The 68,135-nt window shown below is 40.2% G+C and overlaps 11 protein-coding genes and 2 non-coding genes across 14 annotated transcripts; 5 read left to right on the top strand and 8 right to left on the bottom strand.

Annotated features, from left to right (window-relative positions):
* Nucleotides 1-5,076: 5,076 nt before the first annotated feature.
* LOC116192279 (protein CUP-SHAPED COTYLEDON 3-like) lies at nt 5,077-7,968 on the top strand. The gene is made up of 3 exons (XM_031520782.1): nt 5,077-5,434; nt 5,891-6,165; nt 7,122-7,968. The coding sequence occupies exons 1-3, from the start codon at nt 5,224-5,226 to the stop codon at nt 7,656-7,658; spliced, it is 1,023 nt and encodes a 340-aa protein (XP_031376642.1). The 5' UTR covers nt 5,077-5,223; the 3' UTR covers nt 7,659-7,968.
* Nucleotides 7,969-10,083: 2,115 nt separating this feature from the next.
* LOC116209057 lies at nt 10,084-10,743 on the bottom strand. The gene has a single exon (XM_031542623.1). It carries the CDS (start codon nt 10,640-10,642, stop codon nt 10,304-10,306), a length of 339 nt encoding a protein of 112 aa, XP_031398483.1. The 5' UTR covers nt 10,643-10,743; the 3' UTR covers nt 10,084-10,303.
* A 578-nt stretch (nt 10,744-11,321) lies between these two features.
* On the top strand, nt 11,322-14,357 carry LOC116209051 (protein PLASTID MOVEMENT IMPAIRED 1). The gene has a single exon (XM_031542615.1). It carries the CDS (start codon nt 11,558-11,560, stop codon nt 14,150-14,152), a length of 2,595 nt encoding a protein of 864 aa, XP_031398475.1. The 5' UTR covers nt 11,322-11,557; the 3' UTR covers nt 14,153-14,357.
* On the bottom strand, nt 14,168-17,788 carry LOC116209053 (protein MULTIPLE CHLOROPLAST DIVISION SITE 1). Of its 2 annotated transcripts, XR_004157158.1 has the most exons (6): nt 17,592-17,788; nt 17,260-17,508; nt 16,495-16,661; nt 15,949-16,336; nt 14,738-15,091; nt 14,168-14,505 (listed from the first exon to the last, which is right to left on the bottom strand). XR_004157158.1 is itself a non-coding variant. In XM_031542617.1 (5 exons), the coding sequence occupies exons 1-5, from the start codon at nt 17,703-17,705 to the stop codon at nt 14,909-14,911; spliced, it is 1,101 nt and encodes a 366-aa protein (XP_031398477.1). In that variant the 5' UTR covers nt 17,706-17,788; the 3' UTR covers nt 14,677-14,908. The 2 variants fall into 2 exon arrangements, 1 of the variants encoding a protein (XP_031398477.1); XM_031542617.1 differs by lacking the exon at nt 14,168-14,505 and having other exon boundaries at nt 14,677-15,091.
* A 71-nt stretch (nt 17,789-17,859) lies between these two features.
* TRNAW-CCA lies at nt 17,860-17,931 on the top strand. The gene has a single exon. It is a non-coding gene; the product is annotated as a tRNA-Trp (tRNA).
* Nucleotides 17,932-21,225: 3,294 nt separating this feature from the next.
* On the bottom strand, nt 21,226-22,187 carry LOC116187064 (RING-H2 finger protein ATL80-like). Its single transcript, XM_031515687.1, has one exon. The coding sequence runs from the start codon at nt 22,111-22,113 to the stop codon at nt 21,517-21,519; it is 597 nt and encodes a 198-aa protein (XP_031371547.1). The 5' UTR covers nt 22,114-22,187; the 3' UTR covers nt 21,226-21,516.
* Nucleotides 22,188-24,965: 2,778 nt separating this feature from the next.
* Nucleotides 24,966-28,868, bottom strand: LOC116192545 (MLO-like protein 9). The gene is made up of 15 exons (XM_031521118.1): nt 28,239-28,868; nt 27,848-27,905; nt 27,527-27,765; nt 27,338-27,454; nt 27,166-27,223; nt 26,970-27,058; nt 26,811-26,885; nt 26,633-26,721; nt 26,496-26,545; nt 26,365-26,405; nt 26,101-26,274; nt 25,956-25,991; nt 25,805-25,872; nt 25,591-25,651; nt 24,966-25,489 (listed from the first exon to the last, which is right to left on the bottom strand). The coding sequence occupies exons 1-15, from the start codon at nt 28,383-28,385 to the stop codon at nt 25,172-25,174; spliced, it is 1,620 nt and encodes a 539-aa protein (XP_031376978.1). The 5' UTR covers nt 28,386-28,868; the 3' UTR covers nt 24,966-25,171.
* A 648-nt stretch (nt 28,869-29,516) lies between these two features.
* Nucleotides 29,517-29,588, bottom strand: TRNAD-GUC. Its single transcript has one exon. It is a non-coding gene; the product is annotated as a tRNA-Asp (tRNA).
* Nucleotides 29,589-29,715: 127 nt separating this feature from the next.
* Nucleotides 29,716-34,762, bottom strand: LOC116192544 (protein S-acyltransferase 21). The gene is made up of 11 exons (XM_031521117.1): nt 34,669-34,762; nt 34,126-34,449; nt 32,975-33,088; nt 32,781-32,901; nt 32,398-32,600; nt 32,167-32,235; nt 31,878-31,949; nt 31,639-31,767; nt 31,327-31,407; nt 31,013-31,222; nt 29,716-30,818 (listed from the first exon to the last, which is right to left on the bottom strand). Exons 2-11 carry the CDS (start codon nt 34,168-34,170, stop codon nt 29,898-29,900), a joined length of 1,965 nt encoding a protein of 654 aa, XP_031376977.1. The 5' UTR covers nt 34,171-34,449; nt 34,669-34,762; the 3' UTR covers nt 29,716-29,897.
* Nucleotides 34,763-37,272: 2,510 nt separating this feature from the next.
* On the bottom strand, nt 37,273-40,921 carry LOC116197311 (MLO protein homolog 1-like). The gene is made up of 14 exons (XM_031527410.1): nt 40,596-40,921; nt 40,283-40,340; nt 39,841-40,118; nt 39,640-39,756; nt 39,381-39,441; nt 39,190-39,275; nt 39,006-39,080; nt 38,836-38,924; nt 38,694-38,743; nt 38,546-38,586; nt 38,294-38,467; nt 38,165-38,200; nt 37,944-38,072; nt 37,273-37,826 (listed from the first exon to the last, which is right to left on the bottom strand). Exons 1-14 carry the CDS (start codon nt 40,722-40,724, stop codon nt 37,470-37,472), a joined length of 1,680 nt encoding a protein of 559 aa, XP_031383270.1. The 5' UTR covers nt 40,725-40,921; the 3' UTR covers nt 37,273-37,469.
* Nucleotides 40,922-41,782: 861 nt separating this feature from the next.
* On the top strand, nt 41,783-44,994 carry LOC116195275. The gene is made up of 5 exons (XM_031524384.1): nt 41,783-41,969; nt 42,961-43,087; nt 43,580-43,676; nt 44,232-44,318; nt 44,576-44,994. The coding sequence occupies exons 1-5, from the start codon at nt 41,909-41,911 to the stop codon at nt 44,708-44,710; spliced, it is 507 nt and encodes a 168-aa protein (XP_031380244.1). The 5' UTR covers nt 41,783-41,908; the 3' UTR covers nt 44,711-44,994.
* A 10,296-nt stretch (nt 44,995-55,290) lies between these two features.
* On the top strand, nt 55,291-57,406 carry LOC116193006 (glucan endo-1,3-beta-glucosidase 12-like). The gene is made up of 3 exons (XM_031521727.1): nt 55,291-55,935; nt 56,016-56,967; nt 57,137-57,406. The coding sequence occupies exons 1-3, from the start codon at nt 55,492-55,494 to the stop codon at nt 57,166-57,168; spliced, it is 1,428 nt and encodes a 475-aa protein (XP_031377587.1). The 5' UTR covers nt 55,291-55,491; the 3' UTR covers nt 57,169-57,406.
* Nucleotides 57,407-58,176: 770 nt separating this feature from the next.
* Nucleotides 58,177-63,427, bottom strand: LOC116211757 (glutamate receptor 3.3-like). Its single transcript, XM_031546273.1, has 6 exons — nt 62,351-63,427; nt 60,892-62,228; nt 60,307-60,584; nt 59,715-59,746; nt 59,218-59,627; nt 58,177-58,804 (listed from the first exon to the last, which is right to left on the bottom strand). The coding sequence occupies exons 1-6, from the start codon at nt 62,613-62,615 to the stop codon at nt 58,409-58,411; spliced, it is 2,718 nt and encodes a 905-aa protein (XP_031402133.1). The 5' UTR covers nt 62,616-63,427; the 3' UTR covers nt 58,177-58,408.
* Between the last annotated feature and the right edge of the window lie 4,708 nt (nt 63,428-68,135).

Genomic DNA, 68,135 nt, shown 5'->3' with positions numbered 1-68,135 from the left:
AAAAATTCTTTCGAGAATCAAAAGTGAAATAAAAATAATAAAATAAAGGGTTAATAACTAGAAAACATAAACTTTTCACATTTTAACAATTATAGTATGAACTTCTTTTCTTAACCTAAATATGCACAAACTTTTAATTTGATAATAATTCCAGCACGACGTCAAATTTTTTGTTAATTCGGACGGAGTCGAGGCCAATGAGGATGCCGATAATCCCAATAGGGGGGGGGAGGAGTGTGGTGATGGCCAGGATCGTTGCTCCACTTGCCGAAATTGGGAGAATCCCGAATTTGAGGGTTCTCCCGATCTTGGGGGTTGGGATCCTCGATTCCGGCCACCACCCCTGATTGGGGTCGCCGGCTCCATCCCTCCGATTGGGGTCGTCGACACTCTTTGTGACCTCGATTCCGTCCAAATTAACGGAAAACTTGACGCCGTACTAGAATTGTTATTAAATCAAAAGTTTATGTATTTTTAAATTAAGGAAAAAAGTTCGTGCTAGAATTGTTAAATTGGGAAAAGTTTGTATTTTTTTTGTTATTCACCCTAAAATAAACAAATAACCTTCACATTTAGTGGTAGACGAACCTACATTCTAAGAACTTACGTATAGGGGTAGCATTTGGAAATATGAAACTCACATCACCAATCTTGAGAAAAAACAAAAAAATAGAGAAAATAATAATAAATAAAAAGATACGATAAAAATGAAAGGAAAAAATGAAAGTATAATTTTAATTAACTTACTTACATACATTTCAAGAGTTCGCTTTTAGTTCTAGACACATTGTTTGAGAGGTAAATAGGCCCATGTGTATGATAATTCATATTTACGACTATCATACATAATCTACATAAAATATAATCAGATTTGTTTTCCTTTTTCAGTGGACAAACCTGATTTATTTTTTGAAAATAAAATATAATTCCTATATATCTATAAAATATTATCTAATCTATTTTTTAAAAATGAATATATATGAAAACACATAATTTATATATACTTTTTTTTCCTGTATATATTGAAGATTGTCCATGTAATCATATATTAATTATTATATTATATATAAATATATACACTAATATATACTTATTTTCATGTTAATATTGATATGATGAAATATTAATTTTTATTCTTTAAAAATTCAATATTATTAAATAATATATGTCTATACATATAATCAAATGTTCTTATTTATTTCAAATACATTATGTTATATAAATTATAAAAATTAAAGTAATCAAGAAGTCGGATTTTATGATGAGATATTTTAAAAAAATATTTTTTGTTATAATAATTTAGAAAATAAAAACCAAGAGTCATCCTTTTAGAAAATATATGCTAAGATATACTAATATGATGTTAATATTGATGTGATGAAATATTAGTTTTTATTTAAAAATTCAAGAGTATCAAATAATATCAATACATAAAATAAAGTCATCTCATTTATTTCAAATATATGTTGTTATATATAAATTATAAAAATTAAAGAAATCAAGAAATCAGATTTTATGATGAGATATCTTTAAAAAATAATTTTTATTAGAATAATTCCGAAAATAAAAATAAATGAATAAAAACCTAGAAAATTCCTTTTAGAAAATATATACTTGTATATGCTTATTAATTCCATTCAGAAACCAAGCATTTTAAGGCCATCTATTAATATATTTATATTGCTTATGATTATATACTTATTGTGACGCTAATATTTATGTGATGAAATATTAATTTTTTATTTTAAAAATTCAAGATTATTAAATTATATCTATACATATAATAAAATATTCTTATTTATTTCAAATACATTATGTCTTATAAATTATAAAAATTAACAAATCAAGATATCCGATTTTATGATGAGATATCTTTAAAAAATATTTTTTATTAAAAATAATTCTGAAAATAAAAACTAAAAACGAAGAAAATTTGATTCAGAAAATTCTATTTTTTTCAATTGGAGATCGCCATAATATCCAAAAGATTTTATGATATTTTTGGTCTTTTTAAATGGAACATTATGATCGAAAATAATTTCGGAAGATTTTGTTGCAAATTTTATAAAAGATAATTTAAAATTTTAAAAACTCAAAAAATTTAAAAAAATCAGGAAATGGTATTTCATAATGAGATATCTTTAAAAAATATTTTTTTATTAAATATAATTTCGAAAATAAAATAATAAAAACTTAGAAAATTCATATTGCCTTCAATTGGAGGTTACCATAATATCCAATAGATTTTATTATTTTTTGGAATATTATAAACGAAAATAATTTCAAAAGAGTTTGCTGCTAATTTCATAATAAAAGATAATTTAAAAAGTTCAAAAAATCGATAAAATTTCATACTGAAACAGAGCGTTTTGAAACTATTTGGCCGAGCTCATTTCGTGTATATATATATATATATATATAAGCTGATAATCTGCCACACACGTGTGTAAAGTAAATGGTGCCTCTGTCATCCTATAGCTGCAAATGATAGAGTGAGAGATCGTCCCTTCACGCAAAATCTTAAAAAGAGATCAAAAGAGCGTAGAGGGGTCGCATTAATGGCGGCCAGCTCCAAACAGAGAAAACATATTGATCAAATCTTTACCTACATACATGCCACGACGTTAAGCGTTGGGTTTAGATGAATTTATACTTTCTCTTTTCGGATAATTTTTACGTATTGATTGATGATCCCAAGCATGCATTTGACAACCTACCCATATTTTATAAATAAGTATTTGGTAAAAATAGTACTTGAACTTTTACACGGGTGAGAGCAGTGTGCTATGGTGACAGAGAACTGTCCATATATATGTGTTCAGTCCCTAACAAAATTTCACCAATTTGTGCATTTCAATATCGGCTATCGGTTTAGGTGAAATCACACATATATAAGGAGTGGAATAATAATACTCGACATCCTTCCTCATCCATGTCAACTGTATACATTATACTAAACATAACATAACTCTTTGAAATTGAATTAATAATGACCGGAGCGATCTGGATATTGATATGAGCATGAATTTGTCTTCTTCCTGGTTTGGCCAGGAATGAAGTGGGAGTTGAGGCGACAATTTCCTTCTAAAATTTTGATGTTCAAAGGAAATATTATATTATTTTTCAAAATTTGATAAAATTTCTTACGTTCATCGTCCGTCTCTCTAATTCAGAAAAAATTATTTATTATTAAGATTTCTAATTAATACTATTAATCTCATAGACATTCCTTGTAACCGAAAAGAAAAAAACATATTTATATTTGCTCCTTCTAGGACCTCACTTACCAAGTCAAATTCAACATCCCGCTCTTGGAAATGTCTTAAAAAAAGAAAAAAGAAAAGAAGAGATGATATTAATTAGCTAGACAACTATACATGTATATTCTGCATACGTGCATATATATATGTGTGTGCACATATATATATTGTACGTACATTTATCGTATCTTTTGACACACACATGCGTACATTGTACTGTGGGCAGAGGAGGCGTGACAGCTAGCTGAATGAAAAATTGAAAACAGAACAAAGACTAATGGTACATGGAGAACGAAAATTTTAATTAATCAATTTACAGTCTTCAGATATAGCAAAAATAATCTTTTTTTTTAAGTACACGTAAAAGAATACATATTAGATAATAATATTTAAAGTTTCGGCAAATATATTAAATAATAATAAATATTCGATTTGTTTAATAATAAGATAATAAAATTTTTGTCAGTTGGAGTCCTCTGGAAAAAGGAATAGTAGTAGGTAACGACGATATAACAGTGTCCAGAGGGAAGAGAGAGACTGAATGAATGAATCTACCTCTTCTATTATGCCCACACACGCACGCATAAATCTTCTTCTATCCATCTTCTTCTGCCACGGCCCCCCCCCCCCCCCCCCCCCCCCCCCCCCCCCCCCCCCCTGCACACTGCACAGCTCCCACCCTACAAATTCCGCATTTACTCCTCCGATCCTCACCCCTTCCCAAACTCCCCAACCCTCCCTTACTTACCACGGGCCCAATCTTATCTTGCTCTCTATATATACACATATAATCTCATGCTTTCATTTTGTTTCTTCGATATTATTAATCGATTATCGTTTTAAAGATTTGGCTCCTAACTCGATCCGCAGCGTTTAGTGAGAATCGTAAGTCCTTTCTCGTTGAAGTTGATTTACGGTGATTTAATAGGATTGTGGAACAACGCAGGCCTTCAGGTAGCATGTGTTAGGCTTCCAACTAATTAAGTACGTGCCTTGATGAATCATGCATGAAATATTGAGACGTGGCCATCATATAGATCAGATAAATATCATCAACAGTTGAAGTTTTTCTTTCTAGATGATCCAAACAGTTCTTTTTATTTTATTTTCCCGAGCCGAATCACAAACGTAACATGTTTAGCTTTTCCTGTGGAAGGGAGAATTAGAGTCATACATAAATCATTGCACATTGTAAATATCATGTACACATTCATATGACTATTATCTTATGGGTCAACTGTAGTTTGAATTCTTGCCGCCATCATACATACACAAGATGACAATATGGGGCGCATTTGAACTACTTTTTTTGCTTTCTGAAATTGTCATATAAGTCTAATTACTTATAGATACGAACATTTTGCTCCGTTTCAGTTCATTTACGTGTGAAAGAATCACTATAATATGAAATTACCATGTGTTTCAATGGATGTATACGTACACACAGGACTAACTAAATATCCAGCAAAATGCATATCAATCACTACGTCTAAGCATTTCCTGAAGACGACCTCAATTGATCAGTTAAATTTAGTTACCGCGTGCTTAATGTGATTTTGTATGCACGCACGCGCACATACATACCTAAAGAACAAATCCTTCATTAATGAGTCCAAATCTCATATGGCACCGTCCCTATATATCTCCATTCGCTAGCTAGCATGTAGCCATATGTAGCTTTTGTCTTCTTCGGTTTCAGTGCCATATACATGTGTACATGTATACATATATATACACGTATACATGTATGGTTATATACGTGTATATATAGATATGATAATATCTCCTCCAATTTGCCTCATTCCAGAATCTTTTTAAAACCCAAAATCACCAACTCTTCTCTCTTCTCTCTCAGCACTTCCAAATTATTTCATCCCAAAAATCATTCCTACTCGCATCACAGATCTCTCTTCCTCACTCTCTTTCTTCAGTATCAATCCCATTGTACGTAGTTGTACAAAAGATGTTGGGACCAATGATGGAAGATGTTTTAAGTGAGATATCGGAGGAGATTATGAACGAGAAAGGTGGGTTACCGCCGGGGTTTCGCTTCCACCCCACCGACGAGGAGCTCATCACTTTCTACTTAGCTTCCAAGGTCTTCAATGGCAGCTTTTGTGGCATTCAGATCGCTGAGGTCGACCTCAACCGTTGCGAGCCCTGGGAGCTTCCCGGTATGTAACCCCCTGCATCTTCATTCCTCTAACTCGGCTTACTAAATATATGAAGTCTCTAGCTGGACATGAAGATTTTATTTTCGAGACCACTCGCTTTGGCGAAAGGGCCGATGTTATAGGGGGAAAAAATTTGAGGTGAATATACGACAAAGAATATGAACATATGGCTCTTGGCAATATATTTAGTTCCATCTTTATAAGTTATGGACATATCTAAGGGGCTTAATATTTCCTAAACAACGTTACATTGGATTCCATAGGATCCCATAATATCCAATGGCTAATGCCTTTTGGTCGGTCACGGTCTGTCGATCTCTAGAGATCCGAGGCCGATGGAGATGAGTCCTTCCACTTTCGAGGCCATCATCTCCACTTTGATACGAGAAAGAGCTAACCTCCTTCGTCACTAATCTCACTGCCCTGGACATGTTGGTTAATTTTGATGAATCACAGACGGGGCGAAGATGGGGGAGAGGGAATGGTACTTCTTCAGCTTGAGGGACAGGAAGTACCCGACGGGGCTGAGGACGAACAGGGCCACCGGGGCAGGTTATTGGAAAGCCACAGGCAAGGACCGGGAAGTACACAGCGCCTCGAGCGGGGCACTTCTCGGAATGAAGAAAACCCTAGTCTTCTACCGAGGGAGGGCTCCCCGGGGTGAAAAGACCAAGTGGGTCATGCACGAGTACCGCCTTGAGGGAGAGTTCTCCTGCCGGCACACCGGCAAGGTAATGAATCACTCCACTCCACATTATTTTTGCACTTGGTCTTATTAAAGGGTAATTATTAATATGAAGTGCGAGATCAATCGAAAAGAAAGAAAAACTTATGGGCATAAGATCAATAATTTTATTTTGTTTTTTTTGGTTGAAAATAAGTTCGATCTAATTAACTTTGAGGTAAGTAGATTTCATGACCTTTGGGGTTAGTCCTTTTTCGTTTTGTCTCCTTGTGGGTTGACTATTACATGTAGGGTCTCGCTTGGTTACTGCTCTCGTGTGTTTGCATGCCGACAAAATCCATTTCAGTAGTTTTGATGTTTGATTACATGAAATCACGAATGCTATTGATTCTCATTTTTCTCGGTAAATCGAATCCACAACCTAAGTTGGATTAATTTTAACAAAATCGATATCCCAATCCTTTTTTATTTTTATTTTTATTTTTATAACGAAAGTGTTTAGAATTCATCCAACTAATCCCACGAACCACGTGCCAAATCTTATAATGAATGTGTTTTTCATTGAAGTTGGTGGTGATCAATTTTGCTCCATGCCATGTGACAGGACACGTAAGACGAAGTTTCCAGTAGTGTAATTAAAGTAGTTTGACATGAGCAAAATACACATTTAAAATCTTGCACACCATGTCAAAGACTAACTTATAGAGCATCTGATCTATGTAAGACGTATATCTCCAAAAATTTTCCTATACGTATGAACTTATCAATGAATGAGCTAATTAAGATGGATGTCATCGAACTAGATGATTTGATCCGCAAGCTACATATGTCTCTAAAGTAATTTGGGGAGGGTGTAAAATGGGAAATAGCACGAGGCAATTTTTTTTTTCATGAATGTCACCTTTTTTTGCCATAAGAGATAGGTGCACGTGAAATATATACGTATATATATATATATATATTTATTATTGTGAATGATTTTTACATTTTAATTTTTGGCAGGAGGAATGGGTGATCTGCAGGATATTCCATAAAACCATGGACAAGAAATTAAATACCCATTTTCCCGAAGGCCAAAGTTGCATCAACATGATTGTCCCTCATCAGCACCTCCTAGACAATTACAATCTGTTTGAGACCAAGTCGATTTTAAACCCTAACCCTGCACCCCTCTTCTTCTCAAACCAGGATCTTATCCCTGCCAAAGACAAGGCTGCCCCTGTACCCAAGCAGCACTGCAAGGCCGAGACCGACGATTACAACAGTATAATACTTCCTCAGTTCCATCATCATCAGCTTTTCCTCCCTGATCTTGTTGCCTCCGGCAATGATCGTTTTCATCAAAACGATAGTACTAACAACCATCAGATTCTTCAAAACCCTAACTTCTTGATCTTCGATATGGGCTGCTATTATGATGGTGTCACCACGAGCGATAATCTTCGTGAGAGGCCTGCCTGCAATTGTTGTTGTTCTTCTTCTTCTTCAGCCATGGACAGTGCATTGATTGGATCTTCTTGGCCATTGTTAGACGCTTGAAGATCTCCTATATATGTATGTATTTATCAATGTCTGATCTCATGGACTCTATATATGAATTTTATCTAATTATATTTACTAATATAATATATTAAGTACATGTGTATATATTATGTATATGTATTTAAATATGTGTGATGGTGGAGTGGAGACAAGTAGATAGGGCTACTGTCGGTAGAATCTTATTGCTAGTGAACTGTTGGGCAATTTAGATTGGGAAGTATCTCTGCTAGATTTTCTGACAAAATATATATATATATATATATATAAATCCTGATATCTGAAAGTTTCAAGACATTTCTTAAATGAAATATTGGCTGTGAATCAATTTAAGCATATATATATATATATATTTGTTGGTTTTATTATATTGGAGTGTATTTATTGTACACATAAAAATTTGCGCATTTTGCTATTTTGTCTTCTTCCTCCTTTTCTTTTCTATTTGCTGCGGGACTGGCCAAAAGACAAGGTGGGGCCAGATATTGTTGATGTGACAGCATCGATGGGATTGGAGGACTTTTTAATTCGAGTGACTTCACCCTCAATTTTATCATCGTTGACATTGAAATTGAAGTATTTCAGGGAGTCACTTCAGTGAATTTAACAAGTCAATTCGATCGCTCATTCTAATTAATATAAGTTAACCATTTATAAATGGTTTGGATAGGCATCCTTTGATTGCTAAATTTGCACCCAAGTCATAATATGAAGCTCTTTAGATTTATGTAATGAAGTCGGAAACCACTCAAAATTTGTTGATCTAGAGCACTTGACAAAGATATATTATGGTGATAAAGTAAGAAAAAGCTTGATGAAGTCATAACATATATTTCGCTTACTAAAATTATCAGCTTTGGAAGAATTAGTATATGAATCCAATCAAACGCATTTGTAAATAATTACAAAGAAACTGCAGGTAATGATTAAGACGAATCTATATATTTTTTTTCTTTGCCCACAAGGTATGAAGAAACTCCGATAATCGGTCTTCCTACCCTTTAATTGTTTAAGACTTCATATGGTCAATTCCAATTATCAATGTCCCATATAATAACTATTAGGTTTCAATATTTATAACGACACATGCATCCTCTCCTATCCCATCTAATTCTTTGATCTTTTATTCTTCATATATAACTCGTAAAACACGTACGTGGACCCTAAAGAAAAATGAACCTAATGCAAAGAGAACATGATAAATGGTCTTGTTTTCGATGTACTGACCGATAATAAAAATCTACATATATATATTTTCTGCACACAGCTGGAGGGGAGGCAATCCGACAACAGCAAAGATAATGATCTTCACTTAATCTAACGGGCAATGATGACGGAGTTGTACGACATAACATCAGAATCAGAGTTGAGATTCTTCAGACCCCTTTCAACAAATTCCAAAGGGCTCCCATATTTCTTCTGATCTGCAACCTGCATGCCTTCGTCATTGAAAGTGACTGAGACTTATCGTTAAACCACAATCCACTCTCCATTTGATGCATTCTGAATCCGAAAATATATGGCTTCGATCGGTTACTTCCTGATGAGTACTTGTGTACGCCATTAGTACGTACACGACAAAGAGTAATTTAATTTGGGAGAGTAAGTTATGACCATAGTGTGCGTGAGATATGGTCGGACGCAACTGAAAATTACGACTCATCAGGTGTGATCATTTGTGGCTGGTAAAGAGAGTAGCTGGCAATGAAAAAGGCACTTAAAAGAGATAATAACAAAGGCCTTGTAATGAAAATAAGTTTTGGTCAGGCTATGGTTCGTCGAGGCCAGGCATTGATCCACCTTCGACTCCATAGTTTGTGTTGCCTTTGATTTACTGCAGCCAGCAATTTTTAGGCTCTTAAGTCTGTGTTTCGGCTTGCAGCTAATTATTCTCAATATGTTGCCGAGGGCTCGAACTTTTTCGACATTTAAGACTTAAGGGTTTTCTCTGGAGTACAGACACTTTGATGTCATAGGCATTCTGAGAAAGCTTTGAAATGTTATTCTCTATATATATAACTTCATTTTTTTTCCTTCGGTTGGACGAGGCAATGGCATCGACTGATTTGGTCCGCTTGGACTCCTATATTGAAGAGCGTCCACTGAATCCTCAGATCTGTCACGAGGGGCCCAATTGGCTTCCAGTTGACGATGGGTTTGGGGGGGGGGGGGGGGAAGGCATATTCTTTTTCGAGGCTTACTCTTTCAGAATTTCGCAGGAAGATCCCTATGCTTCTCAATAATTCACTTTCAACACCTAATCTTTTTGTATTTGATCAAAAAGACACTCTACCCCCAAGTCCCACGCATATATAACCAATCCGCAAGTCATTCGGATCTGTAAGATTGCAAAGAAGCAGCACAGTACAAATATATATATATATATATATATATATATATATATATATATTGGGAAACAGAAAAAAAAATACAACTACAACTAAGCTTTACGGATCGATTTGACCACAACTAGCTCGTTGGTAGTTTACAATACGACAACATATAAGTATAGAACATAGATCGACACGCATGAAAAACTCATAAACACGGCATTAGGATGCAGCCTGCCGGGCTTCAAAAAGAAAATTGACGATGAGCGTGGGCTTTCCCGTCAGCCCCGGCAATGGTGCATTATGTAACAGTACTCACAGGTTCCTTCTAGCTGCTCGAGGGATGAAGGCTTCACCCTCTGGGGGGCCATTGCCAGAGACCGTGGGGGCATCGGTGCCGCTGCCTCCCTGGATGGGCTTGGGCTCGAGGTGGCCCTCAGTGCCGTAGCCCTTGCGCTTGTAGTCTTCCAAGTCGGTGTACTTCACGTATGGGCTGCTCTGCATCGGCAGGCCTTCGGTGTTGGGCCTGTGATGCTGTGCCCCATGCTGTCCTTGTCCCTGTCCATGTCCATGGCCTCCGCTATTTGGTGCGATCATCTGCTCATTGATGTCGGACATTTTCATTATCCTTGCGTTGTCTTCCTGAAAGTTCATCCTTACCTCGAGTTTAATCCCACGAGAAGAGAAAGAATCACGAGAGCGTATCGAATAGAAACTATTGTTTTATGTGTAGAAGTAAGTTGGTTCAATGGTCCCATCTCAGCTACTTAAAGAATGCATTAAACAGAGGAAAGCCCGCTTTTGCCGAGTTTGGTTTTGACCCTTTCCCAATTCTTCTCCTTGATTCTAGCCAATATGGGGCCAGAGACTTTTTACATTTGCCTTCGCTTTTGTTTTTTCCTTTCCCCCCCTTTCATAAGAAACCAAAAACCCGAAAATTCGAAATGTTTATATCCCGAAATTTTATTTTGCGCGATGAGCAGCATCAGGAAAGGTGCACATCAAGTTACCGTTCCAGTTACATAAGGCACTTACGACTTTTCTGGCGGGAGAACTAGCATGTGGGTATCGGAAATGACGAATATTCAGGCTAGCTCGAAAGTGACCAAACTACAAGGGTGTGATGAGAAATATAGAAAGGTGGGAATGTAAAGGCAGAGGACGGTTCGCATGAACAAGAACAATCAAAAGCTACTAGAGACAGCCAAATTTATACTGCTGCTGCAGCTGGGACCTCACCTCAATTTGCCTTGTTTCTTGCATGGAAAGAAAATGTCTTTTTCACTCAGACAGCACACACGCTCTCTCTTATCCTTCACAAATGTTACAGCCATCGGACGAAAATTTCAAATTTGCCCCCAGTAATTGAAGATGGTGATGAAGGAGAATGGACCACATTTATTGTTCAGCTTATAGTCCATTCATGGCAGCTTCTCCACCTCACAACTCCCCCTCAACCACTTGAACCTCCTCTTCCTACCTTATCTCTTCTCTCCCTTCCCCTTCCGCCCCTGCGTTTTCGACGTTTCATGCCATCGGCGCGCTTCCGGGGAAAGTTTCGCTTCAGCTATGGCATCGGAGTACTCAGCGGGGAAAAGAAACTCTAGCTCCAACACCCAGCTTCTCCAAGAGCTGGAGGCCCTGAGCCAGACCCTCTACCAGTCCCACACTGCCTCCACGAACCGCCGGACGGCCTCCCTTGCTCTCCCACGCACCTCGGTCCCTGCCATCTCGGGCCCTGATGATGAGATCACTGCCAGTAAAAAGACTGAAGAGAGGCCTGGCACAAGACCTCGCTCGAGGCGTATGTCCATATCCCCTTGGCGTTCGCGGTCAAAGCTGGAGGATCCTGCCCCCGAGCAGCCGGTTCAGGTTCCGGGTCAGGCAAAGTTTGATGTGAAGGACGATCAGCCAGCTTCTTCTGGTTCTGGAGAGAAGAAGGGGATTTGGAACTGGAAGCCTATCAGAGCACTTTCCCACATAGGGATGCAGAAGATGAGCTGCTTGTTCTCTGTCGAGGTCGTGACCGCCCAGGCCCTGCCCGCTTCCATGAACGGGCTTCGCTTGTCGGTATGTGTCCGTAAGAAGGAAACCAAGGAGGGGGCCGTCCACACTATGCCTTCCAGGGTCTCGCAGGGAGCTGCAGATTTTGAGGAGACATTGTTTGTCAAGTGTCACGTCTACTGCAGTCCCGGGGGTGGGAAGCAGCTCAAGTTCGAACCTCGCCCATTCTGGATATACTTATTCGCAGTGGATGCAGAAGAGCTCGATTTCGGCAGAAGTTCGGCGGACCTGACTCAGCTGATTCAGGAGTCCATCGAGAAGAGCTACGAGGGTACACGGGTTAGGCAATGGGACATGAGCTTTAACCTCTCGGGCAAGGCCAAGGGGGGTGAACTCGTAGTCAAATTGGGCTTTCAGATCATGGAGAAAGATGGAGGGAGTGGAATCTATAATCAAGCTGCGGCATCAAAGATCGACAGGTCGAAGACTTTCTCGTCTTCTTTCGGCCGTAAGCAGTCAAAGACTTCATTTAGTATTCCGAGCCCGAGGATGCAGAGCAGGTCAGAAGCTTGGACTCCTTCACAGAATAGAGGGATGACAACAGATATTCATGGAATGGATGACCTAAACCTCGACGAGCCCGCCCCACCGGTTGCTTCGACTTCTTCATCAGTTCAAAAGTCGGAAGAACCTGAGTCGAAGAATGAAGAACTTGACCTGCCCGACTTTGAAGTCGTGGACAAGGGAGTCGAGGTGCAGGACAAAGAACAGGTCGAGGGGGCAGAATCAGAAGACAATGCAGAGGGAAGGTCGGCTTCGAGTGAGGTCGTCAAGGAAGTTGTCCACGATCAGGTCCACCTTACAAGGTTGACGGAGCTCGACTCCATTGCCCAACAGATAAAGGCGCTTGAATCCATGATCGCGGAGGACAAGGACATGAAAACAGAGGAAGAAACGGAATCTCAGAGACTGGATGCCGAGGAAGAGACAGTGACGAGGGAGTTCCTTCAAATGCTCGAGGAAGAAGAAAGAAATGAATACAAGTTCTATCAGCCTGAGATACCTCCTCTGCAGCTCGAAGGAGCAGATTACGAGAACGATCCTTCTGCAGGAGCTGATTCAAAGATATATCTGCCTGACCTCGGGAAGGGCTTGGGGTGCGTGGTTCAAACGAGAAATGGAGGTTATTTAGTTGCCGCGAACCCTCTCGACACAGAGGTCTTGAGAAAAGATACTCCAAAGTTGGCGATGCAGATATCAAAGCCATTGGTCGTTCCATCGACCGATTCTGCAAGCGGATTCGAGTTGTTCCAGAGATTGGCAGCTATCGGAATTGATGAACTCAGCTCCCAATTTTTCAGCTTAATGCCTATCGATGAGCTCATGGGAAAAACAGCTGAACAAATAGCCTTCGAGGGGATTGCTTCGGCGATCATACAAGGGAGGAACAAAGAAGGTGCCAGCTCCAGTGCTGCCCGTACGGTCGCAGCAGTGAAGACCATCGCCACTGCCATGATCACTGGGAGGAAGGATAGGATCTCGACGGGCATTTGGAACTTGAATGAGGATCCAATCACAGTTGAGGAGATCCTTGCCCACTCAATGCAGAGGATCGAAACCATGGCAGTTGAAGCTCTGAATATACAAGCAGATATGGGAGAAGAAGCGCCATTCGATGTTTCTCCTCTCCGTGGTAAGGATCAGCGCCATCCTCTGTCCTCTGCAGTCCCACTTGAGGACTGGATCAAGAATAACACCACAGCCCCGACAATCACGATTGCGGTGATTGTCCAACTGCGTGACCCGCTGAGGCGTTACGAGGCAGTAGGCGGGCCCATCATAGCGCTGATTCATGCAGCACAAGCAGAGACCAAACCGGACAGGCACAGTCGAAAAGAGAGTGAGTACAAGATCATGAGCTTGCACATAGGGGGTTTAATGGAGAGGACGGGAGGGAAGAGAAGTGCCTGGGACAGTGAGAAACAGAGGCTGACTGCGATGCAGTGGCTTGTGGCTTATGGGCTCGGAAAGGCTGGGAAGAATGTAAAGCCCGCAGCTAAGATGAAGGGCCAGGACCTGCTGTGGAGCATTTCGTCGAGAGTGATGGCGGATATGTGGCTCAAATCAATGAGGAATCCCGATGTGAAATTCGGAAAGTAATGCATTTTTTTTTTCTTTTTTTTTTGTTAATCTGATAGAAGACAGTAAATCATTCTTGTATGTATGTAATGCAATCAAACAAAGTAGTAAAGAATGAGCGGAGTGCACAGATCCGCAGTAGGATCGGTTGGCATCCCGTGCCAAATAAGTAGCAGTACTTTTGTATTCATATTTCAATCAGAATAAAGATCTTTGAAAATCCAAATATCGAAAACTTCTTCACAATATGTGATTAAAGTTTCACAGCAGCCTAAAAACTTCATTGTTGAACTCTGTTATGCTGGAAATGAACAAGTAAAAGATTATGACTTATACCCAATACAGAATAAGTACGAAAAGCTGTCTCGACCGACCTGCAATTCATAAAGTAAGAGGACCTGGATTAGAATTCCTTACTGTGCTCCGTGGATTCATAGCAAAAGCAACACGGAGGATATCTGCAGAAGGGAATCACGGTCTATACTCTTTCCTATAGACAACTGCTTGAAGAGACAATTGAGGATATTATAAGCAACACTTTCGAATGAAAAGAAAGGCAATGAATGTATAAATAAAAAGAACTCGGACTGTATTATGTATTCTCACCACACTATACACAGTTCAGTTGTATTTACAGCCTTGCTCTACTTTCTGGCCCCGCATAAGCAGTATACCGGCATTCCGGTTACGAAAATTTCATTGGCAGCTTCAAATAAATCTCAGAGTTCCTTCATTAGAGTACTCATAAAGAGAGTGAGTGGATATGAGCATCTGAGATTATGATTTCTGGATTTCCTCGGATGATGAGTTGCTTTCCGCAGGGCTCGGGGAGAAATCCGATTTAGAAGGCTTAAAAGGAGGGCCCTGTTCCACATCTTGCGACTTTGCTTGAAACTTAAATTGTCTCTCAAAATCTTTAGCGTTGCCACGATCAATGACCAACTTATCAAGTCTTTCCTCCTACAGTAAAAGACACTTAAATTAGGACAGAAAATGAGAAAGATTATAATCATAGAGCCATTATCTACTGAAAAATAAAATACTACATCCATTTCATCCGATACGAAGGAAGACTGATAACAACCACTTTGATGCGGGCAAAAGAAGGTGACCATAGATAAAATGTCGGAGACGTGAATATTGAAAGATGAAATTAGATTAAGAGGCAGAACGTTGAAGATAAAATACCAATAAGATCCACAAGCCATTAATGACAAACTCAAATTTAAGAATTGGAGAAAATATACTCACAGGTTGCAAATGCTATGTGCTTATATTATCATACTGGTTCAAATATTCATGAATCAATTATTGTACCATTTGAACATAACCACTGATTCAAATAATTTAAATTTTAGAAAGAGATGGAGAAACTGGGATTAAAAGACAATTTGTTAGTTCATACAGGGAAATATGGCTTCAACAGACATTAAAACAACAATTATCCGAATAAATTTCATATATTCTTCTTCAGCGACCTCCCCTAAAGAATTATAAATGCCCAGAGGAGATAGAAAGAATATATCAAGCATAAGCTAGCAGATATAGAAAGTAAAGCTGGTTGCAAGCGCCGAATCAAGCAAAGCTTTTCTTTTCTTCATTTCTCCTTTTTCCTATAGGAGGAGAGTATGAGAAAAGAACTAATACTTCGAAAAAAGTGCTCATAAAAGAACATATAGTGGAGTGCATTTTTATACAATATTCCATTTCTCTTAAAAAATTTTAAGAGAAAAAATAAAAATTTTATTTCCCTAACCAAAAAAAGGCCCAAATTTTCCAAAGTTCAAGCAATGAAATGGAGGGGCAAAGGAACTTACTCTTTGCAATGCTTCCAGCTTTCTCTGCAGCGCCTCGTGTTCAGCTTGGATACGGAATGGAACCCCATGTTTTTGATAGACATTGGTCTGAGCAAGGTCTTCATCAATGTCACTGGCTGTGGTAGCAAAGGGGTGATTAGCAGGAATCCACCGGACAGTATCAGGGTCCACGTCAGGAGGTATCGTATCGCCTTCTTTAAGAAACATTGTGGGCCTTTTCCACTGATAAGCCCGCGACCTTCTTCGTTTGTGGATGGTTTCCTCCTCTTTGGTTAGAGTAACTGGAGCCAGACGATAAACTTTCCCGCACATCTCCACGGTCGAATTTTTCTTACCGACCTTGACTAGTGGGTTATTGAATGGATCCTCATATTTGAGTGGTGTAGAGCTGAGGAGATATCTCGTTAAAATTACTATTTCCAATCATCCGCTATATTTGAAATAGAATTATCACAACACAGAAATCCTTTGAAATGTAATATATATATATATATATATCATGGCTATGAGCTGAAGAAAAAAGATACAGGAGTATTAGAATCATACATGCCTCTTCTATCAGATCTCAGCTGGCCACGCCTGACGAGATCAGCTACAGAGCCGGGACGATCATACATTGCGTTTCTTGCAGCATAGACCCTTCCAACAATGAAGAAAATTGCAGTTGCAATACAAAACCCAATCACAAAATTGGCACCAGGATTCCTCTTCATCTGAAACCCAAACAAGAATACCGACTAAGAATGCAAAACCATAAGTGCATTAGATTATAACAACTCTCTATTTTCAACAGTTCAGACAGCAATGAGCAACAGAGATTCAAAAAAAACAAAAAAACTCTGGTCCAAGAACGGTAAGAAACTTGAAACATGGCCATCTGCAATCACTCTGTGGCAGTTAACATTGCATAAAGAAACAGATTCTGATTCAGCTGATATTTAAATCAGAAACCAATGTTTAAGGGCTTTCATTACGAAATTTGTGGTCTATCTTTTGTTTGCAACTCCGAGAACTAGTTCAATGAATACCCTCGGAATCTCAGAAATCACAAAGAATGACAACGCCAAGCATCTAAATTTATCACAGGGACCAGTTGCTAACAGCCACAGCTCGTACATTTCCACGAACACACACAGGAAGCCCAAAACACTTAGAACTGCAAAGTCCCGTATCCTTTAGACATGCTTATAAACAGAATCAAAAGAACAGAAAGACACGACGAAGGACATGTTCCGTGCAGAGCCAAACTGATGAAGGAAGTCCCCCAAAAATATATATATATATATAACAAAAAAGGAGCGGTAAGCTTACCACGAAAACGACCGGAGGCAGAGAGCTGATAACTCCTCGGAAATGGTTGAAAGGGTCTCCTTTCCCGGCCCCAACGGCCTCATTTGGGACGGAATCGGTCTCACTAGTCACAGGATCGCCACTGGCACTTACCTTCACGAAGAAGTTCTTCCTCAGCTTGCCCCGATAGCTGCTCCACCTCCCCCAGCTCAATTTCATCCCGAATCCCGCTCTGAGCTCAGCTAGCCTCCCAGGGAACGCACGCGAGGCCTGCATTCCGAGGAATCAAACTGAATACGAGACATCAAATTTGAAAGAGCAAACGGGGGTCTGTTTGTCTGCCTTTCTCGTACCTGCGGAATAGGGGTAATGGAATGGCAATCGAGGGTCCAGATTGATGGCGGCCACGACGACGAGATGCTGGGAATCTCCCGGTGACAGAGAACTGGGAACCTCGGCGATGTCATGGCGGGAGATTACTAGGGAAAGCCAGAGTAGGGTTTTACAAGGCTTGCTCTCTTCGACACTGCCGTTGCAAAGAAGTGAAGAAGGAAGAGGGGCGAAAGAGAACAGAACAGACAGCCGTTGAAATATTATTGAAAAGCATAACGTAGCACCAGCGGATCCGTGGCGCAATGGTAGCGCGTCTGACTCCAGATCAGAAGGTTGCGTGTTCGATTCACGTCGGGTTCAATCCCCCGATCCTATACGGATCCAACTTTTTCTTTTATTATTATTATTATTGTGCTATTTTGTTGCCAAACACAGAGGGGGAAAAGTCTAATTTCTTTTACTAAAAACAAGATTTTATGGGTTACGTATAAAGATTTAGCACCACAACAGGGTGGGTGTTGCTGGACTTTATTTCTGTTTGCATTTGCCCGAGTGTCGCATCAAAGAATTACAATATCCAACGGGAGACTGCGAACTTTATCTTTTCAATGAATTGTCGAGAAGGGAATGTAAGCATATTATATAGTTTAAACCAAATTAAACAGAATATTCTGAGGGATAATCTATGGAATTTTCTTTTATTTTTCCTCCATTAATTATTTAATTTAACAAAATGAATGGCCCCTAAGAAGAAGGAATAAAGGGAGTCTCCATCGAGCATTAAAAATTGTCATTAGGAAGAGGGGAGACAGATTCCACCTTTTGTTAGGTCAAGCCAAACAACACAAAGAAGATTGTGGTTTTAATTATTGGAATGGAGTGTGCAGTGTGTGTGTGAGTCATCTTTTCTTGGATGCCACTCAACTCCATTTTTCAATGATATCTTGATTAGGCAAATTATTAACTCATACGTAAATATATATATATATATATATATATGTATATGTATATTTCTACTAAAGGCATTTGCATGCATTTTCTTTGATCCTTTTCCCTTGTTGGAGATTATGCATAAGCCTTTTATCTCAATCATGGAACAGTCTGATTTCGAACTCATCTGTAACTCATCAAGTTCAACTTGTCACTTTGAATCGCATTAAAAAATGGATTTGTTTCTGCTCGGCGTCACCTCCCAAGTCCAACTAACTCTTCGGGACGGGGAGCTTCTATATTTCTCGCTTTACCTGGCGTATAAGTCGTCGAACCAGCAAAAAGATGATCGATTGCATCGCGTATATCTTATATAAGGGTAGGTGAGCTGTGCGAAGTGAAGTTGATGGGGTTCAGTTGACGTAAGTGGAAGCCATAGAGAGTTGACCCATGAAAACAAGAGGCTGCATACCAGTGGAACCACTGCGCCTAAACTGGGGGGAGGGGAGCATGCAATGCCATACCACGTGATAATACTTAATTCTATATTACGTGAAGCCAATCTTATATAGGTAGAAATTATTAATCGGATGTCAATTTGTATTTCTCATGTGTAACGCCAAGTTGCATATATTATGAACTGAAATGTGTTCGGCAATGCAGATATGAACTGGGACAAGGACTTGAAATTCTTACAATCCAGCGTTTACTAGCAACTGAATAGAGATTAGGATCGGGTTTAGATAGGATATAATATAATATAATTACACTAGTAAATCCGTTTGTTTTTTTAATTATAATCCAACCCAATTTTATCCTTCCCCAAATTCAATAATATGACTATTATTGTTTTGTCTTTTTTTGTCATTTAATAATAATTTCTCATTCATATTTTTTCCTAACCACTTTTATAATCAATCTTTTTTATAATAAATTCACAATCTATTTTCACATATATATATATATACATATACATATATTTGGCAACGCTTATAATCATTTTATAAAATCAAGTTGAGTTGGATCACGATCCAACTCAAAAACCAAATGCAAGCTTGAAACTAATTTCAGTTGAGAACTTCGGCTTATGACGGATTAGAATATTATTTTACTTGTGATATCGAAAAATGCCCTTACATCTATTTTCAAAATTTCCAAACGATGCTATTTGGAGAAGATTGGAACTGAGAGCGGCAGTAGTGACCAGCGAAGGGCTCCACCGCCCTGGATTGTCCCTCCCTCTCTACTTGTTGAAGAAAGAGAGAGATAGGAGGGAGAAGCGAGCATCAATGGCTTGATGTCGACCACCATTGCCCTAATCAAGATCGTTGGTGAACAGAGCCACCTTGATCATCAAGGCGGTGGTTGCTAATCAAGGTGGTGGTTGCTAGCATCATACCAACACCTCTCCAATCTCCGATTCCATTCTTTGGGTTATATTTTTCTTTTTTAATTTCAAATTGTTTTTACTTAAAAGTATTAAAAAATAATTATTTTCTAGATACATTATTCATTTTAAAAATTCATCCTAAGAATGCGTTCGGTTTGATAATATAGGGAAAATATGAAACTTTCGTGATAACTTACAGGTTTCAGGTTGCAAAGTATGCTATTGTAATCGCTTTCTCGAGCCAAAGGGACAGCCCCGAGTTGACTACTAAAGTTGAAGTGCGTACTTCAGTTTATAAGTCTCCCGAAGAAAAGTAGCCGAAGTGGTAGAAGTCGATATGTGGTCCGAAGTCTTCTATTCGATTTTTCAGTTGGTGGTTGGCAATAAATTTCGATTCTTATCCCTAATCCAACATATTAATCTCCGAAAAGAAATAAATTATATATTATATCATTAATCACATTGTCCATAATTCAATATATTTATCGAACACAATAATTTCATATTTCGATCAACAATTCAAGAAAGGTAATTTTATAGTCAGATCTTCTCACAATTCCTACGGTGCAACAATACTCGAACCGATCGCCCCCTAATGCTAAGTCCAAAAAAGATGCTCCAAATAAGTGATTTATAGAGTTGTTAATATTCATCATATGATTGTGAATCAGTGTTATCAGAACCGGACCGGATGATGAACCGGAAGGGGTACGGGGTCATGGGTTTATGGGTCCAACCGGGGATTCGATGGGTCGGACCGCTCGTTTATTTAAAATAAAATAAATATTCATATTATTAAAAAAATTATGATAATTAAGATAAAAGTATGATAATTTTAAAGAAATATAACAATAGTATAAGAAAGTATCTATATTTAATATTTCTTATTTCAAAATAAATATTTTATTTTAATAAGTACTTAAAAGTAGAGTTAAAAGAGCAAAAAAGTGGTGGTAGCTTGGTTGGTAGTATGCTAATATGAAAAGTAAGAGGTCATGAGTTCAAATCCTTACACAACCAACCAATTTTTACATTAAATAGGAAACCCATAAAAACCCATAGAACCGGCCGGTTTAATGAAATTTTGCTTAAAACCGACCGATTCAATGGGTCCGGCGGTTCAAAGCTGCCATTTCGATTTTTAGGCGAACCGGACCAGACTTGGTGCCGGTTCCCGGTCCGACCGGTCGAACCGGCCGGTCCGGTCCGATTCTGATAACAATGTTGTGAATGTTAAAAATTTTATTTTTAACTTTAAGTCAACACTGCATAATATTTTATCATTTTCACAATTAAAATTAAAGTTATTTCAATACTGAAACCAATCGCACCGGAACATTCCACAGGCTACTATGAGACTGCCCGCAATTTCACTGCTAAAGAAAACCCAGTAAAAAAAAAAGGACAATTTTTGTCTGAATTAATCAATTTTCCTTCCTCCTTACACATACTATGCTATATATATATTATATTTACAAGAATTCCCAAATTGAAATCAAGAAATATATACGGGAAAGAAAAACAAAAAAAAAATTATAATTGAAAATTAAACTCCAAATTTCCCTTGTGAAGTGAAGAAATTGAAGGTAAATCTGCGGGGATGATGGCCATAGAGGGGATGATGGCTAGGGCAAGAACCTGTTGGCGTCGTCTTCTGTGCGCTTCAGCCTTGCCTCGTCCACGGGGTCCCCCGCCTCAGCTCCGCCACCGCCGCTGGAGCTCGCCGCCGGAACGCTGCCGCACTTCTCACACCGCCTGGCAGCGGCGGGAGCAGCAAGAATCTGGCGGCAGGAAGGGCAGGAGGAGTGAGATCGGAGCCAGGTGTCGACGCACGTCACGTGGAAGGCGTGGCCGCACTGCGGCAGCACCCGGATCTCGTCGCCCACGGCGAGCTCGCCCAGGCAGATGGCGCAGTCGGAGAACCCGGCGGCGGATTCCGGCGCGATCGTGAGCTTCGGGAGCGATCGGAGGATCTTCTTCTTGAGGCCCCTGTTGGCCTTCGGGTCGGCCGGGTTCGCCTGCGAGGGGCGGCGGAGGCAGGCGCAGCGAGCCACTGCGACGAGGCCGAGCACGCATATGAGGGCGCAGAGCAGGGCGGCCAGGATCAGGACGAAGTCGGAGCCGGCGGGGCTGCCACCGTCGGCGCTGCCACCGTTGGAAGTGGCGTCGGAAGCGGCCGGAGGCGAGCCCCCGTCGCCGAGGAACCTGAAAGGACGGGTCATGTGTGGGGAGAGAGATTTTGTCGGGGGTTTTCTGTTAAGCTGTCGGAAGAAGACGAGAGCGTTAAAGAGTCGGCGCTTTATACAACAACCTGGGAAGGACTAAATTTACGTTATGTGCCCTAAATCTTTACATTTTACTGATTTCTACCCTAAACTGTTCCATCCAAGACTAAACCAAAAGAAAAAAAGGTGAAAAATAAAAGATGAGAAGGCTCAAATTTGAATAACGATTGATACCAAAAAATTATCGCGGTTATCATTTCAATAATAGTTAATTCTCTCACCCTCACTAAGGGTGAACCATTAAAAAAAAAAATTAAGTGGTTGATAGATTTCAGAGAATTAAATGCTTGTAAAAGTTTGATTAATGTAGTTGCAATTGCAATCTTTAGAAGATTTATATTGTTTATCTTATCCTGAATTAATTATTTTATATTTCGCCTTTGGTAATTCCATGCATGGTGGCATTGACTCTTCATTAATTTGTTCTAGTATGATGACAAGCTTATCCACTTGTATAGAGTCCTCAACTAGTGCTTTCTCTATATCCTTTTGGTAATCCCTGTTTACGAGTAGATCAGTGGATGACCTGTGATATGGACTAGTCGAAGATCCACGTGATCACTATTATGGATGATGGACTAGTGATTTCAAACTCACTCTCATATGGTTTGGAGACATCTAGGTTTCGAGTTCAAATCCTCTCAGGGACACATGCTAGGGCGTGCTCTTTAACTTAAATTTGAGGTCATTTTCGACTTTTGTGAACTATACTAGACCTTTGATATTGTTATGTTGTTTAGTTTTTCTGATATATTCGCAGTTAAATACGAGAATCCGAACATTGCATAGTGGGGTGGTGGCAATGTTACCATCACTCCTGCCCACCATATTACCTATTAAAAAAAGAATATATGATATATATATTTCAACTGACGTGGATAAATATTAAAAATGAATTGCTCCTTATTGATTAGGAAGCTTTTTCAAGCCGTCTCATATGAAGAATGCATTATTATTATTTTGCTACAAATGCAATATAATTGAAAAATGTGAAAAGTGTGCATCTTAATTTAATGAACTCTTAGTGAAGTGGATAAATATTAGAAATGAATTGCTTCTTATTGATTAGGAAGCTTTTTCAAGTCGGTCTCTATATGGACTATTCTATACTCTACTTTCCAATCTTTACTAGGGTCTATATAAAGTTTAATTTCAAAAGGTTAAAAACGGACTACAACAACTGGAAGAATTTTTGTAATTGGACTTATGTTTTTATTCGATGTGCTTGGTCACGTGTGTTTTCCTTTGTAGCGATCTAAGAGGATATGTTGTATTTTTTTTTCTCTATAATGTACCTCTTAGGCATTTTCCCTGATACTCGTTTTTTTATATTAATGGACATTCATTGATTACCGAGGAAAAAAAAAACTCTTTTCACGTTCACCACCGTCACTACCAAACTTCCAAAGTCCACATTCCTTTTATATTTTCCCCTTTCCTATGAAAATGGAAAAAAAAATGATTTTGTACAAATTGTTCGATGCTTAAGTTACCGCACGTCAGGAGAATTGGATCGATCCGGCTCAAATTAAACTAGTTGAGCTCATCGGACTCATAATATCAAGGTGTGCATCGAAAAAAAAATAATAGAATAAAACATATATTATTCATTAAAAAAAAGAAAGCAGGCCAGCCTGGTATAGCCAATACATTATCGAGCCAAGCTTCGGAATTGCAGTTTCCAAACCACCCCAATTGATAACACTGGTATGGAAAAGGACCATATTGGAATAAACCTTTAAGCATTATGATTCGAAAAACTTACTTTGTGCTATAACAAGAACACAGCAAAGCGACTCTTACATAAACGTATCGTACTGACATGTCAATCGTTCTTTTGTAAATCCAAGAACATCCCGACCTCACTGCGACATCAACAGCTAACGCGATTGTCTAGTAACAATTATGTCTTAATCCATCAATATTACCTAGTTTCATAGAACAAAAGACATAGTTCAATTTGCGAGTGCAGTCCAAGGAGATTAATCTTCTTATATGTACGTATATATTTATATATAGATAAGGAGAACAGAAAATTCGAGAACACGAACAGACAACTCCGGCGGCTTCATCGGATCTAAATGATTATATTTATATATTTTATATTTATTGTTTTGTGGTTATCTCTCTTTCTATTTAAAGTGCCGCGAACCCATTGGCTTAAATTATATAAATATAAATATATGTAGAATCATAGTTTTTCTAAAGGAATATATTAATATATTTTATTTCAAATTATGGGAGAGATTTGTGAACCTAATATAAAAAAACGTAAAAAATTTAGAGCACACGTAAGTTTTATTATAAGAATCAAATCAAGAATATTCAAGTTATAGTGTATTACTCCATTTCGCTTCTTATATCAATATATTTTTGTGGGTGATAATTTTTTTTTTCAGTGACGAAAAGGTATAATTTTTTTCTCCGACGTGTACCTTGGTATTCCAAAGTTAAATTTGGCTCCAACTAATCTAGTCAAATCGAATCGGCCCACTAAGGAATAAAGCTCTTATAAAATTCACAAGACTTAAAACAAATGCCTTGTTTAAGAAGAACAAGCGTTAAATTTCTTGAATCAAATTCACGTGGTAAAATGGTAGACTTTTAAGTATGGTGACGAGGCAAAATTGGTAGTTAATTATGGGCATTAGTAAAGGGACAGCATATTAAATGTCTAATGTCTGCTCAAATAAAACCCGACTCTTACAAAGGAGGCGCCGGGTTTTGGTGTTGGGGGTATTAATGAGGGTCGAGTTAGTTCGTGAAGTACCCAGAGGTGTACAAAACTGTGGAGAAACTTTCGGCACATCGAGATCGAATACACGAGCCTGGTACACACAAGGACATTGATGCCGTGGCTCGGTTGATACATAACACCAAGTATCTCTTGATCGCGCTATGTACTATCCATATATAAGTTGTGGGGAAGAGGGAGTAACAATTCCCTGAGCCCATATGGAACCGTGTTTTCCCTGACGATGATCGCTCACTCCAGTCATGGGCCTGTCAACAGGTCGTTATAGCCATTCTCATCACGGGACCGGTGCTGTTGCCCAGTTACATCGACGCTGGCCATGATGTTGGCGGCCTTGTCTGCGCCTGCATCCTCGCTGCTGTTGTTGTTTTGAACTCGCGCCCGAGCATTTTGCCCGGGGGATTGCACAGGCGAGTGGGCAGGGCCTTCCCCCAATGTCAGTGTCGGGGTCTCCAAGGGCTTGACCTCGTTCTTCTTCTGAACTGCTTTCTTGTGCCATTGTTTGAGTGCCTTTGACGTCTGCTCATCGAATATTGACCTCTTCATGGTGGTTCCCATCTAATGAGTTCCGAGATAGCAAAAGTTAGTTCGGCAAAGGCAGCGACAGAGGATCCAAATCCGTGAAAATGTCACGGAAGACGAAGATTGATGGATGTTACCTGAGTAACAAGAGCATACAATGGCAGTGTGATGTAACTGCAAACGAACTGAGCCACGAATCTGTCAAAGACCAAATCGGACGATTCCCAAGTGAGATTCCATACATGAACGCCATTGTTTGTTGTGCAAGCAAGTTCAGATGCTTTAAGAAAGTAGAATTAAGCAGAACTACACTAATTGCTTCACAAAATCGATCAGCATATTGAGGCTTACCCAAAGCAGACCCGTAAAACGACAAGAGGGAAATGATCGTGAAAACAGGACCATATCCCGAACTCATACTGCGTTAGGAAGTAGTCCAGTCAGTGCAACTAACATCTCATCATAACTAATCGGACAAACAACAAGGAAGGGGGTTGCTTACCGTTGTCCAGATGAAATATGTTATCTCGAACGCGTTCTGCAAATGGATGAAAAACACAGAAAGGGCATGTGGGTAACACGATTTCAATTCATATACAGCAGAAGTATGAAAAGTTTACGGTAAGGAAGAGAGTGATCTTTCATACCTGAAATAGGACGAAATGAATGAGGTAAAGAATTAACTGGGGCCAGCCAAACCAGAAATTCCGGTCGGAGACTTGTACAAGAGGTATCCCTTGAATCACTGCGTGTCTCTCTTGGATCTCAATAGCCATTGTCGCTATGACAGCTTGAAGTTTCGTATCAACCGCTAATATTACCTTCGAAAAGCAAAACAAATACTCAGTTCTTCGTCCCTGCTAAAAGCATCATTAATGTCTTGAGTATTTGTGGGGGATGATTTTGCTTACTACGAGTGGCATCATCGATAAGTAAAACATAATATCCCAACCTGCAGAGAGCGGAATCATCAGGGTTTAATGAATACTGCATATTAGAAGTTCAGGTATGTTGGAATGGAATAGTAAGTCTGGAACTTAACCGTGAACAGTCAATAGCAGGTAGGTCACTGCCGAAAGCCATAGCAGAGGACTGTAAAAATCACGAGTTTCTCGATTATAATGACATAAAACACATGGTATGAGTATAAGTGTGATTTGTGCTGGCATGAAGACTCACCTGATCGCAACAACTACCTTGAAGTCATCTTCTAAGGACCTTTTTATGTACTTTTGGAAGTCAAACTTGCTTCCGGGGGCTAAATGGACCTGGAAGAAAGATCATCGAGTTAATAGCGAAAACGATAATACATGCATATCAGAAAGCCTGTGATATTCCCCCTGAGATGGGTACCTACCGTCACGAATCCATGGCGCATGGTCAAGTAATCAGCCTTGCGGACGGACCTGTAAAATTGTCGAAAGAAGCATATCTGCAAGATAAACATCGATCAATTTTGTTATACGGAAAGTAGAAGCCCGCAAAACTAGCAAAAAGTATTGTCCTCTATTCTTACAATATAAAAGATCACGGGTGATCTGGTCCCAACGTTCATGTGATCTCTCACGAAGGATGTTTCATGGGTGAGCCTGAATCTCGAAGGATCTGCATAAACCATGAGAAACCCATCACTTGTTTCGCGTTTGGTTGAATTTGATTATCAAGAAGAATAAAGCGACTTATGCTAACGAGCAAATTCCCGGGATTGTTACCATTTAAGTACTCGTGATCAGTATCAGACTCCCTTTCCCACTCCTTCCACTCACGAATCTGCATTAACGAACTGTGCCATCTCAACTACTACTAAGATCGATACATTTCTAAAAGACAACAGTGGAATTGATAAACTCTCTTAAATGAGACCACAGCAATAGCTGGCATCACCTTTAATCTTCCGAGCGTCATAGTGATCACACTGTAGATCACGTGAAACACCGCTAAGAAGAAGATGAAAATGTGTAGCTGATGCAACCCATTCAACGATATCAGTGGCACATGACCCTGTCAAAGAAGTCATGTCACATTAGATTTCATCAATCAATCGGTAATTTTTATGAATCCAGGTAGACTTACCGGCTGCTTGCATCCTGGCTTTCCATCATGGGCTACTAAGATTCTGTGCTCGTACCATAAAAGCCTGCGGTGATGTGCGGACTCCTCAGCATCTCCTCCTCCAATCGCTGCTCCTTGGGGAATGCCCCTGTGAGGACATGGCAGCATTGTGTCCGCGTATCTCTCCGGAATACATATCTTCGAGATGAAGCTTTGCCCAAAGGTTAAGAGCAGAGAAATGAACCCAAGAACCATAAGCTCTGTCATAACAAGGCAATCAGGTACATCCGAAGAAGCATGCGATGGAAACAATTAAAGAGAGAAGAGGAAAAGGTAGCTGACCGCCTTTGAGCTTCTCGAGAGCTTCCAACATGTGCTTCTTTTTCTTTCTTTGAAAGACCTGATAGACATCCCAAGCTATTAAAATCTCGATCGAGCATAGCTAGGAAACAACACGACCAAAATTTTAAACCCATGAATTTTTCTCTCAAGTCTCAATTTAACCGGGAATTTTGCAGGCCAAGCATCCAAAAAGAGCAGCACTCGGAAGTTTCGATCTAAAAGGATCAACCCGACATTCTTGTTCTGCATATCATAGAGCTTGATGAAGGATCAAGGGAGGATTCTTGAATGTGGTTACTCATAACAGGCACTGCTATTTCCTAAACCGATCTTTTCGATGCAAAACTTGGGTGCCAAGTAAACCAGGCAATGAAGGAAGGGAGGTGATTACCTTTGCTACAAAATGGAGGGCCTTCTCCAACAAGATGGAGATCAAGACGATCACTGCACAAACTGCTGAGACAGCCCATGTGGGGGTCTGATCGAGCTCCCTGGCCTTTGCGGACCCGGGCGATGGCGCAGCCCCTCCCCCTGCCATTTTCTTCCTGTCCACAGACGAAACAAATTCTGTTTGGAACACCCCCTTAACGACTCGGCAAGGTCATCAAGAACTCGCACTACGATGTATCAGATCGCCACCCATCTTCTCTTCATCTCGTTTGGAGAGTTTTACTCAGAAATGGAAATGAAGGAATTGAATTTCTCGACTGAATTCGACGGAAAAATATTAATTTCTTTGTCTTTTTTTTTTCTTTTTTTTTATGTTCTTTTTGGGTGTAAGAAAATGTTGGATTTTTACAAAGGTGAGAGCCAAGGGACAGGAGTCGTAGGAATGAGAAGGTTGAGGATGGGGAAAGGTCATATGTCCTTTGGGGAGTAATTACAAGAATGCCCTTCACCTTAGATCATGTGCTTTGTTGACCAGAGGATTAGTAGGGATCTGGCTACATCCTCTTCAAGGATGACCACTCGATATAGAAAGTTGAAAAAAATAATAACATTATTATTATTTTCTTTTTCTGAGTTTTGCTAAAATGGTAAATGGGTTCAGAGAAGACACAGCGCCCTTTCGTGTTAGTGTATCTTGCTAAGAAATCAATGTGACATGAATCGAATGCTTCATCGTATGTCCGAGCCTACATATTAATGCATCGTGATTACGCATGGAAGTTTTCGTGCCAACTTTTGGCATCATAATAAGTAGCTTTCAGGATAGAGGATGTAGGCATGGTGTGATATGCGAAGGAAACTACTAGGGGTGCAAAGTATAATTTTCCAAAAGATTTGGCATCATTAGAGCTTGAGAATTACGGATGAAGACGAAGAGGAAAATGATATTGGAAATGAAATTTGAAGGTGCAAAATATAGATCTCCAAAAGAGGGTATGAAAGTAGTATTCGGTACGAAATTCGAGGTACAAAATATACGTACTTTTTTCTTATTATCATTACAACTCCATTTAAATATATATATATATATATTAATATTTAGAATGGTAGTGGAGTTAAACTGCACTCCATTATCAAACGGCAAGTAATTCTCTAGAATATTTTGGCATCATAAGTAACTTGAGAATGAATGAAGGAGGCCTGGACGAAAGTGGTACTGGATATGAAACTTGAGGGTGCAACATGCAATTTTCCAAAAGATACAAAAACATAAAACAAACGCCGTTGCCGGGGATCGAACCCGGGTCACCCGCGTGACAGGCGGGAATACTCACCACTATACTACAACGACTTAGTTGTCATAGGTTTCTAACCTCTGAGAGTGCAACGAGGCTACACTCGGGCAAGTTAGGAGGCCGTGGATTTCAATTTCTGCTAATCTGAAACTACTTCACTTGAAACTGCATGAGGATATCTAATTCTCTAAAAAAGTTGGGATTTTGTGATTCATAGCTAGCAATATGAACGGACAGAGTCACATTTGTTTCGTTAACGAAGCACAGCACCGCACCGCACCGCATTGTGCTTAAATGGCAACACTCGACTCTATGAACACAAAACAAGTCAAGTCCGTCCTCTACGATTCTACTGAATACCATTGCTAAGGAAACCGTGAAGACCGCTGGTAGTCGCTTGGGAGAAAGACAGGCAGCTGCCCTCCCCTCTGCGTCCTACCCTGCTGGTAATAGCTTGCCGTGGGTCCTCTCTCAGATCCTCCCCCAGAGCTCCCACCTCTCGCTCCTCTGCTCGGCCCCTCATTCACCAGTGGACCGCCAAAGAATATGGACTGGCCCGTGTACAGGAGCTCGCCCCCAGGTAGCTGGCCTGCCCTGCCACCGGCCCGAGAAGTGGCTGAAGAGGACACGTACCGCCCCGCTTCCTGGTCCCAGAACACTGAGGCCCGACCACTCTCCGCCGCGCTAAGGTTCCTCCGAGGGGGATTTGTTGGGGCAGTTCCACGGGCTGGATTCGTGGAAGTTTCATTGGCCTCGCTCTGTTTCCCGGACCAAGGTGATTGAATGGCTGAGGATTGGTAAATCGGGTTGAAGTGGTCACGGTTCAGGGCCCTCGGAGGTTCCAATGGTGAGGTTGTAATGTTTGAGAGGTGAGGGCTGCTCATGTTGCTTAGGCTGTGCCCGCACGTCTCAATATCTTCCCGGCTTGCCCGACTTGGTGGGTACGAGCTTTTACTCCTCGATGTCCCAGGCCTAATACTCCGTTGGTGGATGGATCCACCTTGATCAGAGCTCAGAGGGCTGCTTCTCCCACTTACATTGCTGCTGGACAAGTGATCAGGATCGTAAGGATGGTGGCGAGAGCCGATAGGGCGTAGCACAGAGGATGATGCTCGGGCTTTAGCACCAGCTTTGATCGCCTCTTTAGAATCCAATTTTGCAAGCTTCCATGCACTGATTCGAACCTGTCGCTGGGACACCCTTTTCCCTTTGTCAGAGAGTTGAGCAGCGTCAGGATCTACTGTTGAGGGCAGGCGTCCTGGCTCCAAATGTGGGATAATCTCATCCTGTTCATTAAAGAAGGAAAAAGGGTCCAAACGGATTGATTTCAGTTGAGTGGTTGACATAGGGAGACATATCATGTTCGAATAACCAGAATCCTATTGCTCCCTCAGTGGGTCTTGCAAGGTGGGTTTCCCTGGCCCAAGGTCATGAGGAGTCCCCTATCGGCTAGCAAATCGAGTAATGAACTATACTATACCTGATGGTCCATAAAGATTCTCGGAGGAGTGCACCAAGCACCTTTATATTGCAAACTCTTCCCAAGGGAGCTCCTTCCACTAGTGGCTGTGACAGCGGAGCCAGTTGGCGAAGAAGGCAGGCTCAGCTGCTCATCGCCACCACCTAAGGATTGTCCTGGTGGCTCGCTTTGGGTTCTCATTGCGACGACATATTCATAAGTCGTAATACCCTGAGTGCATTCCGAGGAGATTTGGAAACATCATGTGTTTAATAAGTACATATGAAGGAAGATGATAGAAAAGTTGTTAATCAGCTAATTTTGATGAGACAAACCTTTCTAATGAGAATCATATGGAAGAAGAATAACTCTCCCAGAGGCAGAGTTGCTAGACAAGAAACCACTGTGCAGATTGCCTGCACACAAAATATCACACAGTTTAACTTGATTTATTATGAAAAATCATGTCGGTCCAACTGTTAATGTTGTCCCATGAATACAATCTGGAAGTATCACAGAAAGTTGCAGCAATGTTCAAAATAATTTTCCAGAAAATCCATAAAGGAGAATTCTAACACGTGCTTCCTAAATGAGTTCAGAAAATTTGAATCGATAAAATCTGTTACATAAGAATACAGAAGCCATACCACCACAATGATAAAAGGAATTCGGGTGAATCCGACTCCAAGCCTATCCATTATCTGATTCTCTGTGCCTCTCTTATCAACAAAGCACCGGACAAGGACAGCTACTCCAACGCCAAATTCAACTATAAGCTGTGGCACACACAAGTTACTTTCACATACAGGGGTATTTGACATATTGATAATAGAAACAACAGAAAATGAATATGGTATTATGAAATAATCAAATATTCTTCGCTCACCCATATGAGGCTTACTCCCATAAGACAGATGAATGTGATATAGTTTTTTCTTCCGACACAATTATTCAACCACTACAAAAAAGATAATGCTCATAGAGTTAGAGTCTTAGAGATAATTTTTGTAAATACATTACCACATCAATAGCAATTATAGTGTAAACACGACTTACTTGGAATATGGTTAATATTGTAAGGATTATTGAACTATCTTATCTATTGTATGAAAAAGGACTAGGCGAAGGTTAGACTCCAGTCAATACAAAATGACGTGTAGGAGTTGTCAACTTACCCTACAATGGTGATCAAATCCATCAACACATTTGTCGCAGCTTCTGCAGTGTTTACTGAACTTGCCTACCTATGAAGGAGCAATGATCAAATCTGTAATTAGTTGCATTCCACCAGTACATAGCGCAAAACTCAATTAACTTGCTATGTACTGTTCTTATCAATAGAAAAGTGAAATGAGATATACACGTAGACATGAAATAGATATCAAACAAAGGGCTCGTGAGTATACTTCAGCATTGCACAATGTGCAGAACAGAGCCTCTTCCTCTCCGCTTTGCTGTAAATTGCCTTTATCTTTACGACAGTCTTCCACAACAAGAAATCCACAAAAAAATCCTCCCACTGTTGAGCAGCAGCTTACGTTTTCCCTATTGGGCCTTTCTCTGTTCCTCAACTCACACTTCCCCGGTTCTTCCGCTGAAGCAGCAGTTCCTGGTCAATTATCAATAGATTTTCATGAGAGAAGGCAAAGAATTTGGATGCAGATGGGATTGCTAGGTCATTTTCTTGATATCTGAGAACCAGTGACACTTCAAATTTTCTTGTTGAAAAGTACAACATAGCTAGAATACTTCTATCAATGAAGTTCTTATGAAATATAAAATGACAGACCTGTTAAATCAGTTTCATTATGTGATTTGAATGCTGAAGTCTTGTCGAACTCAACCAAAATTCCAGGATCAGCAGGATCAATTGCGGTGCACCGAACATATAGTATGAAAACAGAGAGTGCCTGGAAAATAAAGAAGTTATCAGCATTTGCTTAGGGGCATTGACAGAGAGGGTAAAGATTAGATTGCACTTACCAATAGGGAATATACACCAATAGCTACGTATTCATATATGTCCCTCCCAAGGAAAGGAGCAAAGAAGGCATAAAATGCGACGGACAGCAAGAAGAAAACTGTTATGGCTACCACCTGCAGGATTCAAGACACAATATAAGAAAAGCTAATTAATATTTCACCAAGAAAGTAAGTGCACATAAGTTTTCGTACATATAACATGCCAAAAAGTTAAAGGGGAGAGAATTTGTTCGAACGTTTATAATATCTAAGAGTCCAAATACACAAAAAAGTAGTGACGGGAGCTACAGAAGGGCACAACCTCCCCATGGCCTCTGGTTAGTTTTCACCAATTGGAGAAAAAAGTGACAAACCGACAGCTGCAATTGAAGCCAAAATTATGAATATCGACCAGTGGAGATGTGGCATCAGGGTTAAGATCTGGGGCTTCCTAGATCCTGGTTCTTACAAATTTTCCTTATATATTCGACTACCCAGACCTCCTAGAATGCCCCAACGAATAGAATAGTTATGCCACTGCCCTTATAGTGTGTGGTAATTACCAAGCTAAAGGTCCCAAACTGACGCAGTCAAAGACTTGATCTAAGTCCACAGATGCTGATTTTAACGAAGAGGCGCATTCCTAACAACAGTTCCGGTCTCTTTGTTTATTGTAACAACCTGAGCCAGATTCCAAGAAGCTTGGCGAGATGTCAAATACTCAGAAGGAGAGCGAGGCTTCACTGGAGCGGATATCAGGAAAAGAAACTTGATGGTCGTTTACTATCATTACTTTGACTTGGGAACCTAGATCAGATGACTCTGTTCAAACATGTCCAACTTTTGACTACTCAAGAATTCTTATGCAAGAAGATATACACATAGCCTTTCTCTCCTCTCTGATCATCACGAAATCGCGGTACTTAACACCGTAACAAACATTCGATCATAGAAATCCCTAAAGAAAGATGTGGGCAACTCAGGTAGAAATATCCACAGCCACCCACCAACGGAGAGGATTCCGAGAGCTACAGCAAACAAAACTACACAGCATTTGATAATTCAAGAAAAACCTTCCATGACTACGAATCTGTAAAGGAAAAACATGAGAATGTCACTCGACGGAGACATTCTAACTAACACGTCGATGCAGAAAGAGAGAAATGCAGGACCTGGAAAGGGTGAGCAGGGAGCTCCCACCCATGACGCCGGGCCATTTGACTCCAATCTCGTCAATCAGAAACAACCACTCACGGTCCGAGGAAACATAATGCGAGCGGAAATGGCAAACTCCAACCGGTACGAGAAACCCACTCCGAGTCTCAAGAACCGGGCCCCTTCTTGTTCCCTCTCTTCCCACTCTGCTCCACCTACCAGTCACAGGGGTCGTCTTCGGGATCTTCGAGTTGGGATTCTGCTACCGACCCAGAAGCTGGAATCTCATTCCGAGGCTGCCCGGGAAGCTGATCTTCGAAGTCAACTGAGGGTTGTGCACCCTGCAGAGAAGAGACGACGAACGACGGAAGAAGAGGAGAGAGATTAGTATTAGTAATTAGAAAGAAGAGAGAAAGGGCTGAGCTGTAGAAGAGTCGGGGTGGATTTGATTCCAATTTCGGAGCTATTCAACGGTGCGTTTTGGTTCTGTAACCGATTGGGCGGGTGAGCTCAGAGCTCAGCCTCGGCCTCTGTAATTTTAAAGCACACAGCACACTCACTGTCAGGGACGACCGAAGCTCCGGTCGGCCGGCAACTCCACTTTATGTTTTTTTTTTTACTCCTTTTCTCTTGTTTATGTAAAGCACGCACAGCACTTATGTCATTGTATATATTCCGTTTATATATTGGGTGATATTTATTTACGTATATATTCTACTGCATAATTTTTCTCGTGTATATATTCAATTAGGTTCTACCTATATATTCTACTACATATTTTCTTCTCATTATATATATATTCCATTAGATTTTATTACATAAGAATATTTTTTTAATAAGAATATAAAAAATTTCTTAATCTAAATGGTGATGACGATGATGTAGCAATGCAAAAGAGATGCGTTTTATATTTTTGGACACGTAGTAACGTGAAAATTTAGATCGAAACTTTGATGTTATATATATATAAAAAAAAAAAAAAAGAGAAAGATAATTTCACCAATTATTGGAAAACGGAAAAGTGTATCTCTAGCTTTATGTCTTGTGATTCCACTAGGGGGGCAAAAAAGGAGAAAAAGCCAAAAGGAAAAGACGCGGAGATGAAATAGGGGAATATTCAATTCGACGTAGAAATGCATTTTTAGTCTGATGTTACGTCCCAATAAGTTGGAACGGCATAATTTGTGTGGATAGCCCAAACTTAGATGCAAATAATTCAAGGATTACAACTAATCTTTCAGTTGCCAATTATTCATTTTAGATTTTTTTTTTTTTTTTTTGTTCTTCTTCTTCAAATGTTGTTGGAAAAAATTCGTGAAGAAGGAAACAAATTTCTATATGTGACAAAAGGTGATGCTTTCCTTTCCTTGTTTGTCTGGTAGGATCGATCGCGACCGTTCATCAGATCCCACTAACTGATCGTGAGTTAAAATGCGTCCAAGAACGTTTTGGGTGTGCGTGTGCGTGTGCGTGTGTGTGTGTGTGTTGTCCGTCCGGCTTTCCGGGCAGGAAATCATTTCATTCTTTTTCAGTTGAAATGTCAATATCGGACTTTACGTTTGCCAAATCAAGGATCATCGCAAACTGCTTTCTCCCTTTTTTTTTTTTTTTTTTGTCTTGTTCCTCTTGTTGGGGTTCTTTGTTTTATGAACTACTTCGAGCGAGGAGACTTCGTCGTGTCGTGTCAACACGAAATAATTTGTACTTTTCTAATAAGGAAGGATCCTAAGTGCAATCAGTCTTTCCCGATGAAGTAATTACTTAGTGACAAACTTAATCTCGAATCATCGAACATAAAACGAGGGACTTAGCTCCTGATAACACGAAATACTCTGTAATTTAATAATAAGGGAGGATCGTAAGTGCAACCAGCCTTTTTTGCTTAAGTAATTACTTACAGAAAAACTAACTTGAATGAATATGTGTTTAGTAGAACTCCGTCGACTAGTTGGTGGAGGAAGGACCCTTATCGTGTACGATGTCTTAAACTCAATTTCTTCTTCTTTCTTTAAACTTAGCAAAAAAAGAAAACTTAACCATATTTCAGCGTACGAGGAATGGCTCGCAAAAGACCCGGATGTAAGGTTCTATAGGTGAATGTTTTTCAAGCTAATTGGGTGTTTGATAAATTGAACTATATGCGAAAAATGAGAATGATAGACGTTCATGATTTAAATTGAAAAACGAGTCCATAACTTATTAGAAACTTTGTGATCGTATTATAAGACATAAGAGATGTTCGATTTTTTTATGAAAAGAAGAGGCGTCCGATAGTAACTTTTGAGCAACTTAAAAATTTCCGGCTTCTCATATGGTCTCTATAAAAATTTTGTGATTTCTTACGTGAATATCTATGCATGGGAGGAACTGTTAATTCGAAAAATATGTCGAGATGGGGGTTTCTTTGTCCTATTGATCGACTTCATCGAAAAGAACAAATCATGACTTTTGAGAGGGGGGCAAGATTGAGTCAAAACTTTGGAAAACGGGGACATGTTGTCAAATAATAAGCCAAAATTATAGAATTAACCAATTTTGACTTGCATAGCATTCATAGGCTTTGGATATAAATGACCTGCCTCGGGCGCTAAATAGAACTGATGCCATGTCCGTTGGGCCCATAGGCTTGTCCATAAGATTCAATTTTAAAAACAATAATGATAATGATGACAATAATAATTCCGCTCTATGAATATATTATTTTTTTTACTTTATAATAAATAATTATCATTAAATTATTGGTCGTAGACTTCCCTACTCAGATTCTCTTTTCTTTTTTATTTTTCTTATTTTTCCTTTGTGTTGAGAAATGTAATCAAAGATGCTTTCATGATAAGCTCCCCACATCATTTTTAATATAGTCTAGGTTTGAGCATGGGCCCCCTCGCAAATTCATTTGACTATTGTTCATTGTCCCTCGCAGAGTCCATTGTTTCGAATCTTATATTGTTTATGATTTAATCACACGACGACAAATATTTTAAAAGACATTCTTTGTCTTCACGATTTTCAGTTCAGTAATATCACAAAGAATTGTTGTATCGCTTTGATCAAGTGATCTAACTGCCTAACAGCTGTGTATGCCGGAGGTGCAGGAGCTCAAGGGCCGATCTTCGTGTCGGCTTTTCATGGCTAATTCAGGAATTTAAGCACCAGCATAACAAGAATTGCAGTGCATTGTCAAACTAAATCGACTGTACATATGGGCCAATCGACGTTTGATAATTAAACCGACGAAATTGGGCCCAACACAATGGACCAGTATATTGGATCCAATGAAATAATTAGTTGAACTATGGAAAAAATGTAAATCGCCTAGTCCAAACTTCACGAGCAGAAACTCATGCTGTCAATGCATATCCTAAGGCCTATCAAAGGTGAAATCAGCATCGTGATATTCCGGCTTGATATTTTCAGGTTGATCGGGGCTTACATGAATAGATCTGTCGAATTCTGAAAGATCGGTATTCGAGGGAGATGGGTATGAAATGGTAGAAGTAGTGGCGCTCTCAAGGTCGCATGAGTGATGTTTACAAAGCAGATGGACCGGCGACCAGCCGTGGCTTGGTGTGGGGCTCATGGACCCAGGCGTGCTGCCACCAGGTCCGCTGCCTGACAGCTTCTTCAGCCTGCTCTTTTCCTTAGCCGCTCTGTGCCAGTTCATTATGGCTTTCGCCATCTGCTCATTGAAGATGGCCTTTTTCATTTGAGACCCCATCTGTAGGCAGAACACGATGACGTGTCGTTAAGTCGGATAAACTGCGGCATACTTAATTGAACAAGCTACATGGCTGTGAAAACGGAATATGATTGCTCGATTCAATGGGACACTTACTTGGGTTACCAGGGCATAGAGAGGGAAGGTGATGTAGCTGCATAGGATTTGCAAGACCACTCCTAGGAATACCCTCGCCAATATGATTTTTCGATTTTCATGGAAGCATGACATTAGCCCGAACTCGTACTGCAAGAAAACAATAACATCCGATACGCCTCTTTTAGTTATTCCATGTAGTATAAAAATCCAAAAATCATTAAGGAATCTTGATTGCGTACCCATGTCCATAAGAAGTAAGCCATTTGAAATGCATTCTGCGGATAATTGGAAATAAATAATGTTACGTTGGGTACTCATCAGAAAATGCGATTTTTAGAGGAGGCCGAGGACGGAAGAGATGGACCAACCTGGAAGAGGGTGAAGTGAATCAAGAAGAGGACCCAGTCGGGCCTGTTGAACCAGAAGTACTTATTGTCTGGTTCCACCAGGGGAGCTCCTTTCACGACGGTGCTACGTTCTTCAATCTGTTGAGCCATCTCCATTATGATCAGCTCAAGCTTTGTTCCCACTAACAGCAGTATCTGCCCATGCCAACATGAATCATTATATGTTCGTTTGCAATTTTAAATGGTGGTTATCGGGTATGGCGTTGAACTTACGATGAGCGGGGTGAATGATATCCAGGTGAACGTGTGCCACGCTGCGTCACATTTCGAGTTCATCAGCAAGTTGTTTCCTTTCGGGTTTCAAAGAGTCTGAAGAATGCAGAAGGGGAGACTGATAAATCAAAGAGGGAGAGAGGCTTACTGTAGACATTCGTTAGCAAGAAGAGGATAGCAAAAACCCACAGTGGGAAACTGCACGACACAAAGTTTTCAAGGTAAGCTATATGATCGTGCCATTGGACCGGCCTTATGCCACAGCTATCAAGAGTTGAAAGAGGAAGCACCTGATTCCGACGACGACCTTGAAGTCGTCTTGCATTGATCTTTTGATGTACTTGTGAAAATCAAATTTGTTGTCTGGTGACAAATGGGCCTGAATTTATAGAGAAGATTTGCAATCAAATTGGATCTATAGGATGGAATTTTGGCAATGCTTGATGCACTACTCACTTACATTAACAAATCCATGGCGCAATGTCAAGTAGTCCACCTTCGTCACTGACCCGAAGAATTGCCTGAAGAATGCAACCTGCGATGTGAACAAGACCCAAAAGCTTACAGTGAAATGTCGCGAGAACCAACTGGTTATTCGACAAGAGAAATAAAAGACGATGATTTGGCGAGTATGTCTAGCTTACAATCCATCTCATCCCAGGTATATATGAGAAGCCCGAGTGACGCCTCACGAATGAAGTCTGATGAGCTAACCTGAACCTTGCAGGATCTGCGATGCAGATGATACTGAGGGTCATTACATTTGACCGGAAGAGAGTATATATAGGTGAGTGAAGAATTCGTATCAGAAGGTCAAATGATATCGGCGTGTTACCATTTGTGTACTGGTATTCCAGAGATGAAGTCTCTGCTTCCCATGATTTCCATTGCTTCATCTGCAGCCAAAATGCTCTGAGCAATTAACTCGTTGGCCTAAGGCTATCAAAAAATTGGCTGTTAAGTTCGAATTAGTGGGGCTGCCATCTTGTTTAACGGGCTTATATCAACAGTTATCGAGCTAGAGAGGGTGAGAACAGCTAATATCTTGTCCGATCAGTTCCACTTGATATTTATGAAGTCAAGAATTCGATTACCTTAGCCTGAGCAAGTGCCATGGTTATTGCACTGTAGAGAATGTGGAAGACGGCAAGGACGAATATGAACATATGGAGCTGATGCAGCCCTGATTGAGAGATCAATGGTATTTTCCCCTGCCAATTTGAACACAAATTTAGGCATAAAGAACAATGAAACAGAGGAGAAGTTAATCGCTAATTGATCTTCATAAGGCTTACACGCCGAGAGCAATAATCGCCTCTGCCGGAGCCCACCGCCAATGCTCGGCGCTGTACCATGTCCTCAGCAAACAACCACAGCAGTTTCCTCCTGTTGTGGTCGTAGTCATCTCCTCCTTTACCGTCTTCATCGCCACCTTTTCCCTTTGTATTCTCCTTGTCACCACTGACCCTACATGGAAGCATGGAGCTTCCATATCGAGGAGGAATGCATATCTTCGATATTATGCCCGTGGCCACAGTGAGAAGCAAGGATATGAAACCCAGCAGCATGAGCTCTGCAGGTTCACACACGCATGATCAATGTGAATTCATCATTTGGTATGCGCACGTCACATGATGCACAAGGATGTGCTCATTGAGTTTGGAGTGGTGAAAGTGATGATACGGTCAGTTGGTGTTTGCGGTTCATAATTATGCAGTACCGGATATCAAATATTACCTGCTTTGATCTTCTCCAAGGCTTCAATTAAGGCCTTCTTCTGGCGTTTCCGGAACCACTGCCATCGGATAAAACTTTACTATTTAAACAACGTAGTGGTTTATAATATTCTGTATCCCCAAACAGAGAATTACAACACGGCCAACGGATCAGGCGCGAAGATCTATATAAACAACAATAAAAGAAAATGGTTCGCCGGCCCTAAAGTTCGAAAAGATACTTAAGAATATAATTCGAGCTTTCCCTAATGACGGCATGGGGGTAGAAAAATGTATCACCTCAGGTGAACAAACAGAGAGCAAAGGTGTCTAACCTTTCCAAGAAGATGGATGCCATGCTCAATGAAGACGGAGACTATCACAAACACCGCGCACACCACTGCGACGGCCCATGTCGGTGTCTCCTGCAGTGGCTTACCTCCACCACCCGAACCACCAGCCATGCCGCCCTATTCGCGGAGCTCCCAGTACAGGAAAATGTTTCCGGGTTACGAAAGAAACTTAACTTAATCAGAGCTCCAAGATCTCTACAGAGGAATTCAACCACACCCCTTATAATAAGCGAAGGCTTTATAATGTTCAGGAAGAAAGACGCGTCCCATAATTGTAGCAGGGGAGCCAATAAATTGTCATGTTGCAGTATGTTTTCTTATGGAAAGATCGAAGAGGTTTCTGGTATCTAAAGATTTGAAATTCAATAAAAACAGTTTCATGGCAAGCTGGACAAGTCCGATACCTAAACGAGAATTACTCTTAGTAAATAGGTTGAGACGCCTCGTCTTCTCACCGAGAACTTGTTGACTATTAGGGAAGGCTCTTTATTGTTTAGAAGCCGGCCTGCCATTTGCAGCCAAAATGGAGAATGATAGTCATTCGAACTTCCGAAAGCTGGTTGTTCAAATGACAGAGTCCGAATACTAAAAATGCCTGTTGACTAATAAATTGGACATCAAAAATGGAACATACTGCGTGATGCTAGTATCTTGCTTGCTTGCAGCACTGTCTGTCTTCGGTTATGGGCATTCCAGTACTCCGGAAACCCGCAATATCTACCGATAAAAATTATATACCGGCCCTAGCTCAAAAGTCATTGCACCGACAAATAGCAATCCTCTAGGTTACAAGCATGCTAGGACCTACTCTTTGGTTATCATGTGCACGGAACACGCCTAATTTCCTTGGATATTCTCATGATGTACCCCAAAATGTCATATGGATTCCAAATTTTGACCGTGATGCAATCAGATCGTCGTCAATAGATGACAAGTTTATGAAGCCATCATTCGTCACGGCGTACATAGATAATTTCAAAGACATCAGGACTGTCACAATTCCTGATAAACTCATCTTACTATTGTCGTTTATATACTGGATTAGGTCAAGGCCGAAACGGTTGAGGGGTCTAAATGTCAAAATTCAGGATCATAAGGGAACATTTGAAATTCTGATAAATTTCAGGGTGGATGATTGCAATTAACTTCTTGTTCTGTTCGCCTGCTCCCGACTCATTCTTCCTCCTCCCAGCAATTTTGCATCATCGATCTCATCGAACGCCCAAACGATTTTCAGCGCTTTTATTGATCTTCTTCCTCGGCCGGTTCGCTGCACTTCATCTCTCCCGGAGACAATGAGCTCAGCCTCGTACTCCTTGGTTTCAACGAGCAGTGCCAGAGCTCAGTTCCCGACTGGTAATTTGCATGATCCGTCGCCACTCGTACGACGAGTTTCTGCTTCTGCCCACAATCCGTTTTATTTCTGTTTATGGGTGCAACGATTAACAATTGTTTTGTGCAAATGCGGGTGGGTTTTGTGAGTTTGGGTTGATGAACATTCACTGCCAAGAGCGAAAACTCGAGATGGGTCTGTTTCAGTTAAAGGATTCATTTCCTGCTGATATAGAACCAGTGTAATGAGAGGAGCTATTGGCTTTGCTGGATAGCGAAAGTTCCCTGCCAATGCTGTTCATATTCCAGTTTTCACAGCCTTTAATTATCCCTTGTGTAGTGGTGGTTCGTGTCCTCGTGCTTGCTATATTGAGCGGTTTGATTACTAGTGATGCTCGTATTAATCCTTAGCATAGCAGATGCCTATCACAAATTAGCTTTGTTGAACTAGACGAGTTTCTTGCATCATAATAGTATGATTTAAGAGGTCTTTATTCCGTCTTCGTGATAAAAATTAGTCCTTTCCATATGGCATTATGCATAAAAGTTAATATCTCATGCTTATATATCAGTCACTTGCATTATTCATGGGCAGAGTGCTGACTGTGTATGTCTGAATCCTTGATGTATGTATACCCATGGAATACTTTGGTAGGCTCTCCTCTGAAGTCATCAGAAAGTCTAAAGGGATTGGGCTGCACATACATATTGTCATGCTTATTATATCGAGCGGTTTGATTACTAGTGATGATTGTATTAATCCTTGGCGTAACAAATGCCTATCACAAATTAGCTTTGTTGAACTAGACGAGTTTCTCGCATCATACTAGTATGATTGGAAAGGTCTCTATTTCGTGTTCGTGACCAGACTTGATCCCTTCAATATGGCGTTATGCATAAAAGTGAACATCTCGTGCTTCTGTATCAGTCGCTTACTTGCATGATTCATGGGCCGAGTGCTGACTGTGTATGTCTGAATCCTTGATGTATGTATACCCATGGAATAACTTGGTAGGCTCTCCTCTGAAGTCATCAAAAAGTCTAAAGGGACTGGGCTGCACAAACGTGTCATTTGCTCCTAATCGTGCAGTGGAAGTGCAAATCCGCACCTCAAGGGGGCTCACTGTGCAAGCTGCCTATCGGTATTGGTCTCATTGCCATCTTCAATTATAAGATTTTGAAATCTTTGGTTGGAGGATGCAGCTGTTACGATTTTTTGTGTGATTGGGTAGCCTAACAGATTGCTTATTAGAATGCAAAAGATTTTAAAGCCTAACATGCTAAGGAAATTGACTATTTATCTAAAAATTGCGAATGGGAAGGCTATGCTTCTTAGAGGATGAACAAGCTGATTTTATATGAAGGATAACTGAGAAAAGCTTCAAACTTGGAAAAATGCTGTTTCTCCCACAAAATCCATCTTCGTAGGACTCCTTTTCCATCAATGACTTGAAAGATTTCCATATTTTTAGTTGCTTCTTATTGTGCATTTAGCTATGCCTCATATTTAGATCATGAGATCATACCCAAATTAAGGAAGTAAAAATAATACATGTTTTTTTAAGGGAGTTTGCAGAATATTATATTTTTCATGAAGATAAATTCTTATCCATATGACTTGTCTGCGATTGCAGTGATGAAGGAAGGTCTAGTAGCGCAAATGCATTTATTGGCGGCTTTGTTCTTGGAGGACTGATAGTCGGCACACTTGGTTGTGTGTATGCACCTCAGGTGCCATTCTTTGACCTTACACAGCAACTTATGAATAGTTTACTCTCGCTTCATATGGAATTCTGGTATTTTGGAATTTCAATAATTAAGTATATGGCATGATTGCGGTCCTCTGAAAAAAAAGGCAGGATATGTAAATTTTCACAAGACATGTTCCTGTCCTGGCAGCGAGAAAGATCAGGTCGGTGCCCTCTAGGCAAACATACTTTAAGTGGGAATTTCGAATATTATGTTTAAGGGAAGAGATCATGGCTATTGGTTTAGACATTGTCGAGGAAATAGAAAAAAAAAATGATTGCATACTTTACTTGGGATTTGAATTTGATAATCTATAAGGTTTGCTAGTGAATTTTATTTGGACTCATTTGAAACATAACCTGTGCTAAATAAGATCATACTAGAGTGATTTAATATTATACTCGAGTTGCAGCACAGTGAACATTTGTTTTGCCAGTAGTTTTTCAAATTCCACTATTAACAGTTGATGTAATTACAGGGATGTATCCTAAAGAGATCCCTTTTCTCTTTTTTCCTATAACATTTTCTTTAATATAGATAAGCAGAGCCCTTGCTGGAACTGATAGGAAGGAGATACTGAAGAAACTCCCCAAATTCATATATGATGAAGATAAGGCTTTGGAGGTAAGAAGATTGTTCATTCTCGTGTTACTTACCAGGTCTGCTAGCTTAAGCTTTTAGATGGTTTGTCGGCTGTTCTTTCACTCTGCTTTTTATTTATTTTCCATGCTGCCAATAATAGTTTTCATGATTGTAATGGCGGTTCTATTCATCTGCGTCAATGTTGCAGTTATCTTTATATGTTAGATATTTCGTGCTTATTTTTTTTCTGCTTGGCTTAGATTATCAGTTAAACATTGTCGAAATGATTTGATCACCAGAGAACAAGCAAGGTGCTTGCCGAGAAGATTGCCCAGCTGAACTCAGCAATCGACAACGTTTCCACTCAGCTCCGATCAGAAGATACGCCAAATGGTGCCGCTGGCGAATTTGATGAAGTTGAATCTGCTCCATGAGGATGTTCAGGTTGCTGTGAGGGTGCTGATATCGAGAAAATTATCTGCAATCTGTAGCTTCCAGTTCAAAAGAATAATCTTTTAGATCTCTTATGGAATCTCGTGGCCCAACATGATTATGAAACTGGTTACTCGTCCCCTTTTCACTCCTATGAACTACTGTTTAGTCGTAGGAATTGCTATATTTGGTCAGTTGCTGATTCCAGGGTGATATTTCAACTCTCAACCATGTAATAAATCTTGTTTGTCCGGGACCAATTTCAATTATCTTTCGAGTTTGGTTAGGTTGCCTTCCTGGAGAAGACCATTTACGATATAAATTTCGAACTGGAAATGTACCATCCTAAGATAGCAGACCTAAAAGAACCAATTTTTTTGTCTGGATTTTTATATGCTCCGCTCCCGCTTGGTCCTTTATATTGCTTTTCTACTCCTAGCCAATCGACATGGTTCTAACCAAAATTTGCACCGACCCGTAAATATGGCCTGGTTGTTTCCCCACATCGAGTCTGAACTATAACCGGCTTATCTTTGGAAATACACCTAGGTAGATTTTGTTCGTTCCGAGTCCGATTCTCAGATTTGGTAGAGACTACCGACAGATTGCGGGAAGGGGATAAATTTACTTTACACTACCCATTCGATAAAGAATGTGTATGTAACTGTCCGAAGATTGCCCGCGTAAGACAGTTTCAAACACTTCTGTCAGCATGTTTTTGGTAATCTAATTTTATTGAGATTTGTTCTCAGTTCCATATCTTTACTGATTTTTTTCTGAACTCTATGTTGTCAACTATCAATCATTCGGCCAAGAACGAATGCGTCCCATCTGAACTTCAATTTACTGAATCGGCAAATTGATGTCTCCATGTAAACTGTCGATCGATGGGCTACCAAGAACGTGAAACTCAGTTGCCTCTATTATTTGGTTTTTTGAAATCGGGAAACCATCAAGGTAAGAAAGCTCGGTTGTGCTCAATTGCGGAGTCATGTCTTCGGAGTTTCCATTCATTATTCACTGGGGTGATGGTTGTTTCATTTCTTTCATTGGATTCAGGTGAAATGAAACCTTATCAGGTGTCTCATTGATCAGGAAACAGAACAATAGTATGAACCAAAGCAAGATAGATAGGTCCAGCATCGAAGCAGCTCTGCCGAGCTAAACTTCTCTCCCATGTTCGAGACTTCAGAAAGAAGGCACCAGTACATTCCAGTACGCACATTTTTCTACGTATTGACATACAGTGACCACATAAACTCTGCGCACGAAGTCAGAGTTCTATTCTGTAAAATCATAGTTCTCATACCTAACTCTACAGTCTCGCAGCTGAACCTGAGCCCTGATAGGCGTCACAGGACAGCTCCTTACTCTCCAGACAGCCAAAAACAGGCAGTCCTTGCAGTCTTCTTTTGAAAGTTTTCATTTGCATACTCCCTGCCGATAAACGACGCCTGTGGTATATGGAGATTCTACATAATGGTCGTAACCGTTGTTGGGCGTGTCCCTGACTATATGCTTGAGGACATAGTACATAGATTTGGCAAAAGCCGAATTGTCTCCAGGATATTCGTGGTTGTTGCAGAGCATCGATACTAATGGTTCGTCTGGCCATGCTGCATAACAGCTCAAACCATTACAGTTACAGATACAGAATAGCCTGACCGCGACTGCTGCGGCTCTCAGGTAAGCAGCCATGTGAAGTTTTCTCATTCAGTCCCCTGTCCTCTGAAGGCTTGTTTTCGTGATCTATCTATAAGGAAGGAATATCGCATAGGTTTTATCTAATTTTATCGAGATTCGTTCTCGGTTTTATAATTTTGTCGAATCCCTCATAACTCTATCCCATCATTCATCCGGCTGAGGAAGAGCATCAGGAAAAGAGACAAATGCATCGAATCTGAACTTGAGTAAAATTATTTGGTAGATTGCTGTTTCAAAGTGAGATTGTCTCGTCTCCTGGGCTACTAAGAAGATTTGTTTGCGTCCTAATGATTTGTCTGGCTCGCCAGCATGACAAGCACAAACTGTTACGGACACAAAATAGCCCAACCAACACATCTGCGGCTCTCAAAGAAAGCACCAGTTCATTCGGTCCCCTGTCATCTATTAGCATGTTTCTGGTAATCTATTTATACGAAGCTCTCGAAGCGGAAGTGTTATCTAATTTTATTGAGATTTCTTCTCGGTTTTATAACTTTTTATTGAAGTTCCTCAGGACCATAGTATCAATCATTCAGCCGTGGAAAAATAGCAGGCCGTGAGGCAAATGCATCCCATCTGAACTATTAGACTGAACCTCGGTTTTTGAAATTGAGGGACCGCCAAGGTGGGACAGCTTGTCTTTGCCCGATCGAGGAGTCATAACTTCGGGAAGACGGGAACTGGATCTTTCCATTCGTTATATATCGGGACGATGGCTGTTTTATTTCTTTGATCACTTTCATGTGCAATGAAACCTCATCAGGTGGCACAATTAATCAGGAAACAAATCTAAATTATCGGAACCAAATGCAAGATTACATAGATCTGGGTAAAGCAGCTCTGTCGAGCTAAACTTCTCTCCCTTATTTGAGACTTTAGAAAGAAGGCACCGATACGGTCCATCATGTACAATAGTCTATATACTAGAACAGTACAATGACCGCATATCCCCTGTCCACGAAGTCAGAATTCTATTCTGTAAAATCGTAGTTCTCATACCTAAGTCTACAATCTGTGAGCTCAACTTGAGCCCCGATAGGTGTCACAGCACAGTTAGATGGTCCGCTGACAGCCAAAAACAGGCAGTCCCTGCATTGTTCTTTCGAAAGCTCTGGTTCGCATACTCCATGCCCACAAACGCTGCCTGTGGTATATGAAGATTCGACGTAATAGTCGAAACCATTTTCTGGCGTATCCTGGATTATATGCTTCAAGACATAAAACAAAGAGTAGGCAAAAGGCGATTCTTTTCCAGGCCATTCTTGGCGGTTGCAGAGCAACGATACTAATGATTCCTCTCGCCCGCCTGCGTACGCTTTTGCGTAACAGCCTAAACCGTTGCAGATACAGAATAGCGCGACCGCGATTGCTGCGACTCTCAAGGAAGCAGCCATGTGAAGCCTTCTCATTCAATCCCTCGTCCTCTGATAGCATGGGTTCCTAATCTACTTATAGGAAGGATGTCGCATAGGTTTTATCTAAATTTAATTCAGGTTCTTTTCTTGGTTTTATGTCCCTCTTAACTCTATTGTGTCGTTCATTCGGCCAAGGAAAAGCGTCAGGTAAAGAGACACAATGCATCGCACATGAAACTCTTTCGTTGGAGTTCTTGATTTGATCCACGGGACGGTCGACACGAGGGGAAGTGCGATGTCATCATGTAATAGATTATCTCACGGGCTACTAGTTAATGAAGAAGATTGTTCTCATCCACTCATATGGATGCGGAGAATAATCAAGAACCACATGAATTATGACATAGTGTTGAGAATCATTGTCTTATATCGGAAAAACTTTTAAAAGAAAAATATTTTTTGTATATAATATATATGGTGGGGTTTCTTACCTTGTTAGTACGATCTTTTGAAATGGATATGAGTCCAATCACTTATAAGCAAATTGAAATGGGATAGCGTGCATGTTTGAGGAATCATGTATGGAAAAATATTGATTGAGTGTAGCCAATTAAAATTCTTATAGGTGAGAATATATGAGTCCATTATGGATCAATTTCTCACCTTCCAATATTTTGATGGATGTTATATATGAAGCGACTAAATATTTGCTCGCACATCCGGGAGTTAAAAGTGCAAGCTTTCCAGAAAAAAAAGAAAAAAGAAAAAGCGTGTTCCTCGTTCATCACGAAGAAGAAATTACTTGAATATTGTCTTGGAGTGATACTCTGATCGATGCAGTGGGTGAGCATCAAGTAGATTAAATAGACGGTGCCACTCGCCAAGCTCAAGTCTCCAAGCTTGCTTCTTTTTTTTTTTCTCGGAGTTAATTCAACGCAACGTTATTTTGTGTAATGATTGTAAGAGTTAATAAATATATTAATATGTAAATATATATATATATATATGAAAGTATATGAAAATTTTATTTATTAAAAAATTAATATGTAGATAAAGATGTGAAAATATATGAAAATTTTATTATTAAATAATTGATTATAAAAATTGATTGCAAAAAATATAAGTGAGAATTTATTATTAAATGACAGAAAAGACAAAACAAAAATAATTCTATTATTAAATTTGGTGAATGATAGAGTTGAGTCGGATTAAGTAAGTTATTTTACTTGAAAACCAAACGAAACCTAAACCATGTAGGTTTCTTGCCTCCTCGCGTCGGAAACCTAAAGCTTCAGCTTCCTTTAGGTTCTTCGATGTCCAAAACAGTGACTTCAATGGCAATATTTCCTCAGTAGGTCGGTAAGTCTTGCTGCTCAGCTTAAAAAGTACTTGACCCTATAGAAGAGCTCTTTCACTAAGACAGATATACACATACATCGTATAAACACTTCTTTTTTCAACATCATCATAAGTATAAACACATGCATCTATAATCCATAATGTAAAATAGAATTGGCCCATTTATTATGCATTAAAAGTATTAGTATAAACAATTATTTTTATTTCCTATAGAAATTTGATAATTTATAATCTTATTCTCTCAGAGATGATTCATAAAAAAGAATTTTAAAATTTTGTTCACCGAATAAACATAAGTTCTTGTTACGGAATTTGACGCTCTAACATATTGCAAAGAGATGATGTCTGTAGCTTTTTGCTTTTTATTAATATTGCAGCAATTTAAGCATATAGATATAGTTTTTACTTCGATATAGAAATAATAAACAAATTAGTATGTACAATAGCTTATTTAATCCTGTCTTTATTTTCATTATTAGAATCCGTAAAACATTGACAATTTCAGTAGCGAATTTACATATGGAAATCTATTTGAACATCAGCTGTAATCTTCATTATAATAATTACATATCTATTAGTATTATTGTAATATAAATATTGATTAGAAGTGGTTCATTTTAGAAAAAAAAATTGTGCATATATTTGCTTATTATGATATTTATTTAAAAACTAAATTATGCAAACATATATGATTTTCAATTAAAAATATTGTGTGTTCATTAGAAACATCACTTGGTAAAAGAATTATTCATAGCTGTATTTTCCATTTGTTAATTATATGACCTTAAATGCATATAATTTAGTATTTTTTATTAAAGCTATTATAAAACGATTTAATCAAAAAGCAAATGCGTCAATGATAATATTCATCTTTCAAACTATTTTAGTACAAATTTCACTAGAATCAGATACCCATGCATTGCATTGGTTTAGTAGAAATAAAAATAGAAACATAATTTGATATTATGAATAAATATAATTAGTATAATTAGTATTGGTCATTTAAAAAGTAACGAAAAATTTGTATGCACTATTTTAATAAATTATAAGAAATTATATTTTTTATCCAAAACAACATGTTATCATAAACTTCTGTTTACTAACAACCTATTAAAAAATGAGTTAATATAAATCTAAAAGTTTGTCACTAAGCTTACCTAAAAAATTACTTCAATTTCACGAAATCGAAATTGCATGAGTGGACTGACATCTACTACAGTAATAGACATTGTTATAATTAATCTAACACATTTGTACGATTTACTAATAAAAGTCAATAGAATAATGAGATAATGAAAAGAGAAAAATATTGCTTACATTTGTTTCTTGGGTAGGCAAAATATTTCTTACTTTAGCATCAAAAAGTAAATTCGTACATTTAGAGGCATAAAAATATAAAAAATTAATTTGAATGTATAGACAAATAGAATATAAAATTTTACAATTCACATTATATATAATAAAGTTATCATTTTTTCAATAGAAAAACTAGCCGAAGCCAAGAAAAACAAAAATCTAAAGAGTATAATTAAGTTAGCAACGTGAATTAGTTCAAACTGTTCGACACTTAAGTCTCCTAAGTAAGGGTTTGAGTTTGAGTCTTGTGGATGGAGAAAATCCATGATATGAGAATTTTATCCCTTGGTGGATCGACTCGGCTTGACTGAATTAGTCGGGACCCAATTGAGTTTTCAAATATTCTGGTCCGTATAAAAAAAAGACAGTACGTAGAAGATGTAAGAATTATAGATAAGAAAAATGGGGACTTTTTTTTTTTTTGGGGGGGAGGGGAAGCTTGAGATAGTGGAACTTTACTTTTAATTTGTTTTTCCAATAAGATAAATCTTAGTGAATGTTGGTGGTTGATTACAACATCGAAAATTAGCTTATATTATACAAGATATAAAATTATTGTTCTTAAAAGTCGTAATAAGCTCTTTGTATAAATGAAACTAGATGAAATATTATTAATATTTATGAGTTAAAGAGCAACGAATAATTTCAAAGGCCATGTTCTAAATTATTACTAAATTTTATTTTTTATCCTAATACAACACGCTTATTTTAAATAACATGACCATATTAAAAGTTTATAAATGAACTTACCTGAAAAATTACTACAACAAAGTAGAATTTGCATGAATGGATAGAATATCTTTAATGGGATTGTGTACATTTATGTAGATTTTATACTTATATTAAAGTTAATCAGATAACGAAAATATAAAAATATATAAGATTAAAATTAAGATATTATTTAAAAAATATAATTATATGACCTATTTATAAGGAGGGGATATCGCATAGGTTTTATCTAATTTTATCGAGATTTGTTCTCGGTTTTATAATTTTGTCGAATCCCTCATAACTCTATCCCATCATTCATCCGGCTGAGGAAGAGCATCAGGAAAAGAGACAAATGCATCGAATCTGAACTTGAGTAAAATTATTTGGTAGATTGCTGTTTTAAAGTGAGATTGTCTCGTCTCGTGGGCTACTAAGAAGATTTGTTTGCATCTCATTAAATATTATGAGTGTTGGGTATTAACCAAGAACCACACATCCCCTGTACTTGTACAAGCTCCCATAGCAATAACATACTTCGGTTCAGGCATTTGTTCATATAATCTCAACTGAACCGTGGCTTTTGAGATAGGGAGATTGCGGAGAAGGGGCAGCCCGCGTGTGCCTAAGCAATCATGCGTTGCGGGATCGAAGTGCAAGCTTCCCGAAAAAGTGCGTACCCCGCAAGAAGAAATTACTTGAGCATTCTCTTGGAAGGATAATATCTGATAGACGAAACGGACGAAAGAATCTAACATGCTACAGCATCAGAAAGATGGAAGAGACGATGTCGTTCTCCAATTTCACGTTCCTAAACCAGGTAGGTTTTCCGCCTCCTCGTGTTGGAAACCTAAGCTTCCTTTAGGTTTTTCGATGTCTGTGGCATATATGTGGAGGTTGTATAATAACTGGATCCGTAGAAGGACGTGTTCAACATTAGACAGTGGATTGCATCGGTTATAGTCTTGGCATAAACTGAATCTTCTCCTGGTTGTTGCAGAAGATCGAACCTAATGATTTGCCCTGGCTCGCCGGCATAACAAGCACAAACTGTTACAGACACAAAATAGCCCAACCAACACATCTGCGGCTCTCAAGGAAAGCATCCGTTCATTCAGTACCCTGTCATCTATTAGCATGTTTCTGGTAATCTATTTATACGAAGGTCTCGAAGCGGAAGTGTTATCTAATTTTATTGAGATTTCTTCTCGGTTTTATAACTTTTTATTTAAGTTTCTCAGGACCATATTATCAATCATTCGGCCGTGGAAAAATAGCAGGCCATGAGACAAATGCATCTCATCTGAACTATTAGACTGAACCTCGGTTTTTGAAATCGAGAGACCGCCCAGGCGGGACAGCTTGTATTTGCCCCATCGAGGAGTCATAACTTCGGGAAGACGGGAACTGGATCTTTCCATTCGTTATACATCGGCATGATGGCTGTTCCATTTCTTTGATCAGATTCATGTGCCATGAAACCTCATCAGGTGTCACACTTAATCAGGAAACAAATCTAACCAAATGCAAGATTACATAGATCCGGGTAAATCAGCTCGGTCGAGCTAAACTTCTCTCCCTTATTTGAGACTTTAAAAAAAAGGCACCGATACGGTCCAGCACGTACAATAGTCTATATACTAGAATAGTACAATGACCACAAATCTCCTGTCCACGAAGTCAGAATTCTATTCTGTAAAATCGTAGTTCTCATACCTAATTCTACAATCTGTGAGCTCAACTTGAGCCCCGATAGGTGTCACAGCACAGTTAGATACTCCGCTGACAGCATAAAACAGGCAGTTCTCGCATTGGTTTTCCGAAAGTTCTGGTTCGCATACTCCGTGCCCATAAACGCTGCCCACGACATATGAAGATTCGGTGTAATAGTCGAAACCATTTTTTGGCGTATCCACGATTATATGCTTCAAGACATCGAACAAAGCGTAGGCAAAAGGCGATTCTTTACCAGGCCATTCTTGTGGGTTGCAGAGCAGTGATACTAATGATTCGTCTCCCCCTTTTGCGTAACAGCCTAAACCGTTGCAGATACAGAATAGCCCGACCGCGATTGCTGCGGCTCTCAAGGAAGCAGCCATGTGAAGTCTTCTCATTCAATCCCCTGTCCTCTGATAGCATGTGTTCCTAATCTACTTATAGGAAGGATGTCGCATAGGTTTTATCTAAATTTATTCAGATTCTTTTCTTGGTTTTATGTCCCTCTCAACTCTATTGTGTCGTTCATTCGGCTAAGGAAAAGCATCAGGTAAAGAGACATAATGCATCGCACATAAACTCTTTTCATTGGAGTTCTTGATTTGATCCACGGGACGGTCGACACGAGGGGAAATGCGATGTCATCGCATAATAGATTATCTCACGGGCTACTAATTAATTAAGAAGATTGTTCGCATCCCCTCATATGGATGCCGAGGATAGTCAAGAACCACATGAACTATGACATAGTGTTGAGAATCACTGTCTTATATCGGAAAAACTTTTAAAAGAAAAATATCTTTGTATATAATATATATGACTTGGTTCACTATCTTAGCAACACGATTTTTAGAGACGAATATGAGTCCAATCACTTGTAAGCAGAATGGGATAGCATGCATGTTTGAGGAATCATGCATGGAAAAATATTGATGGAGTGTAACCAATCAAAATTTTTATAGGTAAAAATATATGGGTCCGTTATGGATTAGTTTTTCATTTTTAAATATTTTGATTGGATATTACTAATAAAAGTCAATAGAATAATGAGATAATGAAAAGAGAAAAATATTCCTTACATTTGTTTCCTGGGTAGGCAAAATATTGTTTACTTTAGCATCAAAAAGTAAATTCGCGCATTTAGAGGGATAAAAATATAAATTAATTTGAATATATAGACAAATAGAATATGAAAATTTACAATTCACATTATACATAATAAACGAATATTTTGGTTCATACAAAAAAAAAGTGTAATTAAGTTTTTTTTTTGTATGTAGAAGACGTAAGAATTATAGATAGGAAAAATGGAGTTTTTTTTTTTGAGGGGGAGGGGAAGCTTGAGATTATGGAACTTTACTTTTAATTTGTTTTTTCCAATAAGATAAATCATTGTGAATGTTTGTGGCGAATTGCAACATCGAAAATTAGCTTATATTATACCAGATATAAAATTATTATTCTTAAAAGTCATAATAAGCTCTTTGTATAAATGAAAATAGATTAAATATGATTAATATTTATGAGTTAAAGAGCAACGAATAATTTCAAAGGCCATGTTATAAATTATTACGAAATTTTATTTTTTTATCCTAATACAACACGCTTATTTTAAATAACATGACCATATTAAAAGTTTATAAATGAACTTACCTGAAAAATTACAGCTGTACAACAAAGTAGAATTTGCATGAATGGATATAATATCTTTAATGGGATTGAAGTATTGAATATCCTTATAATTAATTGTACATTTATGTAGATTTTATACTTATATAAAAGTTAATCAGAATACGAAAATATAAAAATATATAAAGTAAAATTAAGATAATATTTCAAAAATATAATTATAGTATATATAATATTAAAAAATAAATCTTAAATACATATGCACATGTATATGAGCACCAGTTGGACGCCAATTAACTCGACAATGTACAAACAGAGTCCCATCGGGGATTGGGCCTTGATTATAGTCATGGGTGGGCCCACCTGTGTCCTCTCCTTTTGACTTTCAATCCTTGAAAAATTATCCGCTACCAGTTCAAATTTCCTATCCTATTCCATTTATTTATTTATTTATTTCCAACCATAAATGGATCCATAACTTCGCACAAGGATAACGACAAAAGTATAAATCAGAATTTCACGGTTTCGAATCCATGCATTATCATACAAAACTTTCTTTCTATTTCTATTGTACAATCAAATATTTTTTGACATATTTAAGCATGATAAATAAGTTGTCTTTAACAAAACAATCTCAAGATAAACGGACTAATAGTTAGTATTTGTCTGATTAAACGGACTAATCAAGCCCAGGTGTTATACAGTTTACAAATTGTGTTGCTCCATTAATAAGTGGCTTCAACCTTCTTTTCAAAACTCACATTGTAATTAGACAAGTCGACATTCAAACGGGATATTTTTTTTTCGAGTAGATCACGCGGGAATTAAATTATGCGAACAGCTCGTAATGTCATTTGGAGAAAAGGAAGAATTTGACGATGATCATCAGTATATAGCCAAGGTTGTGTTTCACTTCTTCAAGCTTTACATTTCCCTTATAGCTTGAATAGCTAAGAATGAAAGCTATGTCCCATCTCCGCCGCCCTCCGCTCCTCCGCCTCCTCATACTCCAATGCCAACTTCTCGGATTGGCCATCCTCGCGTCCGCCGTAGGGGTCAACTACGGCACGGTCGGGAACAACCTCCCACCACCTAAGAAGGTGGCACAGCTCCTCCAGTCGACTCTCATCGACAAGGTCAAGATCTATGACACCGACCCCGACATCCTCCAGGCCTTCGCCAACACCGGCATCGACCTCCTCGTTGCCGTTGAGAACAGCAACGTCACCAGCATTGGCAAGGAGACGTCTGCAGCCGAGGATTGGCTCTCCACCCGCGTCCTCCCCTTTATACCAGCAACCTCGGTCGTGGCCATATGTGTCGGAAACGAGTACCTCACTGCCGGAGACGACAAGTTAGAGGCCAATGCGCTAGTCCGGGCGATGCAAAACCTGCACGCGGTACGTAAATCCGACTTATGGTCCTCCCATTATTAGAAAATGATGGTCAGGCTAATCTCCGTAGTTGAATGTACATATAGGTACTGGTGTCGCATGGGCTCGACCGGAAGATTAAGGTCACGACGCCGCACAGCATGGCCGTGCTCGCGTCCTCCTTCCCTCCCTCGGCCTCCACATTTGCCCTGACGCTCCTCCCTACGATGACCTCAATAGTCCAGTTCCTGGCCGACACCGGCGCACCTTTCATGGTCAATGCGTATCCCTACTTCGCGTACCGGGACAACCCGAGCTCAGTGAGCTTAGAGTATGCGTTGCTTGGGAATGCAACCGGGGTCCATGACCCAAAGGGTTACGTTTACACAAACATGTTGGATGCGCAGATCGATGCAGTCCGGTCCGCGATAGCTGCCCTGGGGTTCGGGAACCGGTCGGTCGATGTCACTTTGTCGGAGTCAGGGTGGCCTTCGAAAGGGGAAAAGGGCGATTCCGCTGCCACCCCAGAGAATGCCAAGACATACAACACGCGCCTCATCGAGCGTGCCCAGGCCAACAAGGGCACGCCAATGAGCCCTAAGGATAAGGTCGAGGTGTTTGTGTTTGCGCTGCTCAACGAGAACAAGAAACCAGGTGGGGTCACGGAGCGCAACTTCGGCATGTTCAATGGGGACGGGTCGAAGTCGTATGATGTGGACCTCAGCTGCCAGTTCTGCAGCAGTGGAGGAGAGGCTGCGGCTGGGAAGTTCGGGGAGCGGGTGGAGACTACGGCAGGCACAGCCATGAGGGGACCTTCCGTGTGGTGCGTGGCGAAGCCGCACGCTGAGGAGAGGGTGCTGCAGGCAGTGCTGGACTTCTGCTGCGGACCCGGGGGAGTGGACTGCAGGGAGGTGTACCAGGGAGGAGACTGCTTCGCCGGTCCTGACAAGGTGCACGCGCACGCATCGTATGCCATGAACATCTACTACCAGATGCACGGTCGCAACTACTGGAACTGCGACTTCAAGGGCACTGGCCTCGTCTCCTTCAGTGATCCAAGTGAGTTATCTTTTTCTTAGAATTCACTAATAGCACCCGACTGATTCTCGATCACATTCATCTGTTAAATCACCTTATGTTCTAGGATTCTTATTGACATTACATACATGTTACCGTGATAATGCTTGTAGCTAATCTTAGTATTCTCTCTTTCTTTCGCGATCATCAGGTTACGGGAAATGCAGGTATCCTCAACAGTAGCGGCAACCCGAGGAATCGAACGATGCGACCTCTCGTCGTTTGACAGCTGTTTTAGTATCGATTTGTAGCGCTGTCTCGCAGAACATATCTGTTAAGAATGTGAATGGGAACTATGAGGATTTTTGAATATTAGTATGACTGGTGGGGTCTTGAGCTCTCATTGATCTTTGAAAAAAGCGTGACTTTTCACGTTTCACTCGGACCAGTAAATCAGAAAAAAGGGATCCTTTTCTTCCATGGGGGAGAAGAAAAAGGACAAAAGCAACTTTTTTTTTTTTTTTTGGGGGGGGGATAAAGTTGGGCAAAAGCATCATAGCAATGGTCGCTGTCGGTCTCTCCCCTGATCATAGGGTTTGTGTTTTCTAAGAAAGTCATTGCGCTTTCCTGGGGTGGGGACATATATGGAAATAGATATATAATTTTGAAAATATTTGTGTTTTTTATTTTAGAATTAAATAGAATTAAATTTTAATTTTAATTAAATTGTAATAATTATTTTGTTGAATTATGATAAAAATAATAAATAATTGAAATAATTTAATATTAAAAATTAAATCGAGTATAATAGAATTATATGCAGATTTATATATGAAGCTTACCTTTTTCAACTGAAATAGTTAATTTTTATTGTGTAGTGAGAAAAGTTAAAATTACAGTTAAAATCATAAAATTATATTGTAAAATCAAACGAGATAATGAGGGAATTATAAATAAGAATTAATTTAACCCAATAAAATAGAAACATTTGAGCCAGGGTTTCCTCGCCTTAGCTGGTCCAATTGAATCTTGATGTTGTCCGGTCCAAACTGGTCATCTATACCAGGCCTGGCACGTTCATGAGAATCATTTCACACGACCTAAGGTGCTTACTGTTTCCTCCAGCTAGAGGAGTTCGGAGGAACTCAGCCTGCCTCGAGGCCGAGCATCGTTATAGTGGTCGGTACTGAGAATAGTTTGTGGACTTACCTCTTCGAGTTGCCTCCCACAACTTGATCTTCAGACTTGAACTGAAAAGGAAAAACTGGCGGGAAATGCTAAGTTTTACAACTCTGGGCATCAACGGCATCGTTCCGGAAGTCTACTTCTGTGACATATATATCTGCGGAAGAAAAATCTCTTACGAGAAGTATCCTGGGAAAACTGGTATACATCTGTGTGGACATAGACAGTAGCTGCAAAAGAATAAGATGAATAATTGCTCCGACTAATGCTGCTCTCGCTTCTCCATCCGTCCCTCCTCCTAATCCTCATCATCATCCAAAACGAACTCAACTTTCCTCCTCTTGCTCTTCTTCGAGGGATCTTCTTTCTCATCCATCAGTGATAGAACCCGGTGGAGGCGCTGGGAGCGACTTGACCCACTTGCACGGGTTTTAGCGGGGTCCTCATGGCACAGCTGACGCATTATCTGGATAAAACATATTAACAGAGCCATCAAGCAGGCAATGCCACAGATGAGAAAGAGGCCCCAGAAGCTCTTCAGATGGAGCTGCTCAGACTCAATCTCGGTGGTCTCTGAGCTGCAGGTACCCAGCTTCAACCACTTGTCGTGGATCCGTTGGAGATCACCGTTCTCTGAAAGAGTCAAAATCGCAGTCGACAGGTCCACGGCTAATTGAGAGTCCCGAGGAAACGCCTATATGGAAAAATAATATATGAATGAGGAGCCCAATAGTCAATTATATTAGAAAATTTTAAATGGTTGCTACTCCGAATTGATAATGCAATGAGGAAGGGCCAACTACATCCTTCTTCCAATCTGATTGATTCTCAGATAAACCGATTCTACAGATGCACGCATCAAACCCACTTTTGTGTTTGAAGCAGTCCACCGTTCCTCAAATATATCACACTTATCAAATATGTATATGTATATGTGTGTATATATTAAACTTATAAAATCGATTGATTTCCTATATTATTCTTGCAATTCTGGTTAGCACATTGAACTTCAAGAAATATGAACTCATAGTTCGGCCAACTCCATGCCCGGTGCAGAACTATTCAGGTTTATAATGGAATCCATAATAAAAGTAGGAAACTACTTACAAAGCCCCAACCGCTCTTGGTGAACTCTTGGCCTATGACCCTAAAGGAGCACTGGCTCGAGAGAAATACTTCCACATATGGACGCTCATCGACGATCGCAGCCACCCCACCCTCCTTGTCGGGGCCTCGCTGCAGCGCCTTAGCATACTCTTCAGGGGACCCTAGGGGCACGAGCCTTGACTTTGAAATTCCAAGTTCCTCGACCAAGTACTGCTCAGCAAATGATCCCACCTGGAACCCGATTGGGTCATCGGTCGTTCTAAGGGTGTCGATCCCTTTGAATGGGGAGGATAGCTGCTGAACTGTGAGAATAGAGGTCAAACTCGCTGTGTAGCTCGAATTCACTATGAGGACCACGAAGAGCCATATTATCAGGACTGCTCGACCCAAAGTGCTTACTATATTCTCCCCTGCAACAGAAATAAACAGAAGGGTGACTTAGGTTATGATGCATAATCATGCAGTGTGAATCAGAGGAAGGATGTTACAAGACATACTGTGGGTGAAGAATAATGTCGAGAAGCTGAACCTGCAGAGTGAGCTGAATGGTCAGCAGTGGACGTTGGACATCAAGTAAGACGCTGGCTTTTGATGTGCATGAATAATCAATAAAATATCCCATGTAATATTGGAAGTTAAAACACAATGGAGGAGATAACCGGTTCTTTCCTTTTTGAAGCAAGTAAAAAGAACGGGCAGGTACTTCTCTATGGTTTAATAGTACATATATATTTTCTATATCGATTTTCTCTGTCTTTATCCTTAGAAACAACAGAACCAGAAAAAACACCAGAAGAACTTTTGCAACCTCAGGTTATTTGTAACACAAGACCAATGAATAGACACAGGAAGTGCATTCTATTGAACCTAACTGATCCAAACAAAGCAAAAACCTTTTCGTTACTTCAGCGAAATTCTGAAGAAGCAATACAAGCCTGCACTTGTAATGGGCTTCCCCTTGTACTTCTAAGAGAGTTCAATAATCCTACACACCCTCTAACTAATTGACTAATTCTTCAGTTCATCATGATGCAGCTATAAAGCTATCAGATGATATCCTGCACACAACTTTCTGAAAAAGAGAGTTACCATAAAATGGTTGTGATTTGCTTCTTCGGAGGCCCCCTGAATTCATCATTTATCCTGTGCTCAAGAATCCACACAACTATCCCGATGACAATAAAGAAGGCAGCAGTGACAGCCCACATTTCTATACTAAATGGACGAAGGAATGCCCATGCGCCCGTGTTGAGCCTCTTGAATGGGGCCACAACAAGAAGTCCCGAAGTTGCATATGGTTGCGTAAAATCGACAATCTTTGTCCTGTTGGTAACAATGGCAATGTCCCCAACAGCAGCATCAAAGAACTATAAGCAAAGCAGAGATAAGAAATGAGTTGTTAAATATTGGATACAATATCAATGTACCTTTCGATAACAGAAAGTGTTCCAGTTTTGGAAGAGAAAAAAAAATTAAATAAAGAAGGGAAAATGTCTTGGAATCAAAGTCCTTGTCCCCTTAATTTATTGGTAACAGAAAACTGAAACCGCTTTCTTTCCCATATTCAAGCAAAGGATTTTTGACGTATCGACAATAGCTCTTAACATGGAATCCCAAAAGAAAACCCAATTGCTGAACTCTATATCGAATAACTGGCACTTTTAGCGGACTTACGCCCGTCGTGATTAGATTCACAAGCTCCGTGTAGCTCGGGTTTTGATGTCCATCTCCAAAGGAGATGAATTCATATGGAACAGCGTAAGGCAGCAAGTTAATAGCAGCGGTGAACACATCAATGCATAATCCCTTGAATGAATTCTCGGTCCCACGAACTTTCGACGCGAATTCAGGGAAACTAACGCGATTGGGCACACCAATTCTCAATTGCTTCCCATTATTAGGGAAAACCCACCCTCGAGGTGTTGTGAGCGCATCACCTGGCCATACAACGCTCTGTAATTTCTGGTTTGCTCTGGACCGGTTCGGCGCCTTAAGATAGAGTGTCTCTGGGGCATCAGTTGATAAACCTGAATAGTTGGACCAGTAACCGATACGCCGAAAACCAGTTCCAATCACATTGATAATGTCATATGATGGTTGAATTAGAGACCTATCAGAGTCAAACTCGACCAGACCCGTTAAGCCAGTGAAATTCGTCCGAAGTATGGTCTTTAACAGCAGGGGCCCATCATTGAATATGGTCATTTCTTCTAAATGGAGGCTACCATTTGACTTTATCCTGGTGTCTTTGGAGAAGGAGATGGATCCACCCTGGTCAAAGAATGCATCGAGAGCCTGAGCAATAAGCCAAACAGAGTCATAGGCATAAAGCCCATAAGCATTGAGACCCAAAGAGCCACCCGTTAGCCTGTTCCACCGGGAAGAAAAGGCTCTATTCTGATCCGAATCAGGTGTGTGCTGTCGCAACGCCAGAACTCCCTGCAAGGAATCTGTTGTCTCTGAAGGCAAAGACACCACTGAATCTAAAACCGACGAGAGCCAGTCTGTAGCTATCCATACATACCCATTGCCCATCATCCCAAGATACTGGGCCACGAAAAAGACCATCAAACCTGAATCTGGATTCGCGTGGAGGACAATGACCCTCGCCTCCATCAATGCAACCTTCACGAGAAGATCCATGATCCTTCCCTTCTCAACGGACCCAGGCGGGATTCCAGCCTTGTAAGAGATCTTACACCGCCTCTCCGCAAGTCTATCATTCAATGCTGATATCCCGTTTCTTCCATAGTCATCGTCAATGTAAATTGCAGTCACCTCTTTCCACCCATAGTGCTCAACAATCTCAGCCACTGCACTCATCTGGTAGAAATCGCTCTGGGTCGTCCGGACGAAGTACGGGAACTGGAGGGAGGCCAGAGTGGGGTCCGTGGATGCAAATGAGAGCAGCGGGACATGGAGCTCATTTGCAACATGGGTTATAATGTGGGCCACCACCGAGGACTGTGGGCCGAGTATGGCCACGATATCGGTCTCCATGAATTGCAAGGCTGTGTATGAGCACAATTCATTGCAAAGAATAAGAAAAATCAGCACGGATCATTTTTCATAGGTAGAAGGAGAACTTTACAAATGGCATATGTCTCCGTGTAACTGAAACAGGGCAAAGTACCTTCAACCATGCCCAGGAATCCGTTACAATTGGAATTCTGCATCTTGATGGCGAGTTTAGTCCCCGGCAGAATGCTGGAGTTGGAGTTGACATCGTTCACGGCCTCCTCAATGGCGATCTTCGCGACTCTCCCGATGGTAGAGTTGAACGTGAAGATGGCCCCAATGTTCACAACAGCAGGCCTCGATGAGACGTTCTTACAGTACCCGGACCGGAACACTTCCAAGCAAAGTACTGCAATCAGAAGGAACCACATACTTCCCATTTTCCGCCGAAAGAACGCGCTACCAGCATTCTTCCGGCATGGGAGCGAGCAATCCCAAGAACTGATTTTGATGGACTTTGACAAATCCCCCTCAGAATTACAGCAAAGAGATTGGCTTTTTTTTCGCCCTAAGAACAAGAAAAGCCCAACTAAATGCAGGGATAATAACTAGTGGTGGGCGAGCTCTAGTCGACTCACCTCAGCTAACTCGTGAGCGCGATACCTTATTTGATCGAATAGATACTGAATGAGGTCTCCTTTTGTGGCAAGCTGAAAAGGACCACCCATGTAACTGTCTCTGTCTTCCCCCCATTACTACCATTCCACGCTAATTCTGCCAATAAAGAATTTAAAGAAGCCGGAAATGCAAGGCATTGAACAGGGCAACGCAACCGAATCGTATTCCCTCCATTCAGAGAAAGCGAAAGCCGTCAAGTAGAATGTACAGCTGAGAAGCAACCTGGGGTGGCCAAAAGAGATGCTTAGGAGGATGCCCAAATGAGCAGATGCCCCGTGAAAAGTTGAAAGAGAACAACTTGAAAGTGGTCCTTCCTCTCCCCCTTCTTCCCAATGGAGGATGACCAAAGCTGACAGACCTGAAGAAGGAGAAAGGATAACCTGGCCCTGCCCCTGCCCCAGTTGTGGGCCCGTGTTCTCTCGCTCTCCCTCTTGCTGTGCTAATGTCGAAAGAGGAGAAAGGAAGGAAGGAGAGAATCTGGAAGGGGAACGCTAAAGGTTGAGAACAGAACGAGAAATGGGAATTCAGGTGGGGACAGGGAAAAGGATGAGGAAGATGAAGAATTTGCTAGAGAGAGAGAGAGAGATTTGACATTTTGAGAACATATTATATATATATATATATATATATATAAGCAAAATACGAGTTACGTCCGCTCAGATGCTTCCAAAATGATTTAATTATAAAATTAGTAATAAAATATACTAAAATAATGTTGGGAATGGATGTACTCAACCAAATAATAACGCAGCGATTAATCTTCCTCCCCTACTAGTGTAATCGAGATAGGAACTAATCAAATCAACCAACAAGCAGTAAAGTAAAAGAACACCAATAATTTTACGTGGAACATCCCGATGTGGGGAAAAACCACGGGACCAATTCCGAATCAACGATCCACTATGAATGAAGGTTATACAATGTCTTTCATCAAGGGTAAACCCTTTGATCACCAAACTCAAGAGAAACACTCTCTTGGATCACCCAAACACTAAATTCGTCACCCACACCGGGTGGTTCACAAAGTCAGCTGAAACAGCACCTACAGAGCTCTAATAGGAATTCTGACCGTTCAGAACTTAGCCCCACGTGTTGTGAAGCTGCTGTCAAAATTTCGTCCCAATCGGAGTTCGTTTGACATCCCGATCGTGGGTTGATCTAGCTCTGGTCGCATAGAAAAACAGCTCTCTGTTCTCTGTATTCTACTGCTTCTCTGTACTGTTCTGCTGTCTCAATTCTGCCGCCTCTTACCCAGCTAATTTAGCTTAAAATTAACCCTAACAAAAGTGGGTTCTTGGGCCTATTAAAACCCGATAAAAGTCCAATACAATTTGAGCCCAACTTCCTCCAAATTAGAGAGATACCCAACAAACTCCCCCTCCCTACTATTTGGAGGCTTCAAGCATACCGGCTATACTTCGGCAAACATAAAGTTTCTCCCTAGCGAGAGGTTTTGTCATCATATCAGCTCCATTCTCATCGATGTGCACTTTGTCTAGTTTCACCAGCTTGGACTCCAACACATCTCTAATCCAATGAAACTTGATATCGATATGCTTCGACCTCGAATGGAAAGTGGGATTCTTGCAAAGATGAATGGCGCTTTGACTATCACAGTATAGAACATACCTTTCTTGCTTCAAGCTCAACTTCTGCAAAAACTTTTGCAACCACAACATCTCCTTGCAACCTTCGGTCACCGCAATGTATTCGGCTTCCGTTGTAGACAAAGCGATGCACTTTTGAAGCCTTGATTGCCATGAGATAGCTCCCCCTGCAAAAGTCATCAAGTATCCCGAAGTGGATTTCCGGGAATCGATATCTCCTGCCATATCTGCATCCGTGTAGCCCACTAACTTCGGCTTACCAGTGCCAAAGTGTAAACACACCTTGGATGTTCCTCCGAGATACCTCAGAATCCACTTAACTGCATTCCAATGCTCTTTCCCCGGATTGGAGAGAAAACGACTAACCACACCAACAGAATGAGCGATATCTGGTCTTGTACAGACCATGGCATACATCAAACTTCCTACAGCTGATGAATAAGGGACTTTCTTCATCTCTTCTTTCTCCTTCTCACTTGTAGGACATTGCTTCGAGCTAAGTTTGAAATGAGAAGCAAGTGGTGATGAAACTGGTTTAGCATTACCCATGTTGAACCGATCCAAAATCTTCTCGATGTACTTTTTTTGAGAAAGCCAAAGTTTTCCACTTGATCTGTCACGAGAAATATGCATCCCAAGGATCTGCTTTGCCGGTCCCAAATCCTTCATGGCAAAGGACTTGCTGAGCTCTTTCTTCAACTCTGCAATCTTGCTCATATCATGACCGACAAGCAACATATCATCCACATATAACAGTAAAATGATAAAATCACCATCCGAGAATTGTTTCACGAACACACAATGATCTGAAGTTGTCCGTGTGTAGCCATGGCTCAACATGAAAGAGTCAAACTTTTTGTACCACTGCCGAGGTGCTTGCTTAAGCCCATACAAGCTCTTCCTCAGCCTGCACACCAAATGCTCCTTACCTTTAACTTGGAATCCTTCAGGCTGCTCCATATATATTTCTTCCTCCAAGTCACCATGCAGAAAAGATGTTTTTACATCGAGCTGCTCGATCTCCAAATTCAGACTAGCTGCCAGTGCGAGAACAACTCGGATCGATGACATTTTGACAACGGGCGAGAAGATCTCCTCGAAGTCAACTCCTTTCTTCTGGTTGAAACTTTTCACTACCAGTCGAGCTTTGTATTGAGGTCGCGAGTTCTCTGTCTTCAACCTGTAGACCCATTTGTTCTTCAATGCTCTCTTACCTTGCGGTAGCTTCACTAGGTCATACGTGTGATTTTCAGACAATGAGTTCATCTCCTCATTCATCGCCTTCAACCAGTGCTCCTTGTGCTCATGTGCCACAACTTTACCATAGCACTCCGGTTTTCCCCCTTCAGTCAGTAGCACATACTCATGAGGCGGATATCTTGTAGATGGTCGTCTTATTCTATCAGATCGTCTAGGTAGATCTGCATGCTCTAACTGTAACTGCGAGTCTGTATCATCCGTAGTCACATCATCATCTACCTGAGGAATCTCACCCCCAGTCGTGGTTTCTTCATACTCACCAGGTACCTCTTCCACTGGATGCTCTACATCAACCGGTACAAGAATAGAGATCTCGTGAGGATTGCCTACTCTGGCCTTCTCTAACTTTTGCAAATCCTTGATTGTCTGGTCCTCAAAGAAGACAACATCCCTACTCCTGATGATCTTCTTGCTATCAGGGTCCCAAAACCTGTACCCGAACTCTTCATGTGCATAACCCAAGAAGATGCACTGTTTTGCCTTGGCATTGAGTTTTGATCTTTCATCTCGAGGAATGTGAACAGATGCCCTGCACCCGAAGACTCTGAGATGCTTGTACGATACTTTCTTGCCGATCCACACCTGCTGGGGTACATCTCCATCAAGTGCAACTGACGGTGTAAGATTAATAAGATCAACCGCTGACCTCATTGCCTCGCCCCAGAAAGACTTAGACAGTTTCGCCTGAGAAAGCAAACAACGAACTCTCTCAACAATTGTGCGGTTCATCCTCTCTGCAAGCCCGTTCTGCTGTGGTGTCTTCGGTACCGTCTTCTCAAGTTTGATACCGTGAGTCCTGCAATAGTTCTCAAAAGGACCCTTATACTCACCACCATTATCAGCTCTGACACATTTCAGCTTCATGCCCGTTTCTCTTTCCACTGCTGCATGGAAGTTCTTGAAAATCTCAGTCACCTGATCTTTAGTTCTTATAGGGTAAGCCCAAACCTTCCTGGAGTGATCATCTATAAAGGTCACAAAATAGAGAGCACCACCCAGAGATCTATCCGACATGAAACAAACATCAGTATGCACAAGATCAAGTATATGATCGCATCTAGAGGGACGACTTCTAACAAAAGAAACTCTCCTCTGCTTACCAGCTAGACAGTGATCACAAGTGCTCAAGTGCATACCTTTAACGGGCAAAGACTGCTTTCTGGCAAGAATTTGAATACCTTTCTCGCTGATATGCCCAAGTCTCATGTGCCATAGCTCGATAGGATAATCCTCAGCAACATTAACCTGACCGAAATTGTGCTTGGCACGCAACCTGTAGAGAGTGTCGGTCTTCTGACCCCGTGCCACAATCAACGAACCCTTGGAGAGCTTCCATCTCCCATTGCTAAATTCGTTACTGTAGCCTTCATCATCAAGCTGACCCGTCGAGATTAGGTTAAGGCGAATTTCTGGAACATGCCTCACCTTTTTTAGAAGCAACTTGCAGCCAAGCTCGATCTCTAGACAGACATCACCAATACCGATAATCTTGCATGACTGTCCATTCCCCATTCTCACATAACCATAATCCCCGATAGTGTAAGATAAGAAGAAATCCCGATGAGGAGTGACATGAAATGAGGCACCTGTATCTGCAACCCAGGTAGAGTCCTGACAAGTGAAATTCACATAGGCTTCATCACAAATGATGTAAGTCTCTCCATCAGATGCCACTGCTGTAGTGCCTTCTTCCTTCTTGCTCTCACCGTTGCCATTCTGATTTTTCTTCAAAGCTCTACACTCCCTTTTATAATGTCCCTCTTTTCCACAGTGATAGCAAGTGACCACTTTCCTCGTCTTCGACTTTGATCTACCCCTCGATTTGCCACGTGAGTTACTATGCTTGGAAGAGAAATTTCTGCTTTGACTTCTCCCCCGTTGTTCAGTAACCAAAGCTTCAGACTGAATGGAAATCCCCGAGCATTTCCTTCTAGTCTCCTCATTAAATAAACTGTCTGTCACCGTAGCCAGAGATAGCTTCCCGTTTGGCGCAGAATTGCTTAATGCAACCACAAGTGTGTCCCAATTATCCGGTAAAGTCCTTAAAAGTAGACAAGCCTGCAGCTCATCGGGTAGTATTATCTCCAAGTTCGTCAACTGGTTAACAATATCTTGGAAATTACTCATGTGCACAGCCATATCACCTCCATCCTAGTAACGAAGATGAACCAACTTCTTCACGAGAAAGGCCTTATTTTGCGGAGTCTTCCTCGCGTAGAGATTTGTCAATTTATCCCACAAAGCTTTCGCATTTGTCTCCTGAGCAACATGATGATAAATACTATTGTCTATCCACTGCCGAATCAAACCAATAGTCTTCCGATTTGTGCGTTCCCAAGCCTTGTCATCCTTATCTTTGGGTTTCGCGGAATCCCCTTCAATGGGATCGTACAAATCCCTGCAAAATAGAAGATC

This window comes from Punica granatum, chromosome 1 (genome assembly GCF_007655135.1).
Source record: "Punica granatum isolate Tunisia-2019 chromosome 1, ASM765513v2, whole genome shotgun sequence".
In the NCBI taxonomy this organism is placed as follows: domain Eukaryota; kingdom Viridiplantae; phylum Streptophyta; class Magnoliopsida; order Myrtales; family Lythraceae; genus Punica; species Punica granatum.
The sequence above is the reverse complement of the archived record's forward strand: the minus strand, read 5'-3'. Positions and strand labels throughout refer to the sequence as shown.

Coding starts and splice junctions, on each gene's coding strand:
- LOC116192279 (XM_031520782.1), top strand. CDS start 5,224: ATGTTGGGACCAATGATGGAAGATGTTTTAAGTGAGATATCGGAGGAG. Junction 5,435..5,890: donor CGAGCCCTGGGAGCTTCCCG/GTATGTAACCCC, acceptor GATGAATCACAG/ACGGGGCGAAGATGGGGGAG. Junction 6,166..7,121: donor CCTGCCGGCACACCGGCAAG/GTAATGAATCAC, acceptor AATTTTTGGCAG/GAGGAATGGGTGATCTGCAG.
- LOC116209057 (XM_031542623.1), bottom strand. CDS start 10,642: ATGAACTTTCAGGAAGACAACGCAAGGATAATGAAAATGTCCGACATC.
- LOC116209051 (XM_031542615.1), top strand. CDS start 11,558: ATGGCATCGGAGTACTCAGCGGGGAAAAGAAACTCTAGCTCCAACACC.
- LOC116209053 (XM_031542617.1), bottom strand. CDS start 17,705: ATGACATCGCCGAGGTTCCCAGTTCTCTGTCACCGGGAGATTCCCAGC. Junction 16,662..17,259: donor TGCCTCCGGTCGTTTTCGTG/GTAAGCTTACCG, acceptor TTTGGGTTTCAG/ATGAAGAGGAATCCTGGTGC. Junction 15,092..15,948: donor AGCTGGAAGCATTGCAAAGA/GTAAGTTCCTTT, acceptor CTTTTACTGTAG/GAGGAAAGACTTGATAAGTT.
- LOC116187064 (XM_031515687.1), bottom strand. CDS start 22,113: ATGACCCGTCCTTTCAGGTTCCTCGGCGACGGGGGCTCGCCTCCGGCC.
- LOC116192545 (XM_031521118.1), bottom strand. CDS start 28,385: ATGGCAGGGGGAGGGGCTGCGCCATCGCCCGGGTCCGCAAAGGCCAGG. Junction 25,873..25,955: donor CATATTTCATCTGGACAACG/GTAAGCAACCCC, acceptor TTCCTAACGCAG/TATGAGTTCGGGATATGGTC. Junction 25,652..25,804: donor GTTTTACGGGTCTGCTTTGG/GTAAGCCTCAAT, acceptor GGTCTTTGACAG/ATTCGTGGCTCAGTTCGTTT.
- LOC116192544 (XM_031521117.1), bottom strand. CDS start 34,170: ATGGCCCGGCGTCATGGGTGGGAGCTCCCTGCTCACCCTTTCCAG. Junction 31,768..31,877: donor TGGGAGTAAGCCTCATATGG/GTGAGCGAAGAA, acceptor TGTGTGCCACAG/CTTATAGTTGAATTTGGCGT. Junction 30,819..31,012: donor GAATCTTTATGGACCATCAG/GTATAGTATAGT, acceptor TTTAATGAACAG/GATGAGATTATCCCACATTT.
- LOC116197311 (XM_031527410.1), bottom strand. CDS start 40,724: ATGGCTGGTGGTTCGGGTGGTGGAGGTAAGCCACTGCAGGAGACACCG. Junction 40,119..40,282: donor CTTGGAGAAGATCAAAGCAG/GTAATATTTGAT, acceptor GTGAACCTGCAG/AGCTCATGCTGCTGGGTTTC. Junction 39,081..39,189: donor TACCTGGGATGAGATGGATT/GTAAGCTAGACA, acceptor TTCACATCGCAG/GTTGCATTCTTCAGGCAATT.
- LOC116195275 (XM_031524384.1), top strand. CDS start 41,909: ATGAGCTCAGCCTCGTACTCCTTGGTTTCAACGAGCAGTGCCAGAGCT. Junction 41,970..42,960: donor CAGAGCTCAGTTCCCGACTG/GTAATTTGCATG, acceptor ATAACTTGGTAG/GCTCTCCTCTGAAGTCATCA. Junction 43,677..44,231: donor GTTGTGTGTATGCACCTCAG/GTGCCATTCTTT, acceptor TCTTTAATATAG/ATAAGCAGAGCCCTTGCTGG.
- LOC116193006 (XM_031521727.1), top strand. CDS start 55,492: ATGAAAGCTATGTCCCATCTCCGCCGCCCTCCGCTCCTCCGCCTCCTC. Junction 55,936..56,015: donor CGATGCAAAACCTGCACGCG/GTACGTAAATCC, acceptor ATGTACATATAG/GTACTGGTGTCGCATGGGCT. Junction 56,968..57,136: donor CGTCTCCTTCAGTGATCCAA/GTGAGTTATCTT, acceptor CGCGATCATCAG/GTTACGGGAAATGCAGGTAT.
- LOC116211757 (XM_031546273.1), bottom strand. CDS start 62,615: ATGGGAAGTATGTGGTTCCTTCTGATTGCAGTACTTTGCTTGGAAGTG. Junction 60,585..60,891: donor TGAATCTAATCACGACGGGC/GTAAGTCCGCTA, acceptor CTTTGCTTATAG/TTCTTTGATGCTGCTGTTGG. Junction 59,628..59,714: donor GACATTATTCTTCACCCACA/GTATGTCTTGTA, acceptor TTTCTGTTGCAG/GGGAGAATATAGTAAGCACT.